At 41.7% G+C, this 72,089-nt stretch overlaps 1 protein-coding gene across 1 annotated transcript; it reads right to left on the reverse strand.

Annotated features, from left to right (window-relative positions):
• Window positions 1–11,647: 11,647 nt before the first annotated feature.
• LOC122712810 (trypsin-like) lies at window positions 11,648–13,891 on the reverse strand. Its single transcript, XM_043932724.1, has 8 exons — window positions 13,732–13,891; window positions 13,443–13,573; window positions 13,176–13,273; window positions 12,894–13,050; window positions 12,714–12,824; window positions 12,465–12,614; window positions 12,046–12,246; window positions 11,648–11,850 (listed from the first exon to the last, which is right to left on the reverse strand). The coding sequence occupies exons 1-8, from the start codon at window positions 13,847–13,849 to the stop codon at window positions 11,839–11,841; spliced, it is 978 nt and encodes a 325-aa protein (XP_043788659.1). The 5' UTR covers window positions 13,850–13,891; the 3' UTR covers window positions 11,648–11,838.
• Between the last annotated feature and the right edge of the window lie 58,198 nt (window positions 13,892–72,089).

Here is a 72,089-nt window from a genome sequence, read left to right on the forward strand (position 1 = left end):
TTTTCGCCTTCGAACGCCTACATTCTCAACGCGAGAAGGAGTTACAGGAGAAGGAAAAGTATGGTGAGACGATCATGAATTTTATTTTTAGGTTTAATCTGTAACGAATGTGATAGCGGCTGTTTATTAAAAAATTATTGATGCGTTTGGATCTAGATTTCTGTAGATCTTTCGATAAAGTTGATCCTTCGAACGAATTCGATCGTGACTTTCGAATGAATCTAATAAGATATGCGCAACACGACCTCGATAACCTTCAAACGGTTTCACATGCGAGAACAACTTGACCACAGTATCCCTCTAAATTTTTAAATACACTTTATAACAGTTTGAAGTACCTTTAAATGACGTTATATGGCTATAACCCGATATATATTTCATACGTTTCTTTTTACCTGATTTCCAGTGGGAGAAATATTTGGCGAGGGCCAAAACCTGCGGTCAAAATTTCTAACGTGTGAGCTCGATACCGAAATTCTTTTTCGTTCTACAGAAAAAAAAAAAAAAAAAGAAAAAGAAAAATACATAAATTCCCCGTTTAAACGATTTACGACGCAGAATATCCGAAAACTGTCTCTCTAAAGTATCTCCTCCTCTCGAAAAGAAAAAGAAAAAAAAAAAAAAAAAACGAAAGTGCAGCGTGATCTTTCGATCGATACCGAGTTCTCCGTGAAAAAGATAATCGAATCGGTTCCCTGGAGGGCCTGTTAAACCGACTGTCGGACCGTGCATCCCCCTCGTGGACGGGACCGGAAGCGTAGATAATCACCGGTGTTCGCCACCAGTAATTTTCGGCCGGAGGAATTTACGGTAGCGATAAATCGAGCAATTATCGCGATAAAACGCCGCGGGGAACGAGCCGGCGCGAAATACCACGGGGGAAAAAAGACCGCGTCGAGGAATGAATACAGAGGTGAAGGGAGCCGAGAAATAAGAGGGTGCAATGGAAGGAAAAAAAAAAAAGAAAAATATATAATGGTATTATCGCGCGAGATAAAACGAGGAGTGGACCATATTGGCGCTAATTATCTGGAAACACGGTCAAGGGTCGGTCGCGGGCATGGCGAGCTTCTGATAAGCATCTCGAGACCTATCGGCCGATCGATGGAAAGGGCTAAGCCTAGGAGAAACGAGGAAGAAACGTTTTGCGGAAGAAGCGTCGAGAGGATGTTGGTTGACCTAGAAAAGATCGTATTTTAGAATCACAGGGTGGAAAGATAGCCGACAAACGTTTGCGGATATTCGGGATAAAGGTACGACGTCTCGTCTCCGCGTGTAATTCTTGGATTTATGGGGGATGGCCACTCGGCGAGGAAGAAAGGGGGTGCGATGTTTCTAAGAAAAATGTTTCTTCGGGAGATGTGTTTTTAAATGATCGATTGAAATTATTTAAAAATTTACAGACAACTTTTATAAAATTTATATCGGTATTTTTATTCGTTCCGAAAGAGAAACGTTTCTTTTTTTTTTTTTTTGTTTTCGAATGAATTCTTCAAGGATAGAAGCGAAAAATGATTGTCGTTTCGTAGCAATTGCTTCCATCGATAAATGATGCGTCTAAAATGTAGCAATCATTCAGGTTGCTATACTGTAACATTGTATAGGATTAAAAATTGAACATTTCTTCTCGCATTCATTGAAAGTACGCGATTTCCATATAAATAGATGGTAAAAAATAGAATTTTAAATTCGTGATCAATCGATATCATTTCGAGCAACGAATACGGACGCGTCGTATAAAATAATCGATAACAGAGATACATGTCTCTCCAATCCGCTAATAAAAAATCGTATTCGAGTTGGAACGAATTCAGTCTGCGGTTTCATCGAACGCCGATTAATATCTGGCGCGATTTTCATTAGCGGCGCGGACGATTTTTCGAATCCGATCCGGAATTTTAGGGAAAATTCGATTGTCGAAAAAAGCGTGGATCCATCTCTCTCTCTCTCTCTCTCTCTCTTTCGACCGTAAGATTAAACACCACGAATCGTGCGCGTTTTCCTTGAACACGCGACACGCGGTTCCAATTTTGAACAGGAATTTTACGGTATTTTTCTTTTTCTCGCGGCGCGCGGTCTAAAACCGCTCGTGGTCTCCGGCGGACAAAGAATCGTATTTTTAACCAGCCCTCGTCGCTGCACTTTCTCTGGCGAAAGAAATTTTCTCGTTCGCGAGGCAAAGAGAAAACGCGAGAGAAACGTTTGAGATTTAATTTCATCTTCCTTGTGACATTTGGCAACAAGAATTCTTAAGCGTCTTCTTAATTAATTTTTAACCTTTCTCCAAAATAATCAATAGAGAGGAATTATCACTAATAATTTAATCGAGTATCGAGATTTCGTTTGAAAATGATACGAACAAAGCGATTTAACTCGCACGATACGATTCTGAAATGCACAAATAATCGATAATCGTTAACGAAAAAGAGAAATCTCAAGGTTAAGCTACGTGCAAATAAATCAAACAGTTCAATTAGGGAGCGCTAACGGGAGAAGGGAGAAAAAGTGGAATTAATTTCGTGAAAGAGAGAGAGAGAGAGAGTTGGAAATAAGCGGCACGAGTACAAATCACTCGAGAAACAAGGAAACTTTCGACCAGAAATTGCTCGGCAAGAGCTATCGTAAATTCATTTCGAGCGTGGCGCGTAATTTCGCCTCTTCGGCCCCACCCGCGCCGCTACTCTAAATATTTTTCCGCCTCTCTACACCCCAAAGCCGGAAATTTAAAAGCTCCACCCGTGCAGCCACGCGCGCGGCGGCTAATTGTCAGGCTCGATGATCCGCTTTCCTGCCTCCACCATCGATAATCCAATTTCACGATTACGCCATCGATGCGCGCGCTCGCGAGTACGTTTTCCGCATGAATTTTACCTCGACGTTTGCCGCGAAATCGTAACGAAACGAAGCGAGGGGCGTACAGTATCGTTAGCTCCGCGGATCCGTTTAATCCGTGGAATTCGCGTTACACGGCGCTCCGTGAGAAGCGGGAAATTGCTCCAGAGAGGAGGTCGAATTGCAAGGAAACGAGTGTCAAAGAAGCGGCTAACGAAGGGAAAGTTGGTAGAAAAGCTAAGCTATCCGAAGCTGGAAGGGGAACGAAGGATCGAGCTACAAAGGGAAGATCGTTGGGGAGGGGAGTAAAACTACGCGCCACTCGACTCGAAATAGGGATACAAGCGATTCTGGGCGGAAGCTGGGCTTGGGAAGAGTTTTGGGGGAAAGAGATTAGGCGAAGAAAAGTTTCCTCGCGCCGATTGAAAAAAGTTGAAAGTCGCGGTTTTTGCGCGGGGACAACGATTAAACCTCGTCGAAAGTTGGAAAGGTCCAACTATTTGTCCGGTTTCACGATCGGCTTGCAAATTGCAAACTTTTCGCTGGAGCGTCGAAAGTGCCGGGCCGGTAAATAAACGATGGACGACGCGGTGAAATTTATCTGGGGGCAGGGAAGGGGACGATATTCTTTTCTTTTCACAAAGAAGACCACTATTTTTCAAAGTTCGCCGACGTGGTGGAAACTCGGGGCAACCGTCGAACGGTTTCACGTCGAAGGTTTGCCTCCGGCGCCCCGCCGTCTTCCGCTTCTTCTTTTTTCTCTCTTCTTGCGCGATACGGAAACGAAGTGAAAGAGAAAGAGGAGGACAAGTTATGCAATTCTCAAGTTCGAATCCTAGTTTCCACAGTTGACAAGTTATATAAGAAAAGAAGAGAAGACTATTTATATATAATTATCATTCAAAGACGAGTATGAGAGAAATATCTCGTTTGTCGTGAAAGTAAACAATTTAAACGTGGACGGCCTCGTGATCCATATCCCATCTTTTTCTTCACTCGATCTTACACTTGGATGATCGAATTACAGACGTTGTCGAAAATTGGAACGCTCATAGGCGGAGGATATTACAATAATTGAGCGGAGGTTAGGTTGGACAATGTCAAAGGGGGTGTCCGATGGACTGCGCGCGGTTGACAGGACGACGTTTCTGCCAGGATAACCTAATTTGCCTCCCTTTCGTCGAGGGTCGTAGATCGATGAGTCCGCGTCTCCGGCGTCTTTTCACGTCCCCTAGGCTCGCTCGACCGCGACGGAACGCGGATCCGCGGGCGCAACGTGCATCCCCTTAGGGTCACTCGAGCGATTCCGTCCCTCGTGCTGTTTCCCTCGCGAGAACCGAGAGGGATCTCGAAGTAAAATCACGTCGAGGGGCATCGAGAGAAAGACTGGAATTGGGAAAAATCGTTGAGAATCGAATCGAAAAATGCGCAGAAATAGAAATAGAGAGAGGTATCCTATCGAATATGATAAGATTAATTTGCATGATAATACGATTATACGATTCACGTACGTAGAATCGTATAACGTAATGAAAACGTAAATGAAAACAAAATCACGGGGCAATTGGAAGCTTCTTTTTTTTCTTTCGAAGAACAAGAAAAGGAAAACCTGACCCATTTGTATTTCTATAAACGACGTTTCGATTCTACTTAAAGTCTGAAGAGCGAGGAAGCCAGGTGATTTATCCTTTTCATTTGTGGACAGGTCAGGTTGGAAATCTCGGTATCGTTGGAGCGTCTTTCGTTCCCGAAAGAATCTCGATCTCGGGCGAGAGTGGTCGGTCGGCGACCTTTCCACGTTTCTCGGGGATGCAGAAGCAAAAAAGTCCCCGCTGGCCAAGGGCGAGCTGACAAATGGACGGGATTTAAGCGACGCAACTGGGGAGGGAGCGTTTTTCATCGGAAGAGGGAAGAGGGTGGTGGGTTCTCCGCGCTTTAAGTAATTGCATCCCAGAGAGACGGGCGGGCGAGGAGGAGGGGCGGAAGGAGCAAACATTGTCGTCGAGTCTCGCGCACCGTGGAAATTCTTATCGATGACTTTCATAAATGTGCGAACTCGGTTGTTGGAAAGGTTGGGAAAGGAGGAGGAGAGGACATGGTGGAAGAGGTTGTGCTCGGTCAGGAGTCGTGGAAAAAGACAAGGTAAGGAGGGTGGTGGCCTTTCTTGCGGCGCACTCCCCTGGCGAGACCATTAGGAAGACACGAGGAAAATAATGATGGAACGTGGCCGCCTGCCCGTTTTCCATTTCTCTCCCTCGATTCCCTCCTTGTTGGATTTTGTGTTTAACGAGGAGATTTCACGAGGCGTTGACACGAGTTTTCACGATGGTTTAATGATTTTTCTTCTCCGATAAATGATAAATTGCACGATATATCTTCGTTTTCAATGCGTTCACGTATCGAAGTAATTTCGAACGTATCTTTAGAACTAATTTAAAAAAAAAATTAAATAACTTAGCTCTCCAACTGATTTTTTTTCAAAGAAGCATCGAAAAGAGGACATCGCGACGCAATTCTGGAAACCATTTCACAAAATTTCAGTTTCAAAATTATTTTGAAAAATTAGACTGGACTCTGGCATCGATGTATAATTTTCTAAAAAAAAAAACTATCTTGAAAGCGACCATAATTCAATAACGATGCCACTCTTTTATCACGATGAGTTCTATCTCGTATTATTGGTAAAAATTGAGAGATTGCTTAAATTTTATTGCTGAAAAAGATTTTTTCAAAAAAATATTTACGATCTCTCTCTCTTTCTCTCGAAAACTTGCGCCAGCAAAGAAATGAATCGAATCAGCCGCGAATAATCCCTAATAATTCGGAGTGATTTATCTTCGATGATATTTGTAGCACGCTCGATTCACCGCGAAATTGTTATCTCACGGTGCGCGTCTGGCTTCGTCACAGAGACGGAGCCACCTCGAGCGGAAGACGAAGACGAAACGTTTCGACCACGGACCGTGACTGACCCTTCGCCATGGTGGATCCATTAGGCGAGACACGACATGGGGAAAATAACGACAGACCGATCTCATCGGTTTCCGTACCCGCAAAAGCTGAGTGGGAAATTTCTTAACGACCCATGTATTTCGAACAGAAAAAGAGAGAGAGAGAGAGAGTGGCTCGAGGCAATGAGAATTTTGTAAGAAGCATTTAATTTCACGCGTGAAACTCTTCACCGAAGGATTATTATTAACAATCCATGATTATGCATTTCAATTGCAGATTCTCTGTGTATCACTCTGTGATGTTGCGTTTTATAAGTTCCAATGAACGTGCAATAATCTCGATACCATTGAATCGTTTTTTTAATTGAAAATGTGATGAGTGTAGATAGATTCTTGTTGATTTTTTACGAGATCGAGGTTATCGTAGGGTTAAATAAGCCAAAATATTGCGCGCTACATTAACCATCGTTCCTGAAATGAGCAATGAAAGGATTCTGGAAGCCTCCCCCCTGATTCTTCCTACCTCCCACGATTATTCCAAAGGCTTTATTCGCAATATGAGACCGCTATCTCCGCGGAAAGAAGGCGCAAGGGACCGTTTCACCGTTTTAATGACGTACTCCGAGCTGGTATTATCTCTTCTATTTATTTCTTTCATTACCATCGTAAAATATTCAACCCCGCCCGCGGTTCTAACTCTCAATTCACCGTATTAAACATCGTTCGAAAATTCCGACAATTGCGACAATTCCAACAAACGCAAAGAAACCGCGCCGCGCAGAAACAAAGAATTTCCGAATCTTCAAAAACCAGAATTTTCGAGTACCCCCTGCTTCAAAATTCCCCCTCTCCTCCACGCAACAACGGTCAACAACAGTCCCCAACCTCGAACTAAAGGACAATCCAGGAAATACCGCGACAATTATTTAACCATGAGTGCACTCCTCGTCGAGAAACCTAGGCCGAATTACAAAGTTCAAACGTTGTACAGGGTGAGGGTATTTTTGCCAAAATTAGCGAAAATTAGCAAGTTTCGTTAACCGGTCGTGCATGGATACAAAACACTCCACGCGTATTTTCGCGCGAGCGAGCGGTCAGCCTAGGCGGTGAACGCGGCCGAGAGATGAAAGCAGCGCGTTTAAACGCGTTTCGTTTGTCCAGCTCCGATGCTTCCTCGTTTTCCCTTTCAACACCGTGCTCGCCGCCCGTCTAATTAATTAAATGTAAACCTCCAAACCTTCCTCTCTCCATCGCTCCCCTCTCGTCACACCGCCCTCATTTGGGATTCGAGACGGGCTTCGAAAATTCCCGAGTCACTTATTCGCGTTTACCTAAGAGGACCGTTGCGTCTTCGACGCAGACGGTTAATTGGCCTTCATGAACCCCTCCCCCTTCTTTCTATGAGTTGACTGACGATTCCGCCTCATCGTTCCACTCGCTCTTCTGCCTGTTAATTAGCGGAGCTCTCTCTCTCTCTCTCTCTCTCTTTCTTTTTTCATAATTAATACTCGCGTGGCCATTTCTAGAAGAATAATCATCACTCGATACCAGTATATAGAGAATTTTAACTATATGGAGAATATTTATAACGAGGCTTTTAAGAAATAGATTAAAAGTCTAAGAAGATTCGCTCATGGATGTACGAATATTAAGAAAGTTTTCTAAAGAAAATTGAAGAAGAAGAGGAAGGTTGAAGGAAAATTCCTCGCGATTCCTAGAAATTCACGCAGATCGTTGGAACGAGTCGCCTTTAATAAAACCTTTAATAACAACGTGAAACTAAGCCCGTATCATCCACCGCCTCGGGCCAAAAAATTATACATTCGAGCTGCACGCGCCAGCTTGACCGCTTTATCTCCACCCGCAGCGGCCAATTACTTACCCTGGCGCGCCTCCAGACTTTGCCCCGTAAAGCTCGGGCATCGGTGGCATCTCTTAATCCCATAAAAGGGTGAATCGCGAGTTATTGCCGGACAAGTTTAGGCCTCGCCTCGAGGCCGCGTTTCAAGCCAGCCAGCCGAACGGGGTAACGAAACGTGGAATCAGCCGCTCATTATCATAAACGCGTAACTACTCGAGCAACCACTGTTAACCAGACTCGAGTTTTTGGAACGAGGCCAGTTAAAGGGCGGTATTATTATTTTGGAAGGCGAGTGGCGAGGAAAGTGGAGGAAGGATATAAGGATGGAGGTTAAGGATCGTTGGATCAGGATTTTTCGGGGTGAATTTGAAACGATGGATTGGACGAGATTGGGGATGGAATCTTGGTGTATCTTTTTTTCATACGGCCTGGTGAATTGATGGCCGGTTTGTGGGTCAGTTTCAGCGGGAGAGAATTTGATACGAACGTTGCCGGAATTCATCTTCGGGGAAGATCATCTTTGGAACCGAGAATATCGAGCTTCGAATCCTCTATGAATACTTTCACAAGTGAAAAAGATTTAGGGAATTGGATATTATTTTTTGAAATTGTATAATTACGAAGAAACTGAAATTGAGATCATAAGAATTCTGTTTACTCTTTGTGATATTATTTGTTGGTACGTCTTCTAGTAAAGGAGAGTATATATTATGTAAATTAACGTTTTTGCTTTAAGAAAGTTACTTTTTAGGTATGGTGTCGCTCGAATTTCCGGTCACATCGTGAACCAACGACTCGTTCTCGCGGCAATCTTGGCCGTAACTCGGTCATTAAACGGGCCTCGTTCGTCGACTCGTCACCACGCCATCGAAGCCAAAGCGTTCCCTCTTTCTCTCTCTCTCTTCCCTTCTGGTTTAAACGCGCCATAAAACCATCCCCGATCACGAAAACGATCCTTCCACGCTTCCTTTTCCTCGGCTCCTTCGATCGTTGACCTTAATTGACCTATTCCAAGAAGGAATCGACGAGGCGACTCGTCTCACCGAGCTTTTGATTTTTACAACAAAATCGTACCCCTTCAGAGGTATGTACGTAATTGAATGTTTAATAGGAGATTTTTGAACTTCGTGAATCGTTGATATCAGGCTATAACGAGGGAGATATCAAACTTGTTAATTAGCTGTTTAATTTTTCAGATTACTCGACCCAACTTTTTGATAAAAAGCTCCTTTAATATGAATAACTCTTTATTCCTTAATATCCTCTCTCTTTATACAGGATGCTTCATAAATAATTAAACTTTATCGTATCCCCCTTCCCTCTCTCTATTTCTGAAGCATTCAATTTTTTCTTTTTACCATAGAGCAAAAATATGTTTCAAAAAAGTAGATTACTGCTATTCAATTTTTCCTATACCTTCTACCCTTATATTTCAGCCCTTATATTTTCGAAGCACTGCGCACGTATATACCACTCGATCTTCGTTAATCCCCTCGTAAGAAGCTCCGCGTCGACGAAATAAACGTCAATTTTTGGTCACGAAAGGTATCGTTCCCGGTTAAGAGATTGGCACCGCTGTCATCCTCGATCTTTGGCCCGAGACGGGAATATACACGGGAGAGGCCTCGCGTGTCTCACGCTTCTCTCGGCGCACAGAAGCCAAGATTTCTCCCCTCGCGTAAGGAAAGGAAACCTCCCTCCCGTCCGGACTAAATACCTTCGAGAAACGAAATTTTCCGTAATTAGAGAGGAAACCGGCCCCTTTGATCTACCCTCCGTTACCGTGGAGCACCGCGAACGAGCAAAGAGATTGCCCTTGCCGCCGATCGATCCAAATAATTGCACGGCCTCCCGAAATTTCCATAACGGGATGGAACGGCTGCCTTGGTTTTCCCGTCGGCTCGCGATTCGCCACAAATTTGGCCAACCGATCCGATCCACGTGTAACCAAAGGTATCACCGATAAATGTCTCTCGTTACTCGATTAAATTACGTTTTTTACACACCTTATTATTTCATTTTCCAATTGTTCGCGGAGAGGGATTCGTCTTATTCGTGGATATATTATCGATTAATAAAGTAGCGCATTACGCAGAATCGCGTATATTGTTTCGGCCTTGGTCTTGTATATCTGTCAATTGCGAATCAATTGAATAAGTATCCCTATTCGGATATAAATGTATATATAGATATTCGAGTTTTATGGGTAGAGAGCTTTAGTTTAATATATATATATATATTTGAACGATCTTTCTTGTTAATAATTCATCGAACTCTCATTAAATCGCAATCCTATTTCGACCGAGATGAACCACGGGATATTAACACCGATATTCGTCCATGAGAACATCGTTCCATCTCCGTCTCGAACTGCTCGTTCGCTTGTTCAAAGTCTGAAAACTCTCGGCGAATAGATTTCTGCAAGTCTCCCCCCTCCCCCCCTTTACCCTTCCCGGGAGGAGTAATTAGAGAGAAAAGTGGGGATTCGATTTCACCCTCGAAACCGTTTCCATCGCGGCCAGTGGCTAAAGTTGCGGCGAGAAAAAGTAAACTTTTAATTTATTTAAAACCCTCCCCCGTAACGGTGGGAGAAGAAGAGGGAGGGATGGCGCTCTAATGAATTCTTATTCGATCCGTGGAATTAAAGAGGTCGCGGCCCTCGCGAGGGTGGTGGAAATCCAGGGAGCTGGATGCAGCTCCGTGAAAAATTCGTGGGTAAGCCGGGTGGGGGGAGAGGAGGAGAGATCAGGAGGGTGGATATCGTGTATTAGAAGTTACGTTTATCACGGTGTGGTGCGCGCAGTTTTCGAGACTATAAGTTCACCCTTGTACAGGCTTCTTTCGCCACCCCTCTCTATCCCCCTCTTCTTTACGATCGTGTCCGCCCATCGATCCGCGATACACCCTCGCCGAAAACCGACCACCTTTCGGGTTTCGACGTGGATTAACTTTCGGAAACGGAAGCCTTCCTCGGCAAATTGCGGTCACGCGATGCAATCTTGATAATTACGTCTTAATCCTTGTCACAATGACAAAATTTGTTAAATTTGTTAAATTGCGAAATATTTTCTTCCAAATCTTTTCTTCTACAGAGCAAGTACAACAGAATCGAACGTGATTGAACAGGAAGATGGCCAAAGTTATCAGATGAAGTTTCGAATATTTAAATATTTTCTTCTAAGAATTGAACCAAGTGATCGAACAGCCAGGAAGATGATGGATATTATCAACGTCGTTACAAAAATAAATCAGGGAATCGTATCACGATTTTTACGCATCATCCCGAAACAATCGATCCTCGTGATAGAAATTGGGCGACAGATTGAAGGAAAACATAGCTTCTCACGTTCCGTGGTTCGTACCATGAAGAATCCTGTTACCCCCCAAAGGTTTTTGCCTGATAATTGACTTCGATTCGTACATCCATCGACTTTCCGCCTCTCCTTCCTCCGGTATGGATAAATATTTTCTTCTAATATCTCGAGGACGAGTCCTTCCTTTGAGGAGCGAGGAAATTCAGTAGAAACGGGTGGGAATCGTCAGACACGGCGAGATTATCGTTCGACATCGACTGGCAACGTTACTAAGTATTCACTAGCTTACACGAACAAAGTTTCACAATATCAAAGGTACATTAGGTGTATTTTTTTCTCTCAGTTTTCAGTTTTGATTGATGAAAAATCTCCCACTGTTAAATAATTAAAGTTATCGGCTTAGAATTTCAAAGATTTCTACTATTTTTGCGAATGATCGAAACGTGACATCACGATTTTTTTTTGAAGTAGAAGATGGAGTTTTCGATAATTTACGAACGAGATTCGTTTATTGACAATGTATTTCTAGAATTTTGAAAATATGAAAAGATACTATAAGGGTTAATTAATTGGTTTCGTAGATTGATTTTCAAAAAAATTATATTTTTTCTTCTATTTTTTTTCTATTCTAATTATAATGATATTTTATTTCAAGTTAGAGATGTTTTTCGATCAGATGTTTTTATTTATCAGAAAATAATAATTACATAAATGTATAAATAAAAATGAAAATAAAGAAAATCCGTACAGACAAAAGAAAAAAAGGGAAGAAGAAAAAGAAAGAAATCACAAAATTTAAAAAACGGAAAGTTTCAGAACAGTCTGGACATAGTGGTGATACGCCGGATATTTTTTACGTCGGTATGATCCAATTTTATTGTCATAATATTTTCTGCAATGCAAAAAAAGAATAAATTTATTATCGTTTTTTTTCAGCGAAAATATATAGTTAATGAGAAAAACATATTTCTGTATTGAGTATGATATATATACATGTACATATTTAATTTAAAAAAAAAAAAAACATTTATCGGACATGGTACAATATAGAAAAAGCAATCGATGGCAAGATCGTGGAGGCCATCACCTGTTCCGTGCCTGACTCATCGTCTTTAATTGCCATCCTTTTTTTAAGGAACGCATCTTCTTCCGTGACTTCCGCGATCCAACTGGTGTAGAAATAGACATCTGTGTAAACACCAGGGGTACGTGGACGAGCGCAACCGTCTCCACCGGAAACTACACCGGTTAACTCGCCGTTGCACATCATACCGCCTCCAGAATCGCCCTGAGACGAAAAAAGTCAAACGTTATCGTTTAACGTGGGGAAGAACTTTAAATTAAATTCTTGGAACGATGAGTTTACGATTTCTATGGGACTCGATAAAAAAAAAAAATTCTTTATGGATGATTAATCCGTCTTTGGATCAATTATTCGAGCAAAGTAAATTTTGATGTAATCTCGTTAAATTTTTTTCTTTTCTTTTTTTTAAAAAAAAAAGTTACTTGGCAAGCGTCTTTTTGACCCTCCATGTATCCAGCACAAATCATCCCTGGCGGGAAGTCTGTTACGTTTTCCAAAAGTTTCTTGCACAAGTCACGGCTCATCAGTGGTAAATCCACGTACATAAGATCCTCGCTCGTCACAGGAAAATTCTGGAAGAGAGATGATAAAGTTTAAATAAAAGATAAGTGAAAAAGAAAAAAGGAATAATTGACGAGAATGATATATAAGCCAATAGAACGGATTTATACTTCGCTTGGATAACCCCATCCTGCCACCTGACAGATCGTCGCTGGAACAGGAGTGTGATCCACCAAAGGGGCTATATTCACTTCAGGTGTCAATCTGAACGCTATTTTGAGCTGGAAAACGGACATTTGTAAGATGACAAAGTTTATAGAGCGTTGATAGATTTGCAAAAAGATCAGTACAGTAAGGATAGTTATGTCGTTCTCTAACGTGACGCTATTGAAATTAGGATGAACGTGGATCTTTTCCACGCCTCTTCTCTGACCAGTCGAGGTTGGCTGCCAGAGTCGAAGTTCACCGGCAACTATAGTGATCATCCAAGGTTGTATTTGTACACCTCTATGAAAAACCAGATTGATATAACGAGAACAATGAATTTGACACTTGATAATTGATACTCTTATCATAATGAAAATTGTCTGTATCTCTTTCAAGTTTGATATATTGATATACTCGTAACTCACTGGTCGAACATGCAATGGGCAGCTGTGAGAACGTATTTTTCGTGTATCAACGATCCTCCGCAAAAATGTACAGAGCTGTGAGTTTCTCTCAAGGATACCTAGGTAATAATTCAAGAGAAAATAACAACAGATTTTTTTCCTTGAAATATCTAATCGATTATATGTAATCACAATGGATTGATAAAATATATATATATATAAAACCAACGTAAAAATAACGTATCGAGGAACATTCGAGAAACGAAAATGTTTCTACAACACGTGTACCTGATAAGGAAATTGTCTCAAAGATGCTTTTGACCCGTTAACTATACGACCAATCAGATCATAAATCGTCCATTCTATTTTTGGATTCGGATTCGAACTAGTCTCTGGATTAATCGATTGTGCATCGATGTCTATAAATAATTTTTAATGGATAATATTATTATTATTTTACATTCGTATCTTTTGCACGTGCGACAAATCACATATAATTTATTAATTAATAAATTAAGTAAAAAATGAGAATGACATTGTCAAACTATTCATCAAACTGTTGAACATTTTCACTTACCAATCGTCAAATAAGTTATGGCAAACAAGAATCCTAAAGCGAAAGAAATTAACGACATCTTTCTTTGATAAACTAATCGTTTTTGTATCAATTCCCTTGTAATATGTTCTAGTTTCATTTTCACCACCAAAAAAGAGATCCTCTTCCATCGATTGTTCTCCACTAAATGATAATACGATTAGAAATACAAAGCATTATCGGATATTATCTCCATTATCAGGTGATATCTTTTATCTATAAAATAACGAGTGAAATTATTGAAGAGATTATTAATTACATTAAAATTATTGAAGGAAGGAATCTTGGTAAGAATTATAACATTCGAATATAATTACTTTCCACGTATAAAAGTAATCGTTTATCAAATTTGCGCTCGACATTCGTCCACTAAAACGTCGAAAATGAAGTAATCGTGTCCAGATAACGATCAAATCTAATAACAGCTACTCCCTACTTGATTTTTATCATTTATTTAGAAATTGAAATTGTCTTAACGATATATTAACCCAATTGAATCATAGACTGGATAACGATAATTATCAATATTAATCTAATAAAAAGTTGCATTGATTTTAAATCTTATCATCGGTTATCATTCATTCGTGTAAGTAATAATTCATTTCGTGGAAAATCTCACATAAAAAACGAATAATGAAACAAGAACAACAACAACATCGATTCGACACGTGCATTCGCCTACCTGTTATTACACGTTGATAAACGATCCTAAATCAAAGGATTTCGCATCATTGATTTTCAATCAATTTCGCCAACAACAAATCTTGTTTCCAACGAGGATTACGCGATGAATCAAAACTCATCCGGACGTATGGATAAGATCGAGAGACGGAGAACGGGTGGTTAATCGTACGTGTAAATTCAAGAAATCTAATAATTTTTGAATATCGATCAAATCCTCCATCATCTTCCAGGTACGAATTAACGTCGCGTTAAAATTGAGTACGATCGAAGTGAATCACGCTTTCGAGCAATGAATTAAATTAATGATGGGATCAAGTTCAATACCCACTATAAATCCAAGTCAAATCCAAAGACGTGCAAAAACTCGTTTAGTATTTAATTCGAATATCATTAGAAGCTGAGTATTTATCGATCTGAAAAATTTTACAAGTATTTGAATAAATTAGAATATTAATCTGTTCGAATTCGAATTAAGCGATAATCCATAAAAGATTCGGATTCTCTGTTACTCTCTCTATCAAAACTTGTCTACGATATATTCGATTCCATCCGTGAAATTGCACGAATTGGAATCAGAAACCGGTATATATAATATATCGACCGGTTTGCTCGGTCGATATTAAAGGATAAATTAATCGGAGCGATTATAGGAGGAAAATAAATATTCATGAAAGATTGGAACGTTAAGGTTTAACGTTGTTCCGTCAATTATCACTTCGTTTCAGAGCGTCGCTTATCAAACGAATTATTAACGAGTCTGAGCTCCAAACAACCGGTTATTGATTTTATTTATTATTTTAAACACGAGAGATTTATTTACGACCAAGATTTTGAGCATCCCTTCGTTGCTTTCCAATCTCGTCGCAATTGATAATTGTTTATTAAACGTCAGTTTTACGATAAAAAAAATGCAAGCAAGTGCATTGACATAATCGACATGGGTGATAAGAATTTTCTTATCTTATGCGGCGAATGACACATATGTCTGCGTCACTATGTTTTTATTTCGAGAGGAATAAAAAAGTTGAGTCGCGTTTTAAATTTTTTATTGCAATATTCACCAAGGACTGTTTTATTGAAACACGGATCAATCGTCGTTTCGATCGCGTACGAAGAAATTCTTCAAATTCTTTTCTCCCCATCTATCTTCGATGTAATTCTGTTGCGCGTAAACTGGCGCGTAACCGCTTTCTCTCTGGCATAAAGGTTACGGAAAATTTCGTAAGAGATGTTTCGAACATCCCATTTTGATTTTGATCCCTCTCAAAGACTCGAACGTCCTCTGTTTGTAGGAAGAAAAACAGTCTAACCGGATTATAATTTCCTGCCTTCTCGTTTCGAGAGTCTCCCTCTCGTTTCGTCCGCGAACTTTCATCCCTAGGGGGGCAGGGTTCTTCCGCGAATCGATAAACAAAACACGCGAAGCGTAAACAACCACCCGCGTAATATTTCCCCGGTATCTCGGCTGCGTCCCGCAAACACCAATCCCGGCGAGTAAATTCTGTTCGACGGATCCTCAAACATTCCGCGGAACGATCTGCACGCGAAATCTCCTCTTCCCGCGATGAAATTTCCTCCAGATTTTTTTCCAACGAGGAATCAGAAAAGAAGGAAATTGATATTTCGCGAAGTATCTATCTAGCTAATTTAAGAAGGGAAAAATTAATTCTGTAAGAAAATATAATAACGTTTTCACAAACAAGTCTGAAAGAAAACGAAGAAATTTTTTCCACTAGTGTGAATATCGTGATTATCGTCAAAGAGCAAACTTTCAACTACGAAATATTCAATTTTCGATGCCCTGTTATATACAAAATACTTTCCAAACGAAATTTTCTTTGCAAGACGGCGTGTATCACTTTTGCAACGTTAAATTATACCTGTTACTCCAACTTCTTCTATCCAACGCCACTCCAAACCTCTTCAAATCTTTTCTTCCAGGGGAAAAAAAAGAAAATCTCGCTTAACGAAATCGCGACGCGATAAAACAATCCTCTTTACGAAGAGCGGCGCGAATCGGTTGGAGCAGTTAATTAGCATCGGGTGTAGCAAGGTTTGGAGGGGTGGTCGCGATCGAAGGCCCGGGGCTCTCGATCGGTCTGTTAGCCGCGCGGAGATTGTACACAGGGGTTGTAGGTGGTTGTACGCGGGGTTCCTTCGAACATGGGGATGGGTAATGGTGGTTCCTATCAGCTCTGTACACTCTCTGCTGCGCTACCCGTCACGAGCAACGATATTTCGATGAGTTACGCCGATGGTACCTGAAACGCGCGGCCACTTTGCATATTGGATACTCGTTCTACGGGCCCCGTCTTTTCGTCCACGCGTCGAAAAAAATCTTTTCAAAGTTTCGTGGATATTTTTTTTATTCTTTTAGGTTAACATCGAGCTGGCTTTTTTAAACTTTTTTCGTTTATCGTGAGTGGATTCATGGAGATTCGTATAAACGCGAAAGTTATCGCTTTTGAGTCAATCTGTAAATTTTTTTTTTTTTTTAATCAATATTGGACGATCATCGTTTCGATCATTATTGAATTATAATGATCCTTGTAAGAATCTTTCGAACGAATTCGTTTTGTAGAATTTTTTTTTTGTCGGGACCTTGCAGTGGATAGATTTATGGATGAATGTGACAATGAAACATGTATACCGTGTATAAAATACGAAACTTTCATTCGAAAGTTTCTGTCGTTCCTTTTTTTTTTTTTTTTTCCTTGACCTCCTCTTTTAGCATGCTTCTTCGATTATTCTTCGCTTGTAAAAGTTTCTTCCTTTTTTTTTTTTTTTTTTTTGAATTAATTTTTTCAGACCTTGCAACGGATGGATTTATGGATGTAACGATAAAGCATGTACACCGAGTATAAAATACGAAACTTTCGTTCGAAAGTGCCTCTCGCCTCTCCTTTTCCTCTCGTTTCTTCGACGTGTCATTTTCGTCTGACGTGTTGTAAAAAAATCCCTTTTACACAACGCGAACGTTGCAGTGGATCGACGATAAAAAAAAAAAAAGAAAAAAATCCTTTCAATCACTCGGTAGAAATTTTTCTTTTTTTTTGAATTAATCGAATTGCACGGAATGAATTATTGATTTATGGAACTTCCATTTGGAAAGTTGAAGTCTTACTCCACTCCGACACTGGGAACATTTACACAACCGCCTTCTCCAAGCGCCCCTCTCTCCGTTCTCACTCCTCCTTCTAACTCTTCTCCTTCGCCGCCTCCGTCTCTCCTACGTGCCACAGGCTGCCTCCGTGCTACCTCCGCTCGATTTCTCGTAGCCGGATCGAGGAATCATTCTCGATGGAACCGAGGATAATGTTTATGGGATGTAATGATAAGGAATGCCGTCTCTTGGGTCTATCCTCCAACCCTTTCCAAAGTTATTTGGTTACGGTTGCCGGGATAAACGATCGTACATCTACACGCGTACAGTCACACGTAACACGCACGGTCATCGATTCTGCTTCCTCGTCGTCGTCCTGGCCCAACTACATTCTTAATTCGCAACACAACTTGCTATGCGCAAATAAAATAATAACGACCGATCTAGTGAGAAAGGAATTGAAATAATATATATATACTAAAATCGAAGGATGAACTTCTTTGCAGAATTATTCGTTCGAAGCTTAAGATTGGAAAAGGAATATTCGATACCATTCTTATTTCCGCAAACAACATTCTTCAACGCGAATAATAAAAAAAGGAGGAGCCTTCTCTCAAGATTATATTCATCGTTGTGAAAGCATCGAATGAAAAAGCAATTATTATTCGATAAAATTCTTATTATACCCTCGAGGCAAGTTGGATCGAGTTAAAGAATACGATAACCTTTTGCAAGAGAACCTTTCGCTTCTCTTCCTTCCCCGCCTGTTTCTCGAAGCCAACGAAAAACCAATTATCATCCAATAACGTTGCCCGACCTTGAAGGCACGTCGCACGACACATCGATCAAGTTTTTTAAAAAAAAAAAAAAAAAAAAGAAAGAAACCTATCCAAAATATTCGAAAGCATCGATTTTTGTCGAGGTAAAACATGGCATGGCGGCGGCGATGGATGGTTACGACCTTGACAAAGTGGCGAACCCACGACCCTATTCATCCGGTCCCCCTCCTCTCCCCCTCCCCTCCTCCCCTCCTCCCCCTAATGCCGCGGGCGCAACAGCGGCGTGGAAAGAGGAAGAAGACAACCTTGACTCGAGTGCAACCAGTTAAAGGGCCGTTCAAGGTCTACCAGACGGTTCCCAGTCCATCGTGTCTGGCGGCCGGGTTGGCTGTTGGGTTGGCTCGTTCGGTCGTTACGCTCCGCCAAGTGGACGACGGATGGAAACAGGCAGAACGGAACCTTTTCCGTTCCCCATGCAAACACCGTTTTACTTCGCCAACTGAAATAACGATCGGTGTGTTTCTTTTCTCCCTTCGATCCGATGGGAGCAGGAGTTAATTATCGGAACCTTTCGAAAATCGATTTCCGCTTCCTTCTGCTTGCGTTTCGTCCCTCGTCGACGTATCTGTAATTATCGAATGTCCAACTTTGCCGATTCTGATCAAATTCAAACGTGCGTTGCGAGGGTAGGGAAAGGTTTGGTCGAGAATTGGTTCGAGGAAAATGTGAGGAAAGAATATGTAATAAGATGGGTTGTTTTTGATTTTCTTTTATATAGGAAAATATAGGAAAATTTCGAGATGATGGCATTTCGATAATTTGCAATTGTCCGTGAAATGACACATCATAAGTTTTTGCAAATTACATAAATATGGTTAGGCGAGGCAATTTTCTTGGTTTGTCCAAAAATTTAAAAAAGAGATATTTCTTTTCATTCGGAATATTTCTTGGGATATTCTTAGAAAAGAAGAGAGGGAAAAAATTTTGCCCGTGAGTGGGACACTTTCGGTGCATGGATTGCATGGGATATCGAGAAATTATTAAAATATTCTCTATGATGTATCGTTGAATTTGAAAGGTAAAAAGTCGGATGATGGAGGACGCTTGGCGAAGGTTGAATATTGTATGGATCTCGTCACACTTTCGTTCCAGATGGGACGAGCTCTCGTCGCTCGGCCGAGCTTTCCCCTCCAGCTTTTCCCTTCGATGGAAGTGCTCGTGACGGGTGCCACGGTATGTGGCAATCGAAGCTCTTTTCCTCCGCGGCGAAATTGGGTTGCGCCTCTTTCCACACTTGCCTCCTCGATGGCTGCCGTTAACACGCGATTCTCTTCCTTCCCGACTTGTGACGTGTCCCAAAATTGCTCAATCGCAAAAAAAAAAAAAGAAAAAAACGAAGAAGAAGAAGAAGAAGAAGGAAAAGAAGTACGTACAACGTGCAGATATAGCGAAGCGACAATTATCATACGTTAAAAATTCGAGAAGCATCGTTACGTTGAGAGGAGAAACGGTGGGACGGTGCAAATTTAACGACGCATAATATCGAAAAATAAGAAGAGGGAAAAGTGTCGCCCGCTTTCGGATTCCTCCGGCCTGCCCTCTCGTAAATAACGCTTCGATTTTAACCAACAACCTCGGCTCCGCTCCTACCATTTACATAATTCTCAATATTACGAGGAGATACGTTAACCTAATGGTTATTCGTTCCGCCATGCTCGTCCATTTTCCACAGATTTCGCTCGCTACGCCTACGGAGGATTATATCGGTATTACGAGGCCCGATGGGTTTTAATCTTTTCTCGTATGTTTGACTAATGATTTTCCGATGACCGGCCTCGTACAATGCACGAAGAGGAGGAAGAGGAGGAGGAGGAGGAGAAGGAGGGGAAGAAAAGAAGGAATAGGAGGAGGAGGAGGAGGATACCTCTTAATCCTCGGCGAGAAGAAACTCGCTCGAAGCGGCCGGAATGGAACGTTTATCCGCCGCGTGTTATTAATCGCGCGATGCCGCGATGGCGTTTGTCGGTCCAATTTCCCGATCAATAGCTCGTTACTTGGAATCGATTATGAAAAACTGTCGGATGCAAATGATACAAGATTTGGTATCTGGTTCCTGGTGCTTCCTAATCACTGTTATTCGAGGAGACACGGGATAATTTTCAGAAGCTCGATCGAGTTGTTTGGAAACTGTAATTTCAATTCGAATTCGGCGTCTCGTGGATTCATGGACGGTATCATCCGGCGAGTTCTTATCCGAGTTGAATTAAATTTAATTCCTCTGTCGGAGGAAGGCTTAATCCCTTTTGAAACGGAGGGAGGGAAACAAGTCACTGACACCCAATTAGAAACATAAATCCTGAACAGCCACACCCATTTGTCTCGGGATAAAAATAGGACGATCGTCGAGAGATCGTTGCCATCGAAATTCCGATCGAGATCCTAAACAAAATTCTCTTTCTCTCTCGAGTCCTCTTCATCCTTCTCTCTCCATTCATTGTAATGTGATATTTCTATTTCTATTTCTTTTTTTTCAAACCGGTATTTAACACCGCGTTAAAGAATAACACGTCGCTTAATTTTTCTCTCTGTCTTTCTTACTCAAGAATTTGAAAAGTAAATGAAAAAAAATCGAACGAAATAGTAATCTTTCCAACGAATAAATGAAGAATTACGAAACAATATTTGCCCGTAATGAAAATATATTTTAAAAATATTTCCGATGACACCTGACCTGGCAACAGAAACAATCGAAAGGAGTAAAATTTCACACCTGCCCGTCCGACTCGCCGTTGAAATTCAAGTTCGCCGAAAAGGCGGCGGGCCGTGGTCAGCGCGAGAAGAACAGGCCAGCAACCACAGGATCCAATCCTTCGCCCGTGCGTCATCGTGCCGGCTCGCGAGACTCGGCAAGCTTATTCCTGCTGTTCGTGTTACGTAACAGAGAGCCCGTGACCTCGATCCCGAGGAGCGGTTGGATAGCCAGCAGAACCAGACGGCGCAGCCAGCCTCCCACAGACAAAACAACCACCTTCCACCAAGCCACGACCGCGACCTTTTTGTCGGCTCTTGGTACAGTCTCTGCTCGAACGACAACGATCTCCAGCCAAGAAAAGAATCGAATATCGTTTCTCTCTTTTGTTCCACGATAGAGATGGAATATTTCGCGCAAAATCGAATTTTATTTCGATTTAATTCATATCTGGTCAATGTGTAGATCTTTTTTTTTTTTCCTTTTCTTGTATTTTTGAACGAGTTTAAATCGATGAGTGTAATTTTTAGTAGTTTGATCGACGCAAGTTTAAATAAGCATCGTGACTTTGCACGATTTCCGATGCGGTTGCCACGAAGCTGGCTATCTTAATTTTGTGGTATCGGAGAAATTAGAAAGAAAATAGGATAAGTTTTATTACAATCTTTAAACAAATGGATTCTATTCTCCCGGATGATGTTATTTTTCTGAAAAAAAAAAAAAAATACAACGTAATCGTCGTTCACAACCAGTAAATAAAGATTTCTCTCGCGATCACGAAGAGTTAATGGAGGCTGATTGTGAATTATAGAGGCACTAGTACCCGCATAGTTTACAGCTCGAGGACGGAACGCTAGGTGATTGTAAGTTATTGGCAGTTTCGCGGTAACCCGCGGAAGATCGCTGCCATTACGGAAGGGTTTCACGTTTCCATAGATCAAAACGAAAATGTCTTTTCATTATCGTCTCTTCAAAAAATTCAAAAAAGGAAAGAAAAAGATACCAGAACGTTCAGATAATGTGAACAATGTTTAAAAAACTGCAAGAGTATCGATTAAAGATCATGGATCAAAATAAACGAGTCAGACACGAGTAACATTTAAAAACACGAGAAAATGGATTCGATTGGAAATAAGAGACAGGAGAAGCATGGATCGATCACTGCGTTGATTTTTACTGCGACTTCGAGCCGCGAGAAAGTAACAATCGGGCCAGATACGATCGCTTTTATTACTACCTCCTCGAGAACGCGTAACGTGCCTCGCGACCATAAGCGAGCGATTTTTTTCCCTCGAAGCGGACTGGCGTCTTCGTCCAGAAACGATTCGGCAAAGCAATATTTTTTAACGCGCATCGTCGATACCTTGAGGCGAACAATAGATTTCGATTGGATCGATGATTCCACGCTCTCTTTATTTCTTCTAAGACCGAGGAAGAAATTATTATTTCGAACAGCTAAAGAAAGGGAAAAAAGAAATGTTCCTGAAATCGAATTTCCAAGATTCCATTTATGATTGTACAATAGAATTTTATTTTTTGGGGGGAACAAATAGAAATCGTGTCCTCGATTTATTTTGATTTTCCTTGTGATTTTTGTTCGAATAACTGATATTCAGATAAATGGATCGATCGATGTTACGTTTCATATTTCTATTCGGCATTAATTCAGATAACAAAAAAATACTTTTTCACATTTTTTTTTGGAAAAGTTTATACGCCAATCGTCCTAGAACATGAAATTTTCATAGCACGGTAAATGTGCTTAATAAGGCAGAAAATGAACGAAGAAACGAAGAAAATCGATCGATCGATAAATGGAATTCCAGAATGTAGAATGAAAAATGGATTCGAGCGTGGGATGAAAAATTACAAATCCCTTGAAAAGAGAAAAAGTAGTGTGCCGATCGATCATCGTATCGATGGATCGCGTTAACGAATGCATATATCTCGGAATTGAAAAAGAAGAAACAAAACTCCGGAGGAGGAATTCTCGGTTCGAGAAAAGGGAATACATTCGTCTTTCTATCGACGCGCACGCAGCCGTGCGTCCTGACAGCGATCAAACGATCGGTGCCTGCTTATCAACGACTGGTTATCGATTAACCAGAGCTTGCACAGCCACGTGACACGTTAAACGCGTGAATAATTGCGAAAAAGATGGTGATCGATAGAGGAGAGCCGCGTGATGAATGCGCGATTCGAGCCACGAGCCACGAGGTATCTGTCAACCATTCGAATAACTCAATCGTTTAAAAGGAACCGATCGAGAGTGAACGACCAGATTCTGACGAGCCGTTCTGAAGAGGATTGGAAAAAGAAAAAAAAAAAAAAGGAATCCGAACTACTTTTGAAACTTGCGTCGTGTGAGCTTCTCGACTGGCTCTGGTGATATATGAACGTGTCCAGGTAACGAGCGTACTTGCTTTTCATTGGTGTGATACGCGATTATTAATCAAACTTAGCTTTTCGATGAAACGGAAAGATTTTGCATTTTCACGCTGAAATTTATCAACAAATCGTGATGTTTATTGCAACGTAAATTTATATAACTACTTAGATTTCTAAAAAAAAGAAATCGTAAAATTGATTTCCTACTACGTATCAGGAAATTAAAAAATTTGCAGAGTTAATATAATTGCAGAGGTGAACAAGATCAATTGTACAAATTTGTGACGGATCTTTGTCATTTCTAATAAGATAAGAATAAGAAAAAAAGGAAAGGAAAATGATCACAAGAGAAAAATGTATGATCATAGATCATAATCTAACTTGCCATTTTTTTTCCCCATGCAAATATCGAAGACAACCAATTGCACGGTTACGACGATCCATCTTTCGAGTTGGTTCGCTGTGTAAATTTACACAGAGGTTATATGCATTATAATCGATCGAACGAAGGAGGAAATCAAAGGAGACACGAGTCGTTTCGCCTCTCCACTCGAGTCACTCAATTTTTTTCGCCGCTCCGTGCACCGCGTCTCGAGCAATCGTTGTCTGGTTGACGGCGTCCCAAGGGAAAACGCGATCGGGAAACACCCTCCGCGTGTTCTTCTTCACGGAGGGAGAGATGGAAACGCTAAGACCCCCGCTCGACTTCCCGTGCCATTAGGCGGTGTAGCAAGTTTTTCGAGACCACCTTACCCCATCTTCGAGACCATTTCCTTCTTCCACGAGGAAGAAGAAGAAGAAGAAGAAGAAGAATTCGATCGATTGGAAAGATTTTCTGCTAATATTTTATTACCCTATCATCTCGATATAAATATTGCTTACATTATTTCCTCGCGAATAATCGTCGAGTATTATCGAACGTGATTTGTCTCTGGTTTGCTCGTCAACTTGAAACTTTCTCCACCGACGTGAAGTCCTCAAAGATTCGAGTTTGGAAAGCTTGAAAGCTAACACGAAAGTGCAAAGTTTGATTAATTTATTTGCTTTAACTCGTAGAAACTCAAACGCGATGCAAATATCTCAAGTTTTTAAGCTTCGTAGCTTTTTTTTTTTAGAAAAAGCAGAATCTCTATCGCTTCGCCTTGCTAATTGGATAAATATATAAATAAAAAAAATCAACGAAACACGATTTACGTAAGATATCGCGAAAACGAATCAATTGGACCGATTTTTTTTCTCCGATTTATAAATTCAACGTTACCTATATTTTCATTACAAATTCATCATGAAATCGATAATTAATATATAAAATAGTTAATCGATATTATTATCGTGGAAATAATCGCAAAACTCTCGTTACTAATTCGCTCGTTCCTTACGCCACCACCGGACGAAGTTCCGCGCGTCCGTCACACTCTGATTCCTGCTGGACGTGTATCGGCCGCGAAACCGAAAAGGAAGCGCAGTCAGAAAAGGGGAGGGGCGAGGAGACGGGGAACCAGAGACGAATGTGCCAGAAAGGAATGAAAAACAGAGAGGAGGGGGGAGAAGAGGGAAGAAGGAAGCACGGCGCGTTATTGCACGCGACTGCACGGTTGCGCGCATAATCGCACGGGCCCCCGAAAAACGCCGTTTCAAGTTCGTTCACCCCTCCCTCCTCCCTCCTCTGAAAAACGTACTTTCTCCTCTTTGTTGCGCGCGCCCGTTCCGATCGGATCTACTGAATACCCACGATACCATCTTTCGAACGCCGATTTTTCGAAAACACCTGCCATGCTTTCACCTCGTGTAATATTTCGTCGTGGCCGTGAAATCGTACTTCTTCCCTTCCCCTTTCTTTCCCCCTACCCGATTTGAGAGCCGAAATTATGGAAATGTTGTTGTCGCAGAATGTGTTCGTCGCATCATGGAATTTTCTAAGAGGAAATCAGTTTATTCTCTCTTTTTTTTTTTTTTTATCGAGACTACGCGATACGAATCGTAATCGAGAATTGATTTGTATTTAAGGACGAAACGATCGAATTTTTAATAAGAAATAATAATATCAGGAAATTTCATATTTCATTATTATTCAAATCTAAGGAAATCTAGGAAAAATCTAAGAAAAGGAAGATTTTGTGGAGGATGATTCGTTACGACTCGCTTCTCTGTAAAACAAAGCAAAGTTCGAAATTACATCCGATTTTTTAATTGATACGCAAGAAATATTATTTAACGGTAATTTGCTTCCAAATAATTTTACACATTCTTTCACACGCGACAGCCCAATAATTTCTTTGATCGTATAACGCGAATCCGTGAACCAACCAGCAATATCCGCCACCGTTTCCACGAGAAGAAACCGTATTTACGACGTCTCTGTCACGGGCCATTCACACTTTTTGCATCTCATCCACATATATGCGTGCATATATAGGTCGAAACGATGACTTTTTTGGAGGAGAAGAGGAGAGGGAGGGCTGTCTTGGAAATTGCAGCGAGTGCGTACGTACGTATATGGACATCCAATGACGCTCCCTGCGTTGGATGGCAGCTGTCGTTCGAGGACTGGTTTTAATAAATGAAGTTAGCCGGATCGCGGGTATTCTCCCGCTGCGTGCAGTAATGTAGGGATCGACTGTCGTTTCTGTTGCAACGATTAGTCGAGATACAGAGATTCCATTCCGATTCTGATTGTTAGGCAATAATGGTGATAACGGTCGGGTGATTAGATAGAGGAGGGGACATGATAATACCGTGGATAGGGATTTCATATAAATTTTAGAGATTATCAACGTTAATACACTTTGTTATTGTCGACAGATTAGTTTGTGCAACAAATTACACGAGTTTTTGATCGTCGAAATTTTAACGATTACGCGCAAACGTTGTTAGATTTAGTTCAAATCTGGAATTATTGTTTTATCGAAAGTAATCGTATTATTTGTGAAAATTTAATGTAGACGGTAACGATGTAACGGCTCGAATACAAGGGCCTCTTTGAAATAGCGGTGGTGCTTCTTTAATTATATTATACGCGTCAATGTTGTTAATTTATTACGAACGACACGCGTACCAATTAAGTTGTTTTTACTCTTCGAAGCGCTAATCATTCCTAGTTATTTATTACGCGTAATAAATATGACAATCTTTTAATCACCAACCATAAATCCATCTATAATTACCAATTACAAAAAAAAAAGAATTAAAGTGAGACTAAACTATTAATCCAATCGCATAAAAATTTTATTTATTTTTATAAACTCATTCGTTTGCTCCTTTCAATTTTCCTCTCCTCCCTAAAAAAAAAAAAAAAAGAAAAAACGTCGAAGAAGCAATTAACAAAAACGATCGAACAGCTAACAACAAAAAAGCGGGAAAAAAGGGAAAAAAGAGCAAAGCAAGAGGGGAGGGATGACTGGCGTTTTAAAAAACCAAGACATTTAAAGGCTCGATTGTCCCTTTCTCACCTCGACGTTGGCCAGCTGCATCCGGCAGAATACGTTGGTGGCGCGCCCAGTGACTACGGTGTGCGGTCGGATACAATGTTGGAATCGCGACGAAGTGCAGGTGTAGCCGCAACGCAGCCTGGCCGCGTTTACACGCGGCCCGTAGCACATGCCATTAACGTCCAGACCGCATCCATGCTGATCCCTTTCCCCCTTTTCGGCCGACGACAATGCAGCCCAGCCCCTGTTGCAATATCGCGAAATACCGGACGTTCACGACCGCCTTGTATAATGCACAAGCGCCACGAGGACCGTTTATTAGGGAGGACGGAGCGCTGCGGCCGGCTTACGTAATCGACCTGGATTATGAAATTCACGACCATGATTCTTTTAACGAGACGAGAAATTACGCATCTTCGATATGCAACGTGTTCGAAGGATGCATCCTCGCCGCGAGTGGATTTGCAAAGAAATATTATACAATAAGTCACGAGTGTTTCAAGAAACAGAATGCTTCGTTTCTGTCTCTGACTTTGATAATATTATTCTATTGCTGTACAATTTGCTGTACAGAAAGTATACAAAGCTCGTATTGATCAGGCTACGTTTTTACAAATACATACAAGATAAATTGGGAACGAAGATATCCTCGTTGAAATCGTTCGAACAAATGTTGGAATAAAAGTGAGGTCGGGGAACGAAGGGGAGAGCACGAGACTCGCTAGTTTCAACCGCGTTCATTCGTTTCAATCCGCTTAGGCGATCGAATCTCGTGAACAAATCTCCGCCAATTCCGGGACTCGACACGATCGTCCCATTTTCAGAAAATTTATCGAGAGAAAATCGGCGAGAGCATATCGGAGGATTCGTCTTAATTCGCGACGGAGAAGCGGCCGATCCTCGTTCAGCTGTTCACCGCTCCTGCCTTTATCCTCCCGCCGATGGGATTACCCCGCGTGGAAAAGCTTAGACGAATTTATCGCCCCAAGACTTCGTTAGCGAGCGGCTGCAAATGAAAACTTATGCGAACGTTGGGGATATTGGCGGGGTTACGATGATCGGACTCTCTCTTTCTCTCTCTCTCTCTCTCTCTCTCTGTACCGGTTTAAATTGCTTTTCTCGCTGATTTATAGGACCCAACTTGGATACCACCGGCTCTAAATCAATTCTGCTACTCCGTGGACCGTTATCAACCGGTGTCTCAGTTATGTATCGAGCGGTAATTGTATCGAATTGTGTCTTCGTGGGAAATTATTGTAGGCCACGATATCTTTCATCGACGTAGTTAATACAAATACTTTTCGTATTATACGATATTATTTTGTTGCCCAATTTTCCTGATGAAGGAATTGAATTATTCCAATAAGGTTTGTTATAAGGTGATTATACAAATCAAATATTCTTCATTTAATACGCGACGCGACTCAATTAGAATCGTACATCGTATTCCAAAAATTTTTTTTATTTCTAACTCGATCCTATCGATATCTATCTCCAGATCGGACACATTGTTGTTACAACATTTCACTGATTTATATATCCTTGGTTATATTCGAAAGAAAGAAAAGAAAAGAAGAAAACGAGGGAAAAGCGATGGTCGAACGATTCGGACGAAACACGAGAAGTCGGGAAAAATTTGTATCGAATTACCCCCGTGGAATTTCCATGATATAAATACGGATTCCATATCCGCGGAATCCTAGCAAGTGTCTCCCCCAAAATAATAATATATATCCCTCAAGAACCAGAGGGGTAAATATAATTTCGCTCAGACTATTCCCTCCCGTACGAAAGTTTTCCGATTTACCAGCTTTATTTCTTCTCGATGGTGCTTATGTTCTGCGAATTACGCCCGTTTTTATGACATTCCTCTCTTCAAACTACTCCTATCTTTCCTATCCATTCTGGGTATATATAACTTCTTCGATAATCCTTAATCGAGAAACGATTTCCCAACGATTAACCCTTCACTAAAAACTACCCTAAAAATATTATTACAAATTGAACACAATTCGTCATAATTTTTTTCACACGGGAGCATGCAATTGTTCCTACTAATTTTTACAATTTTTCACATATATCCATGTATTTTAAATACAAGAAAACACATTGGACAACTGAACGATACAACACGAACGATGCGATCTGTACATTAATAAGATTCGTTGAGATAAAATGATTGACTCGGGTAAAAGAATAGAAATTACAGTGCAGTCGCGTGAGACAAGGAAGGGTTTATCCTTGGACGAGACTTTTGGCGGAGGCTGTACCGCCCTCGGCCTTGGTGGCCGCGTTAATTACCGGGCTCAGCCTCGCTATTGAGATTAATGACATCGGTTCGTATTTTATGCGAGGATGGGTTTATTGGTAGCGCGAGCTGCCCGTTAGGTGTGCTCGTGAGCGCGGTCCGTGTTAATTGGTACAGACGATCTGGGGAGAAGCGATGCTCCGCGAGGCCATTCGGTTAACCAGGATCGGGAACGGAGATCGAACAACCGTTCTCTCCTCCTCCGCAAAAAGAAGGCCGCGATCGCGCTATCCGATCCCACGATGAAATCTCCCTCTCTCTCTTTTTCCAACCTAGAATTAAGAATGTTTTGATACGTTACGATGATTCGTTTTATCCCTCAGGACGGACGATTCTTCTTTGAATTCTTCCAATTCGAAATTCGAACTTTGAAATTTTTCAATTTATGCCAATGATGATATCGAAGTCTATTCCTCCAATCCTTTTTCTTTGAACCTGTTATTCGATACTGGAGCAGCGTGGAATTAGAAGTAATTGGGAAATTTTTTAATTTACAGAAAATTGAAGGAGTGGAATTTGATTTGAATTCTGGGATTCAATGATTCTTGTTGAATTTACAAAACAAATTTTAATTTCTAAGAATATTACAATTTATAGCAGATACAAACTTTGAAATTTTTCAATTTATGCCAATAATGATATCGAAGTCTATTCCTCCAATTCTTTTTCTTTGAACCTGTTATTCGATAGCAGCATGGAATTAGAAGTAATTGGGAAATTTTTTAATTTACAGAAAATTGAAGGAGTGGAATTTGATTTGAATTCTGGGATTCAATGATTCTTGTTTAATTTACAAAACAAATTTTAATTTCTAAGAATATTACAATTTATAGCAGATACGATATCAACTATAAGATCAACGAGTCATCCTAATTGTCCTCTCATCATCGTCGTCCCCGTGAACTCGATACCATAGAGATAAAACAGTCAAGACACGTTGGGGATCAATGTATATTCCCACTCGTGGGAGGGAAAAACACATTCGAAAGAGACAGGTCTCCTGGTAGACGGATAATTTCCACGTCTAATGTTACTTCGTATTACAAGCACTCCGCCAATCAGGATTACGTTACACGAGTTTATTGCTTTATATATATCAAGCTCACACTATTTGCGCTAACTAATTTCGTTTCCCGTTACGTGCTCCATTTCCATCAACCTTCATCACCTCCTCGATAAACTTTCCAAAATCGATGAGAATTCATGGACCATACAATCATTATCAAACCATCATGGCGGACGGTGTCACGTTACCTCTCGAAGGTAAGTCAAAAATTTACAAATTGAACGAATAATTTCTTCTTCGAATAAAAATAACTTCAAAAATTATTTAATATTATCTTCGTATCTTTCGTCGAAATTCGTCCTCTTAATTATAATATCACTTGTTCACGGAACAATTTTATTTTCAAAACAAACTTTTCTCCGAGTTCGTGTCGAGTTGGAACAATGTTTACGTCGATTCGTGTTGATACGGCGTGTTTATATACGACGACGTATCGCGTCCTATCGTATATCCACGCGCGAATCATCCAATTCTAAACAGTACGACACCGGCAATTCGACGAGGCAATGGTCCGGAAATTTGACGCGCGCGAAATCCGCCTTGTAAAATCCTCCACGTTCCTCCTATCCCGATCCAACCCTTCGTGGATCCCTTTTGGCACGAGGGCAGGGATTAGATTCAGCCTTCGTTGGGAGGCGAGTTCGCTTCATAATGACCAGGAAGGAGGAGGGGAGGATCCATTGTCCATCCGAGGATCGCTAACTTGGTCCCCGGAGGTATTGGCAGGATGGGCCGCGTGTCTGTCGCCATCCTGGACGAGTTACGAAGTCATTGTTTGCGACGCCCGGCTCCCGAGAGGCACACGAATGCGTTATTTTCGACGTTGATCCCGAAGAGAGGTGATTCGATTTTCGTCCCTTCCTCGCGTGCTCCTTCGACGAGTGTACACGTACAGGATAATCCCTGGAAACATGAGTGAAAAGTTGAAGAGAAGCGAAGACGTGAAAGCGGAGAAGTTAAAAATATTTTTTTCTAATTTACTCGTGTTTGAAATTGAAATTTCAATGGACGATCGCATGCATTGACGAGCTCTCCTACGTGGAAAAGTTTATAGAGCTAAGAGAGTGGTATTTGATCAGTGACTTTTGAATTAAAATTCCGCTCCAGATCCGCTCGACGAGAGACAACGCGGCCGATTATCGAGGCCGAAAACAACGCGGAAACAAGCCGGAAGACGCAATTAAAGCGTCCCCATTTTCCTCTTTGAAGAGGAGAGAGGGGGGGGGGGGGCTATTCCGTCGCTGCTACTCGAGCCGCCTCCTTTCGAACCTCTCCGTCGCTCCGCAGCGGAATTAATTCCTCGGTAAATTGACTCCGTGGAGGAAGAAAGCGTCCTCTCGTCGCGACGTCGACCAGGAAACACGTCGGAGGCGGGGGCGGACAATGGGCCGGGACGGTTACACGGGGAAGGGGGAGGGAGGGGAAAAAATATGTTTCGCCCCGTTGGATGGCGCGGTTTCAGGTAATTCGAACGATAACCGGGCAGCCCGTGGCCGAGCCTCGTGAAACAAGGGAGAGGCCGGGACAATGAGAAAGTTTCACGAGCGACGAGTGAAACTTTTCCCTGTCAATGGTGGAGCGGGATGCACGGCGGTCGTGGAAAAGAGAGGAAAAAAAGGAATCGACGACGGGGACGGAATCGAAACTTCAGTCCTCCCCGGCCCGCCATTGTCGGGGCGTACAATCGTTGGAACGAAAACGCGACGTCCACGAGACCGGCGAATAAGTGTACGTTGCGGGAATAATGAAAAAAGGAGAGGGGGGGAAAGAGAGAGAGAGAGAGAGAGAGAGAGAGGTAGGTCTCTTCCCACGATCCACAGGAGCATGTATCCTTTCGTTCCGTTCTTTTTTCCTTCCCTCCCCGTTTCCTGTGCATCCCGTCGCTCCAGATCTGCTGCGCAGAGTGGTTGAAGTAATAAAGCAGGAAATTCCACGCCATCCCCGTGGGAAAAAAAAAATTTTCATTTTCTACCACTGCAATTTTCACTCCGAGCCACTCCGATTTGCGAAATCTCGGCTGCCTTTACGGTTTCGAATTTTTCCCGATTTCACGCCGCCACTGGCACGAAAGCGGTCGTCGAAAGCGAAACACGGTGGAAAACACTTTTTGGTCCAGTGTATATATAATATATCTCTATGATTAAAATATTCGTCCCGCTCGAAATTTTCGAGCAAACTTTCGGCTAAAGTTTCGTTTTCAAAGAACGTATTACCTTCATCGAAACACCACGAGTACATTTCGCATATAATAAAATTAACGGTAGAAAGAAAAATCCTTCGTCCTTGAAGGATGAAGGACCAAATTTCTTTTTTTGTACGAAGGACAAGAGGAAATTTATTCATTCAATTGATTTGTTTCCTTTCCGATCCAACCCTCCATTCCCTCGTTTAATCCCCTCTGTCCCCAATTATCTTATGGTACAACAGACGATGCTCAAAGACGCACGATCGAGCGCGGCCCCCGGCGAACGAGAGGCGAACGAGAGCAGACGTCCGAGTCAAACGGAGGGATCGAACGTGGTGGTCAAGGCGACGTATTGATCGGCGACGTAGCCGGTCATACGGCGAATCTGCAAATAGATTCGAGGGTGTACACGGACGTGCACACGTCCGTTAAACGTCCGTTCCGATTCCGCCTCGAATCCGCGTTATTATGCCGTGCGGCGCACAAAAGGCAACCGAAGGCCTATCGAACGCGCTCCGCTCCACCGCAAACGTGGCGCGCGATCGATATCGATGGATGCGGCGGCGAGCATCGCATCGATGGCTCACCTTCCTCCGGGAACAATCCTCCGCTTTCCCTCCCCGAGAAAAGTTGGAGGGGGAGGGAGGAGGGAAAAAGGTTGCGCGCTCGATTCAAACTTGCCGCGCAAAGTAGCTCGAAAGGAAACCTCCCTCCCCATCCTCTCGACTCGTCGTGGGAATATTACCAGCCAACCTGCCTCGTTACTTACTTACCGAGGCCGAGTAGTTACTTCGTCAGAACTTGTATCGATGGTTAATCGATGGGTGGGTGGAGCGAAATCGGGGCGAGATGGTTCGTTGGAAAAGGCATTGGACATTCTCTCTCTCTCTCTCTCTCTCTCTCTTTCCTCTTCGAATAAATCGCTCCGCAATTTGACGATTGGAGGATAAAGATGTAAGGAATAGAAAAGTGGAATGAAAAAGATTCTACGCGAGACAGTGTACAATCTAAAATAAATTATTATTATTATTATTATTATTAATTGTGGAAATTCCCTTTTCTTACAGGGAGCTCAATTTCAGAGATAGTAGAGAGGGTCGACAGGCGGGCGTTTCATTAAACGGAGCGAGTGTCAGGATCGAGTGGCACACGTCGAGGGTATATAGTACCCAGACGCGATCCATATTTGTTAATCTATCGCGGAAGAGGAGAGTCTTGACGAGAGGCAGGCAACAAAGGCGCGTCTGGAGCCGTCTGATTAATTTCGCAACGCGGAGAGGCCGACTCCGTTGGAATACTAGAAGATAAATGAGATCGTTCCGGGACAATCGCGCATCAAGCTGATTGCGGGATACGCAACAGCCTCGCCCGGAGGTCCGTCTAAATTTCTATCGACACGAACGATATATATATATATATATATATCCAGTAAGTAAAAGTTAGATACGATAAGACTTGCTACAAGCTAAGAGCACACGTGTATTCTTCGATTCTGAAAAAATTAAGACGAGGATGATAAGATAAACGTAGTGAGCGTATTATTATTATCTCGAAAGTGTATTCCTCGATGATGGATTTTTTTTTTTTTATATATATCGATTAAAAGTGTAAAAATCACTTCGATTCTCAGCTTCCTTCTGTACGATCGTTATCGCGTTATCTATCGAAACTTTTCGATATTTCTCGTTATCTTTGGTAGATATAGACAAGTAGTGTTGTGCACAAACGTAGTTCCAAGTTGAAGGGTTAAAAAATACCATAACGAAATGCTAGAAGGAAATCGAGGAAAAATCGAGAACGACGAAACGATTCTCGTACTCTCTTATACGGATACATAACAAACCAATGAACGAACCATAAAATTTTATCACGTCTGTTTACCGTTGAACCGAGTTAATTTCAAATCGCCGTTCCAAGAATCTTTGTGTCGTGCGCGATCGAAACGATGGGCAATTGTTCCGGTTCGAAGGCCGCCCATTACCCGTCACGATAAGAATTCATTTTGCAAGCCATCCAATTTTACACCCTCCCTCGTCGGGCGAAGGAAAAACAAATTCGCCAGAATTCCCGTCACGTTCCACGAGGACAAGTTTCGTACGCGAAATTGCCGACGAATTCCCATTAGCCGTGCCTCCTCCACCCCTTGTCTACCGATCTGGAGCCCGATTCAACCGACGTACGCTCGCGAGCGTAATTCCGCGCTGGACCGCGCGCGCGATGCATCGAATCGACGTCGCAGACGGAGCCACGGATCGACCCGATGAATACGGATGGCGTAGTTTCCGTAATCGATCGACCTCCCCCTCCCCATTGTCCATGCCAAATTAGCCCCGTGAACAACTCGTTTCGCCACGATCGCTTGCTCGCGATACCGCGACGCTCCTCGAAGGGATTCGTAAACGAGGAGCGATAAAGCGTGGCGGTAACGACGACACGATCCAACCTTGCAAAAATTGGTCGCCATTTTTATTTTATGCACACTCTCTGTTTACTCTTTTCAACATCTCGTTTTCAGGATTTTTGGTAAAATAGAGAAAAATAGTTTCTAAGCTATGAATAAACGTGTCCTTTTCTTAAATAAAAAAATAGCAATAGAGAAAATAGAAAGAAAGTTCACCATTTTCAAAATATCGATTTTCGTGCTTGTCATATACCTTATGGATAGATGAGGTTATTTTACCTCAGAAGATTTCCAAGAAGATAGAGCAGAAGGGTAAACGGTGCAAATAGAATATGAAGTTTAGTTTGTCGTGTTGTTGCGAGAAGGAGATGTTCTGGAAGGAGGGTGGAATCGGGTCCACGATAATTGCAGGGTTGAAGTAATCGGTGAGACCGGTTGAGGGGTCCTGGGTTAATATTCATAGAAGTCGTAGCCGATCTCCTCGATCCAACACTCGGGATCGTAAAACTACCGTTAACCGGGAATTCGAAACTTGTATTCCCACCGGCAACCCCCTCCCCCGCCTTCCTAGCGTCCAGTAATAGGAGTCGACCGCAGAGGGGTGGTGGAAATATCTTGCGGCTGCGACGGATAAACCTCGGGAACACAGAAATTGGGTACAAGCAGCCCGGATACGCGTGGAATGCGGGGCGTGCAGACAGAAACACCTGGAAAATGTCCATGCTTTTTGCCAGATCCTGGTCGTGCCAGTTTCCAGGTGACTTCGAGAAATTAACGTAAAATACATATCAGAATATTTCTTGGAGGAAAAGACGGAAGGAAGAATTTAATTGAGGAGGGAGGAAGTAAGGAAGTGGGTAGCTCCATTTTCATTAACTTTGGGGATATTAGAGGAAACTTAACTCGTAAAGTCACTTCAATAATTGATACACGTTGTAATCAAAGTTATTCACATTCATATAATTTATTTAATACACTAAAATTCGTGCCACTTTGAAATACCGTGACGAATGTAATGCACAAGAAATTAATTAAAGGAATTTAACCCTTCCTGTTGTTCCAGTCGAAAATAAATCTACCTCCTTCTTCTTCCTGCCTCAGGTCTTCAATTTTCCTTGAAAAATCGACCAACTATCCCTCTCCCATCCCAAATAAAAAAAAAAAAGAAAGAAGAACGTTCAAAGAAGAATAACCCCCTTCCCTCCGCCCCCATTCCGTAAGCCATATCCGGTAAGAGAGGCACGTAGTTCATTTCATACTCGAAGTAGCTCACGCGCCACGTCTGGCGAAACTTATGGCAACTACGACATCCTCGACGAGGCAAGAAATAAGCCGACGAAAAAGCTCGAAAGGGGTGGAGGGGAGGTGGCTCTCTCCATCGGGCTGTCTGCGAATTATTAAGCATAACGGTGAAATATCGCGTGGCGGCCGATACCCTTCGGGTGAGCACGAAGGGAACAACGTGAGCTGCTTTCGCAATCGGCTTTTGTATATTCGTGCGCGGGGATGGAAGGGAAGGGGTGGCCTGCATCGATGCATCCGATTATTCGGCTCTCGAGACCGAGTTTGATCGATGCGACCAACGTTGCGCGCCTTGGAAACACCTCGCAACCGTTTCCGAATAGGGCCTTCCACCCTAATACGTTTACGAATTCGTTTGAAACTTTTAGTCGATCTTTCGTCGGGTGCTAATATTTTTCCAAAAACGCAATGTGATGATTAAGGAAAATTGAATTTGAATTTTATTATTATTATTATTGTTTATAGAATTGAGAAAATTTTTTGGAATTCGTGAAACGAGTAAAAACGAGTTGGAGAGCAAGGAGGAGATGAGATCATTTTTTGGAATTGATCGATTGATCCAATTGAGCGCAATACTTTTTCGCTTTCGTTGATCAAATAATTGGATAAAATTTATAATCCCCTCATCAAATATCCGTCAAAACGCGTTTAATCATCAACAAGTTAGCGAGTTATTAGTTAAACGAAGCGAAGACAACAACTTTGCACTTTGCGCGATTAATATTAAATTACACGGGGTAAATTACATCCTCAACACAGGAAACAAGGCAAAGATTCCGCAAGCCCGTATCACTTCTTCCTCGACGGCTGATTTCGAGCGAGAGTAGCTCGTTTAACACGGAAACTCCCCGAGGAACGGAAGTGCCGTTTCCGCGAAAAGCAACTGCAGTTACGATTATGAGAGTTGCGTTCCACCCCGTTCACGGCCCTACTTACGACATATTAGCGACTCCTGAGACGGCCATTAGCCCTGCCTCTTGCAAGATAGACCGTAACATTAGTTGACGCGACAATTGCCGGCCTCTGGCTCCTCTCTCTCTCTCTCTCTCTCTCTCTCTCTCTGTCTCCTTCTCTTCGTAATCGAACGATAACGGCCACGCTCGTACGCATCACTCGTTTAGATAACGTTCAATTCTCGAATGGATGAATTGCATCGTGTATCTCCCGTAGACGACGCCGTTTAATTGTTATTAATCGGCCTGTCTCGTTCTATTTTCGTGTATTCCTGTGTGATCACGCTAATTGAGGAAACGATCGATCGATACTGGCTTTCGATGCGAGGGAGTTCGTTGTATCGATGACGTATCGATTTGTGCGGATATTTTTCTACCCGTCGAGAAGATTAAAGGTTATCGAGGAAAATACGGAGATATGGAAATATCTCGCGTAATTTCGCGATATTTAATCGAACAATCTTCGTCGTCCAAATGTTCGTCGCTCGTGCGTAAGGTTCGATCATTAACCGTTAAATGATGTCCATTGAGAAATTTTATCAGGGATCGGTAAAAATCTTCGTCAAAACAACACTCGAGATACGATCGAACTTTTCCTATTTCTATCTTCTTCTTCTAAGAATCTTTATTTCAGAGGTATCCGGATGGGTGGAGAGTCTCAGAGGGGTTGCACGTAGGTCATATCGAAGTCTCGTAAAAATTAATGCTCCACGATAACGCGGTTACGTTCTCTGGCTTACCGGGTAACAGCAATCCGATTACGATCCACGATGTCCAGGAATCGGAGCGAGGGTTTACGCGGGGTATTATCCCCCGGTAGCCCTGTGCGTTAGCTCTCGTTACAGGGAGCTCGGCCGCTAATGGCATTTAATTGACCCTCCTCGTTTCCGTGTATCGATGCACTTTTTCACCCGGCTTACCTCGGAGGATCTCGATTATTTCCAAAAAAAATGTTTCGCGAACGTTGTTTCACTCTTCGCAAAACATATTTCATTCGTTCAATCATTTCTCATCATTCTCTGCGTACCGTAAACGCATCACGCATCTTCGAGGTCACAATGTACGAAACGATGAAGATACACAGAAACGTGATTGGAAAATTTTGGCCGTTAGCGTATCTCGATCGAAATCTAGAAATCCATTATCCCTCCTCTGTCCGATCCAGCGTGCCGTTTCGCCCGAGGGTGAAATCATCGTCCCGCGTTAGAGAGAGGCGTAATAAAGTTGGAGAGCGCGGCGGATACATCCTCCTCCTCCTCCTCCTCGGCGACCGCCTGTTTGCCTATCTCCGCGTATATCTCCCTTAACGACGCGAAGTCTGGCGAAACTGTGATACAACCGCAATATTAATAGGATGTGCCATTCCTGCCCCGCCCTTCCCGTGGCGCGGCCAGCGTAGCCCTAAAGACAAATCCCGATAACTAACGTTGTTAGTCCCGCTCCTGCGGGAGTCGTGGCGCGCTCACAACGGACAAACATCGGACAACGCGTCGAGTGGATTCGTAAAGCTCGGATAAACGCTCTAATATCTGGAAGATCGTAACAGCCCCTCTCCTCTCCTCTCCCCTTCCCTTCCATCGGCCTCGTTTATTTTCGGATCCGTCGAGGGCCGCGTTCATCGATTAACCCTATCCCGGACAGATCGATAGGGGGTGCGATCTCGAGCGAGGAGAGAAAGGGGGAAAGGATTGAGAATTAGAAGGGTTAGGGAGGGTTGTGCGTGTAATCTTGGAGCCGGTGATCGATCGGTAATAAATTCGAACTGTGCGTTTGGCGTTGTACGGTACGGCGTTGAAAGAGCGTTGTTTTATTCCGATATTGTAGAACTGCGATAAAAGTAAGATCACGTTATTTACGTATTTGAAAATTTTATATATATATATATTTCGTAAAAAAGGAAAGGAGTTTCGTGACAAATAAATATTCGTTCAAGATAATATAGAATGTTAGAATTTTTATTCTGTCTGAAAATTTTTTATTACACAACTCGTGTAATAAAAGCACGGTAATATCAGAGCTCCATCCTCCCCGTGGAAAATTGGGGAGGGGAGGGAAGCGAGTTTGATCCGAGATGGCGTGTACGTGATCAAAGCTTACGTAACAGGAAGCAGAGGTTGTACCTCTCCAGAGGACGAAATATAATTATATAAACAGCGATGCCAGTCGCAATAACGACAGAAACGGCAAGACCTTTCTCCCCCCTGGGAACGACCCATGTAAGGGTTGCTTCATTAAATACTCGGGATCCCGGCGAGGGCTCACCCTCCTCCACGAAAATTGGCGCGGAGAAAAGCCAACGATTGTAATAATAATTACGCTATATTAATAACCGTCGGAGTTATGCGCGTAACGACGCCTCCATCAACCGGATAGTTTTCAATTATATTCGTAAGGATACCATCCCTATGACGAATTAAAATTTTTTCCTCCTCTCCCTCCCCTCCAAAATTTCTCCTTCGAGGGAACGTTTAAATTACCAGCCAGGATCTCGAGACATTCGTTGATGCGCGGGGATGAATCACGATGGAACGACGAAACGTTCGAAACGTTCTTGGTGCATGGAATTTTTGTTGTATTAAAAGTAATTGTGAAAACGGTATATCGATATTGTATGCAAAACGCGAAAAGAAAGTCGTGGAAAATTTTTCTCTATTTTTCACGTTTCCTTGTGCGTGGCGTCATCGTATGATAAGAAATCTCTATGACGCATCAGTTTACGTCGTCGAACACATTGAGCTGCGCAAGTGATCAGCAATCCGTGATCCGAAACGCACTTGAGTTTTGTTAAAAGTAACATTCAAAACTAATTGGTAACGTTTATTATTATTATTATCATCGGTGGTAAAAAGAAAGAAGGAAGAAAAGGATATTCTTGTGCAAAAGCAAAGAAGAAGATCGACCTTTCGTTCGTTTGCAGTAAACTTTAAAGGAGACCGACTTTCGGAAGCCAATTCGAACAACCAGCTTGACTCTTTCGAGGATTGAAACCCCCTCGAATCCGCTCCCTCGTTTAAAGATTTCGGCGAAAAGAGCAAATGAAAATCAAACGGCGGCGGATTAAGAGCGTTGGGAAGACTCGATGGAGTCGAAGGTAAAGATCTGAGAGGCTAGCTCTCGCGGGAGGGAAGCGTTATTAATGACAAGAGGGTGGAACCGGCCCCGCTCTACGGCTGACGCCGCAGTCAGTCGACACGGGACGCCTAATGACGATTAATTCAATGTCTTGGTGGCACGGGACTGTCTCAACGCGACAGCTCTCACGACTTCCGTTCTGGCCCTCCCTCCTCTCCCCCTCTCTCGAAACGGATTCGAGAGAAAGAGAGGGTGGCGTCGGTCATTAATCAACGTGAACAACCATGAATAATAATCGATCTCGGACCCTCGAACTGGCCACTGGCCTTCGGCTACGTTGCCCAGATACGAGATTTTAAACGCGAGAGAGGGGTGGACTGACGGCGAGAATAGCTATTTTAGAAGAAATTTGAACGTATGTATACTGTACGTTATATTGGATTCCAATGAGATAAATTTTCCAATGATCCATATAATGTTGGGTATGATAAATTCGTTTCATTCGAGGATAGTATTTTATGTTGATGAGCAATTTTTACAAGATCTAACGACGAATAATAGATGTGAAAGAACGGTCAATGTTTAATTTTCGAACAACGTTTAAATAATTTTGAAAACTTGACGATAACTCGATTGACTCGATAAACTCGAGTCAGGCCACTTCTGATTGGCGCGAAAATACGAACGGCCCTATATAATCACGGGCCAACTCGAATCTCCCGATATCTGCTGAATAATAACCAATTCAAAAATGGATTTTTGCCTTGGAGGCGAATGCCACTCCATACCCCAGGTCGTTTGGAAGGGCTGTAACGACATCCCTAGAGCCGCCGTCGGCTGCATAATCGCAAAATTTCAAATTCCACCCTCCCACCTTGCTCTCATGCAACTTTTATAAAACGAGAAACGATCTTACGACTGCGGTCGTAAAAAATCCTTTGAATCTAACCGGCAACCCTTGGAATTCTCTTCTCTCTCTTTCTCTCTCTCTCCTCAGAAGGAAACCAACTTGCGATGCAGAAACAACCGATCCAGATCTTGATGGGGCAGGGAGAGGGATGGAGGGGGTAGAACCGATCGAACTTCATCCCTTTGACCACTCACCCCTGCATGCCGCCTGTATTTCGAGCAACCGTTATTCACCCACTCGCCCTTAGGCGATGTTACATATTTTACTCTGCATTATTCATCCTGTAACCCTCGAGCACGCCTATATTACGCGCCAAGAAGCGTTTCTCCCTGTTTGCTCGTGCAACGTGGGAACGCCATATTCCCTTTAAGAAATGGTTCCATCGCTGACCACCAACGAAATATCGAATCGCTTTTCCCTTTTTCCTTCAATCCTTTCGTCACTTCGAATCTGTACGATGTTTTGAAAATTTACGACAAAGGGATTGTTTATAAAAATGTACAGAACTCGTATTGTTAGTATGCGGAAATAGAGAAGGAAGATAAAGGATAAGGAATGGCGAAGAAAGAATACGTTAATTTTACAAAAATATTTTTCTTTCAGATGGATTTTTTTTTTTGAAACGATCTTTCGAAAGAAAAATACAATCAATTCGCTGTATTAAAAAGATTAAGATTATATAATCGAGTCGATCGAGATTTGCAGTCTCGAAATTTAAAGTTTCGAGTTTCCAGAGACTCGCCAGGGCTCGCGAAGGCCATTACGCGCGAATAAAACGTGCAGAGATTTCGCTGATCCCGCGTAGAGAACAAAGGAACGATGGGAATATCAATGGGAAAGCGCGGATTTCCAAGGGGGGAGAGACCATTCCGAGAGACGAATCGCGATCCATTCGGTTCTTTCGCGTCTTAGAAGACTAGTCTCCGCTTTATGGAACGCGATAAAACTTCGAGAGATTCTCATCTTCTCATCTTGTTCCTTTTCGTAAAAAGTGAACCCGTTTCGATAAAACTTTTCGTTGCGTCCAAGATTAACTTACACTCGAGCTACGCTCAATCGGATTACGATTTATGAATGAAACGTACATTAACTTGGAAAAACGTCGATTTTTTGTAACGGAACTGAAAAAAAAAAAACATGGTCGATTACTCTGGCATTTTCTGGTAGCGCGACTTCCGCGTTCCTCCTTCCTGGTTTACCAATTGTCGAGCTCCGTCTCGCTGTTTTTACGACGTCGTTAAATCCGTTTTTCTCTGTTTAGTATTCCTATTATCCGTTTCCGCGGTGATCTCTTGAAAATTCAACATTTTGCCCAAGATTTCCGCCCCCCCCTTTTTCCCCCCCCCAAGCATAAATGGCGCAGAAGGAGGCGCAGTTACCGTAAATTCCACGGGAAAAGTTGGCGATGACGAGCGAGTTTACGAGGGAACGAAGACGTTCAACGTTTAACGATCGAAAACAATCGAGAGGCCGCGCGAGCGGAACGATATCGCGTGCAAGGGAGCCGGCATAAAAATTTGTGGCCCATCCACGGAAGAAGAAGAAGAGGGAAAGGGAGGGGAGGGAGAGGAGCGATCTATAGCGATCGGCTCCAGACGCTTCGAATCAGTATCCAAGTAGGAAAACTTTCCAATTCGCGTAACGCTCGAAATTATGGCCGTTTGGAGAACTTTAACTAGCCGGAATGGCTTCGACACGTTCGATGAATTCCAAACGTTCGAGTTGGCGATAAAACTAGAACCATCGTTGTTCTATCTCCGCTATTTCGATCTTTTCGAGGAATATTTAAAAATTGTTTTCGAACACGAATATATTTTGAAAGCAGATTAACGAAATTAATGATTAATGAGCGGATTAATGATTAACGATCGTGAAAAGGAATAGAATAGTACAAGGTTTAAGCAGAATTCCAATAAGCGTGAAATATCATTGATGGAAAAGAATTCGAAGATCTCACGCTCTTCCTTCAATTGTATAACTGTACTAGAAAGAGTATAATAGATATAATTGCATCTTTAACATCTTCTTAACGATCCAAACTCCCTGTCTAAGTGATAACCTGACGCATACTTCGAACACTTTGAACTTACAATTTTTAAATTTGTAAGAAAACGGAAAGGGACAAAAAGTATATACGAAAGGGAAATTGTTACATCTTTCGAGCAACAGTAGTGGGGAAAAAAAAAAAAAAATAAAACGTTTATTTCGATGGATAAAATGGAGGATCGAAAGGGGGAAAGAGGGTGAGTGAAATATCTCTAAAGAGCTGTCGTAAAACTGGCCGCCATGAAACCCGTATCTTTGCACCCCTCGTGAGGGGGCGGTATGTAGGAATAGGGTACACGCGTGTGTCTCGCGAAACGACTCGTCGTGAAACGAAATCGTCTATACACGACGTTCGTCATAAGTATTTACATGTTTCCCTTTAGAAACGGGTCGTGGGAAGGGCGCGTCGTAAAAATCCGCACCGGAACGAGTAAGATCGAGGAGAGAATAAAAGCGTTGCGAAATTTATAAGGGTGGATCATTCTCGCGGAAGGAACGACGCCTTCGGGAACGCGAGCCAAACGGGGAGGAATTTGTTGTAGCCCCTCCCCTCTCCTTTCAAACCGTGTTACGCGGATCGTTTCGACCGGCGAAATATTGTTGCGGCTCCGTTTTTTTTTTTTTCTTCTTCTTCCTTTTTCTTTTCTATCTTTAATATTTCACTTTAATGACTCCTCCCCTCAAGAGGAATTTTTGAAAGTCCGGAAAAATTCATGAAATTTTTCGCGTTCTCTTCACGTTTACTCGATCCTTTCGATTTAATCGCAAAGTTTCACCGGATAGATGGATAATTTTTCAGATAATTAGGATACTATCATGGAACATCGATATTAACTCGAAGCAAAATATTTTCCCTTCTCCCCTTACGGGTTTATTCGAGGGAAGAGAAATACGATACAATTACGCATAACCTGTATATCATCAACCGTGAAAGAAAAATACTTGTCATCGGTGACACGTGACGTGTTTCGCCCCTCGAGGGCGAGGAAAAAAAAAGAAAAAATAAAGTGGCCGTGTCAATGGTGTAAAGCTCAGTAAGACAGCCATAACGATTTATCTCCATCGTCAGTCGATCATCCTTACGTTTATTCTCCTCGGTTATGAATATGTTATCGCGGTAATCCTATCGGCGTAACGAGCGATCGTTGGATCGAGGAAAAATCGTGCAACTCGACCGGCAACTCGAGGGAGTATTACTCGAGGGGAGTCGAAGGGGGAAGTTCTTAGTTGGCATTTACATGTTTCGATAGGTGGCGGCCGATCGTAAAAGGCGGCGCTCGGCGCGGCGGGGGCGGGGGAAGAAAGATCAAATGGAGGAACATTGAATGAAGGGGACACGGGTCAGCAACGGGAAGGGCAACGGCTGTGTCTTTGATGCGAGGAGAAAGGGACAAGGGGACGCGTCTATCCAAACCAACGGCGACGTTCAATCGAATTTTCGGTTTTGCCGGTACAAAAGAGACGTCCCACGGGAAACAGATCGGCCGATGGACCGTGCTTTTTTAATCAATTTCCACCACGTGCCGCCCGCTTCCGGTTGCCTCGCCCCTCCCCCTTTCTTTCTTTCTTTTTTTTTTTTTGCACGGGAGAAACCGTGTCGGTTCTTAATTCCTCCCTTTCCCTCCTTTCCCTTCCCACCCTACTTTCGGATGATTTATTTAAGAAGCGTGCGGAGCGTCCTTCTCGGCGACTCGCCCTTCGAATTAAGAATATTCGAAGAAATCGTTCTTGATTATTGTCAATAGATTATTTTATTCTTTGTTTCATGTATATTTTTCTATAAAGTTCTATAAAGTTCATAAAAACTTTGATTCGCGTAAAAGCGATATGCGCGAGCGTTTAAATCTTATTGAAAATTTATCGTCGTGCAAAAAAGAAATACAGTTCGCTCTTCGAGAAATCGAGCAGAAAATATCGTCGAAATTGAAAGATATTATTATTGAAGATTATTATTCGTGAAAAAGAGGAGATGGAATCGAGGCCAGGGGTGGGAACGCAATGCAAAATGGATTACTCGGACAAACTGCAATTACCAGTAACACAATGCGCCTTTTTCCGACGAAGGTTATTCAAGGTGAGAGGCTTGCTCCGTCAAAATGATGAAATTCGAACCGCTTTGAAGATGTTCCCCACCGCGCAGGGGTCGGCCCGAGCGAAACGCCGCCATAGCAAATCTAATTTCGACCTCTACCCTCCACCCTCTCCTGCAGTCTAAAGCCACTTTCCACGAGAGAAATTCTCCCTTCCGTTGTCGAAACTTCGCACTTCATCGGCGGATAACTTGGATTTAAATCGGCCAGAAACTCGTTCGACGACCAAACTAACTCCGATTCAACCTTCTTTTTCAATGATGCTTGCTTAATATTTTTTTCTACCTTTCAAAATTTTACCATCAGATCTATTCGATATGGGATTACGAGACAACGACGTACTACAATTTCGAATTAAAGTTCAAAATCGGTAAAAGATTCGATACGATTTGAAAAATGATTTCAAACTCTAACATTATACACATATATATACATTTCTGAAACTGAACGTAAATGATACAATATGTACAAAATATACGTTTTAATCATAAACCGATTGAATAACACGTATCTAAAAATATATATATCGTGCCGTTCAAAATATTATACAGATAAAAAAATATATTCGAAGTTGGGAAAATCGTCGAAATCGAAAAATCCAACGATAAATCGCCCATTCCATCGACTATATCCGCCTTGTCAAGCCTCGACAAACACGAATCCACGAACAAACACCGGCCGATCCCTCGACTACAACGAGAACAGGCCTCGTTGAATCATTGAATCGGGCCACGGAATCGACGAATCGCAGACCCACTTTTCCTCGATAAATAATAGAAACCGCGCACCCTCATAAGTTCATAAGCCGCCTGCGTCGTCTTCGTGGTGGTCGTCCCTCCCCTCCTCCCTTTTCAGGCGAAAGTAACAAGGAGAGGAGGTCGAAAGAAACGTGGAGTGGAGGAAAAGCCCGAGGCAAAATCGAATCTTGAATCATTGTCCGAGTTTCGAGTGGGAACCCGGCTGGTACTCGACCCCTCCCGCCCCTATTCCGAGGGAGGAGGGGAGGTCGGTCTCGATGGAAAACGTGGAGCGCAAACTCGATACACGCGGCTAACGAGAGGAGACGAAATAACGGGGAGGGGGGTTGAGAGTCGATGGGAACGAAGGGGAAAGTGCAAGTGGAATTAAACCCGAAGGAGGAGGAAGTCGACGAAGGCAGGAAATTCTTCTCAGCGTTGAATCTCCTCTCCTCTCCTTTCCCCCGTGACGGGGTGATTTTTCTCTCGAAAATTCAATCTTGCGCGAAATATTCTCTTTTCTCTTCGTTTAAGGAACGAAATGGAAACAGTGTAATGAGAGTAATATTTAAAAGGCAAATTTCGAAAATTTCGAAAACGAAATAATTGCATTCGTGCAATTTGGAAACTATTTTTTTATCGCGATCTATGAAACTATCGTTGATCCCATACACTTTTCTCTCTTTAAAATTTTACTTAATTCGAATTGTAATCCAAATAAAGTTCGACACCTTCGAATCTCAAAGAATGAAATTATTAGTAATTTACATTAAATTCGTTCAATTAATTCGATACATTTTCCAAAATCCCTTCCCAAGAAGGAAGTTTTTTCCTCCGTTGGATATCACCCTGAAGAGAAATCCAACATCCTCTCAGGGCAAGAACTCTTCCCAGTTAACAAACAGTCGGTCTAAAACTATAATTGATAATCGAGAGCTGGTCGCATCCACCTCGAGTAGATCTTGTCGTTTCAACCACTCGTAGAACTCTAGCAAGTTTTCCAAACACTTTCCCTAGGAATTCCCTAGGATCGTGATTCGGGACACGGAAAGGTCGGTGGCGGAAATTAGTTTCCACCTCTAATTACGGGGAGGAGGGAGGGGGGAAGGCACAAGCGGATCGATCGCAGTGGCCTCGTTCTGGCCTCCCAGAAGAAGCGGAATAATAAGAGGGCGGCGCTATGAAACGAATTCGAAAAGAGGAAGAGTTCGAAGTCCGGGCCGGGGTCGATAACCAATTAGCAATATCCCCGAGACAAGGGGAAGATCTTGGAATAGCGCGTAAACATCGCGGACAAGGTAGCTGGGGCAACGAGTTTCCAGGCCACCGTGACGACCGTCTTAAATTTTCCATCTCCCCCTCTTTACGACCCGATACGGTTTAATCCGTCTGGCCCGGTTGGCAGATTAACGAGTGCATTTCCAGGAGGGATGAGACTCTCGATCGAAGCCTGCCAGGCTTGTTAGACACCGGCCATGAATCGTTCGTCGACCGATAAAAATTTCTCGATCGCCATCCTGTTAGGAGGGTGGCTCGAGATCGAGTCAGTGAAATATTAATCGAAAATTTAACCGAAAGTTTCTCTTCCTCGTTATTCGTAAATACTATCGTCGGATTACAGATTACTTTTTTACTTTCCTAGAATGAAAAATTGTGAAAAATAAAGAAGAAGGATTAATGGATCGATTGAGTAGAAAAATAAATAGAAATCGGAAACGATAAATGAGGAGAGGTAAATTGGTTGGAAACTCGAGTTCTGTGGATCTCTCGTCTCGCGGAGGATATTTCGCGGGATGAAAAGTGTAGAGGTGACGCACGTCACTCGCACACGCGAACCTCGGCTCACGACGTTGCACGGCCGATGGACCGAACGAGGGATGCATACCAAGCAGGCTTTTTGCCCGCTGGCAAATTTGTCAATGGACCCTGGGGGGTGCCACAGCCTGGAAGGATCCACCCTCCATCCATCCGACGTCTCCCCCTCGCATCCTCCGCGACCCGTCGATCATTCTCCCGCGCGTCCCAGACACGCTTCACCGCTCCCAAGGAAATGTGAAGGCGCGAGCTCGAATAAGTCGCGACGGAGACGTTGGTCGATCGACTTTGTATAGGAAGATCTTAATAGAGGGTTGAAACGACCGTGTTCCGTGGATAGAATGGTTGTGCGGCGGTAATAGCGCGAAAAGAATTCCCCCTTCCCCTCGGCAGAATTCAATTTTGGAAAATTACGACCGCCATTTCCAGGAAACTGGACTCGACTCTACTCGACTCGATTCGACTCGATTCGAACCGGTGGATGTAGAACAGCTCCCTAACCCGGATAACCCATTTGCGACACCCAATTCCGGTCGAATTTAGGGGACAGTCGGCCGGATGGCTGCGGTCCAACCGGCCTCTGACCACGCGCCCCCATAAATATTCAAGAAGGAGAGAAGACGGAGCGAAATCGTTTGCCACCTGCGACTGATAACCCAAGGAACGTTCGTGCGCCGCGTTTACAGCTGACAGTAGCTAGTGATGGAATCGAGCATATCGCGAGTCAACGAACATCGACAAAACAGGATTCGAACCTTGTACGAATACTTTTGGAAATGATATACGAAGTTCGTATATCCGCGAACACCGGAATAAAAATTACTTACGTTACTTTCGAGTTACGTTCGATTCTCGTGAAACGAGTGATCGATTTGGATTTAGATTTGGTCAAACACGCGTTGAACTCGATCCCATCGCTAGCGACCGATAACCTAAGCAACTTTCCTCACACGTTTACCGCTGACCGTGGCCGTTGGTATGGGTAACGAGGGTAGTCAACAAGGATCCAATAACGTGCTCTCGTGGTGTCCACCCTCGAGACGACGATCCTTGGCCACCATTAAAAAAAACCCACGGACCGCTGGAACAACGGGAGCAAATACCATAGGCACGCCGATAAATCCAAAAAAAAAGTGCTGAAGTTTCTTGGTTCCGAGGGTAAATCTGTAGGCGATTTAAAAATGTTACGTCCATCGAGATTCTTCCCTTCTTCTAGGTGGTTTAGGGATAGGTATGTATTGTTGGTATTGTATATATATAGAAAAAATTCCAGTTTCCTAACAAAGTTTCCGGCCCGTTAACAACGGCGAGAAAGGAACGGAGGAAAGGGGGGAAAACTGGGAACGATCTGGGAACGGACGAGACGCAGGGTCGATCCAGACGAGACGAGACGAGACGAGGCGAGACGAGGCGAGGCGAAACGAGACGGTGAGGTCCAGGAAATGGATGGATGGTCGTTCGCAATTTGGCCCCCCAATAACCGCGACACAAAGTAGCCAATTTATAATCCCCTGCCCCTCTCCCCGCCCGCTCGATACTTTTATCAACCTACCTGCCCCCCTCCCCCTCCCTCCTCGCAGTGCACGCCACCCGTGTATCCTTCTCCCGCCCGGGCGTTTCGATCCGACGAGCAGTGCGATAACGGCCACGAGTCGCAAGCAATGGGCCGAGAAATTAAATTTGTCCATTAACTGTTGATCGTGACGCGATCGAACTCTTCCGACGCTTCCACTTCCGTTCTTTGTTTTGCCTTCGCCTTCTGCCGAATATTTAACGAAAGCTTCCTCTTTTTCTCTTCGTCTGTTGCTCCCAATTGCAATTTTTCTTCCTTCCATCCATTTTTCTTCCATCCATCTTCGCAGGATGACTTCGATCGGGATCGGAGGATAAAAAATTTGGCGAAAAATTTAGAGAACGATTTGCAAGAGAATAAATTCGAATTACTTAGATTCCTCGACACGCGCACAATTCCGATTTCCCATGCAATCTGGAAGATTAAAGGGAAAACTGGGAGGCTGTTCGTCTTGCTGGGGTGGAATGCTCGGAAATTAATTGGTCCGCTGTAAGCAGCACGAGGGTTGTCGTGAAGGAAGGAAGACGAGCTCGAGCGAGCCGGAGGCTAAGAAAGCGCCATGCATCACCGATCGATAGGCCGCCCATTCACGGTTCAACGTTTTACGAGCGTTACGGTCCACCCTTAATGGACGATGGATCAAAAAATTTATCGGGCGCGAAAGCTCGGCACCCGACTGGCAATTAGCGATCGGTCGTTTCGGTGAAATACAGTCGCGTCGTTCCTCGTATTGGGGTACGTGGGACGAGGATGTCCAGGGTGTGGAGGAATCTTACTTCCCGAAGGGAAGGAGAAGGGAGGATTCGTCTCGAGTGAATTCTGAAAAAAAAAAAAAAGAAAGAAGAAATGCATCGGATTCAATTTTTTCCTCCGCGCCCTTTTTTCCAAAATTCCGCGTTTCTCCTTTGGGAGAAGAATCGAGGAGAACCCCTCCCTCCGCCGAATCTTTGACGCCCCATCGAGGCATTGGAGCTGCGAAATTCCCAGGGGCGGGAAAGAGGACGAAGGTTCTGTATCGACGATCGAAGGATGGATCTCCGATCACGACACGCGACGTGCCGTGTAATTGAGCAGGTGTTGAGACAAACCAGAATTGCGTCTCTCTCTCGAGGGACGATCGAGACGATACTTCCTCCCCTGATTTTCTTGACTATATCGTTATCGATATAATTCGATGCAACGATAATATCGAGACAATTGACATCGGATGGAAATGATCGAAATTCTTTTTTTTTTTTTTTTCTTATTCGAACTTGTTATTAGAGGTGTTGTTTTTTTAATATTCGAACATTTTGGAGAGATTTAGCTTTTTTAATAGTATACACGAATTACGACCAATTCTTTAATTTCCTTGAGAATTTCCTTTGAGAAGGTCGAGTCGCCTCGAGATAAATGCATAATCTCGTCTAATCCAATTCACCCTATCTCGAGGCACGTCTCTCTATCCGCCGAGTCGAAAATCTCTCCTCCTCCGAACCGGTCTCCGCGACGTCATTCCGTTTAATTATTATCAACCCCCGTCGGCTGGCAGCTCGAGTGACGGATGGATTTTCGTTTATATGACGCGCGACGTGGCGTGTAATTAACTGGCGGCCAATTATAGAGACCGGGCACACCACCGGTTTTTTTAACGTTGATTCTCGTGACGGGCATCGGCTCCTCGTCGCGGTATCCTCCTGCAACCCCCTCTTGGCCTCTTCCTCCGTTCCCAAACCTGCTAACGTTAGACGAATGGAGTGGGATGGAGAGTGTGAGTGTGTGTGTGTGTACAGCTCGATCGAATTTATGCCAGTCGAGAGAACGTCGATAACATCGTAGAGCGAGAGGAGAGAGAGAGAAAGAGAGAGAAAAATAAATCCTTTCGGATAGGATGACACGTTGAGTTTTCGAGGGAAAGGGAAGTGGGAAAAAATATCGAGGATCGGGATACGAAGGTAAGAGAGAAATAACTTAACACCAAAGATTTCAATTACTTTTTTCTTTTTTTTCTGATTTTTTTAAACTTTTCTTTTTTTTTCCTCTCTCGTTTCATTTCACTTCATTTCACCATTATCTGTAGGATAGTGGCATTAAAAAATGTTTATTAATATAATATGTATACTTTCCTTAAAATCATCCATACTCGTATTCTCATAGCGTAATAATCATAATAATATATATAATCATTATAATAATATATATATCTATATTTATTTATAATATATATATTATGTATATGTATTTCGCATATAGAGAATAGTCAATTACATAGTAGGTTTGCGTAGGTTTCTTTTTTTTTTTCCTGTCGTATTTTTCATTATTACCATTAATCGTTTATTATTATTATTTTTTTTTTCCATTTTTGTTCATTTACTCTTTAAATGTAAGGTATTCAATTACTAAACATATAAAAGCGGTATAAAGCTCGATCCACACACGCTAATTATATCTCTTCTTTTCTTTTTCCTCCTTTGTCTGTCCATTCTCACCCCCGAATTCTAATTATAATTAATTACAAAATCGTCGCGTCTCACCACCAGTGTATTTTTCTTTTTTTTCCTTTTTCCTTTTTTTTTATTTTTTTATTTTTTTAATTTTTTTTTTTTTTTTTTACCTATATGTGCTTTTCGTGTTCTTCTTCCCTTTAAAAAATCTTTTTTTCTTATCCCTTTTTTTCTTAATTAAATAAATTGCTGTTTCGCGAAAATTTCCTCCCTTTTTTTTCCTTTTTTTGTCTCTTTCATCGCTTAAATCGTTTCGTTTCCTGTCTCTAGCATTTCCATACCATCGCAATTCTTTCTCTCCCACTCTCATTCTCTCTCTTTTTCTCTCTCACTCTCTCTCTCTCTCTCTTTCTCTCGTTCTACATCTTTCCAACGCGGCTTTCTTTCTTTCCTTTTCTTTAAATCTAGGCGCACGCGCGCAGCGTAATTCCGCGATGCATTCCGTTTTAATGCTTACGAGCGTACCCCTTTAAAGTGTACTTCCTCTGCTCGTTCCCTTTCGCTCGCTTCCACCCCATACCGACTCGTCGAGAATTCAATGCACGCTACGTTAAAAGAAAAGAAATAAAATATAATAATAACAATAATAATAATAATAATACAAGGATAGGCAAGAGCGAAGGGAAAAAGGGAACGAATGCAGAAAAGGTAGGGAGGAAAAGAAAAGCAGAAATAAAAAGAAAGAAAGAAAGAAAAAAAATTACTCCACTTTGCGGTCGACGCAGTCGAAATGGGGATGAATAACGGGCGAAAGAGACAACGCGTAAGCCCGAAAATAAAAAAAAAATTGCCAGGACCATATTGACCGTGTCCTCCGCTCTGTTTAAGAGCACGTATCGATTAATTAACGCGAACTCGTATTTAGCGCGACGATGGCGACGGCGTTAAAAGAAGAGAGAGGGTGGTTCTCGCTCACCCACCCAGGGTGACCTTGACCCTCTGTCTGTCCCTGAAAATTCGGGTCATAGGCCAAGTCGACAACCGTCGGCAACGTCCTCGAGTGAAATATTAAAAGACTAAAGGCGAGTCGTTTCTTCGAGAACCTTTTTCCCCAAGGTTACATATCCCAACACCATTCAGCGCACCCAAATAGACCTTCTTCGCTTATATTTTATTTTGTACGTACCCGATACGCTTGCGTTCCTCCTTTCGCGACATTTTTGTATCTTCGAATTTATCGTCTTATTATATTCTCTATTTCGTTAAAATGTTGTGTACATCGAATGATTCTCTTCCCCCCTCTCTCCCTCTTTTTCTCTTTCTCGAAGAAACGACCTTAACACGTGGTTAAGCGCTAGCTCTCGATCGACACAGCTTATCGATAATATATCTTTTTCAACCGTAAATCATCCCTTCGTTACTTTCCGCTTCTTCGTGCGTCTATCTTCCCTCTCGAAGTCGCTGGCGGGCACGCACCGGTTCACTCGCCCTCCTTTTCCTTTCTCCCTTTCTCTCACTCTCAACGTGAACCAACCGTGGATCAACCCCCTCGATGCTATCCCCTTTATCGAGAGAACGTATCCTCGACGACGAGTTTCCAGCAATTTCAATCGCGTTCGACTGTGACTGCTTTCTTAATCTCTCCCCCCGGTCGGTTTTACGCGACTCTTCCCCTCTCTCCTTTCTTTAATCGCGAGTGAATTCTTCGCGATTCCAACGCCCAGCGTCGAGAATGCGACATCGAAGAATGCAATTCCTCTCGAGAGTGTGGCGAGCCCTTTCTCTCCCCCCCCCCCCGTCGAGAATACGTTCGTCCCCCTTTTTTCCACGCCTCTCACCTACGATTCGACGACACATACCTGTCGTCGACACTTCAACGCTCGTTCATCGCTACGACAATCGATCTTTTCGCACGCTCTTTATCCGCTCGGATCTTGCCTCTCAAAATAATGATCGATCTCATCGGACAAACGATATTCTAAGATAAGATATTTATGAAGGACAATAGAAATACATATATATATATTTTTTTATTCAAATTTTAATTTATTCCTCTACCGCTGAAGCGGAGATGATAACGTTGATTTTACAACATAAATTTACGAATTTTGTCAAGTTAAATTAAAAAAAAAAAGGGTATACAATTTTAAATTGAACTCTGCAGCAGAGGATTAAAATAATTTTTCTCGTAAGAATCTTGGCAAGATCCAAGACCTTCTTGGAAAATATCGGAAAAAAAAAATTTTTGTTTGGAAAAATCCAATACAACCGGCCACCGATTAGCCCGCCAGCTAAAGGTACAGCGTAGTATCTAATAACACCCGAGTTAGACTCTCGCCCTCAAGCCAACCAAACAAATATAGTTCGCATACAATTATTACAATTACGAATTCTTAAATATCAACTCTTATACTCTAACGATAGAATGATAATTAATAGGGTTGTGTCTCGGCTGAGAAGAAACGGTGATCCAGGACACGTCCGAAGACGAGCCTGGAAAACCGTCGCCGGCTATGCGCGTGTACGTTTTATTTCACTGTGTATCGCGAGATAATAGTTTTTTTCTTTCTTTTCTTCTTCTTCTTTCTAACACATATACCGTTTTTGTTCTCCCTTTTTACTCTACATTTATTTTCCTCTTATTTCCATATTCATCGCGATCGTCGTCGATATTCACGAATGTTCATCAACGTTTCGCCAGCAGGATAACGATTTCTGCCGGTCCTCGATATTGATGTTGATGGACGATTCGATAATCGTGATGAAACTGTATATGACAATATATATATATATATAGATTAAAATAGATCGATAGATCATGACAGAGTGTTCGAACTACGGTGAAACTGTCGAGATCAGTAAAGTTTTTTTTTTTTTTTTTAGGACACGCTATACGGTGTATTTCGATTGTTAGAATTTTAATGGAAGTTTTAATGTCAATTGTTAATGTTCTCGAATTACGATTGCAATTGGTAATATTTTAAACGATCTTCGAGATCGCTTTTTCTTTTTTTTTTTTTTTCTTATTAATTCCTCTCTCGAGGAAGGTAAACGGATTAATTGGACTGTTAGGATAAATATCGCTGAATGTAGCTAAATAGGATTCGTTGCAAATCCCGCTAACAGCGGAAATTGTCTATTTTATCTATAAAATATCTGAGAATAGGATCCAAAGTGGAAATTCCATTAGCGCTGCGACCTGAACTCTCAAAGGAGACCAATTCCAGTGGCAGTCAAAAACACGTTTTAAAAAATTTCTCTCGAGATCTCGAGTTTTTTTTTCCCCTCTCTGCTGCTTTTTTTTTTATGTGTGTGTATTTGTGTATCAGTTCTTCTTTCCCCGATAAATGGCCGAAACGTGGATACCACGTTTGTGATAGAGATAACACCTGAATTCCCTTTATCGAAAGCTCAGTCGACTTCTTTTAGCAATATATAGAACTGGATCACGTACGGAAGATGTCGTTGATCAAGAAGATTATTAAATAGAAACATTCCGATTAAAAATGTTTCGTATCTTTCCATGTGTATAATTTTAAAAATATCCCCCTCCCCCTCCTACCCCGTTCGAAAAAAATCATACTCGACAGACGACGGATTCTTAATATTAATTATAAATTGTATTACTTGGAGATGCACGGGCTCCTATCGCTCGGAAAAATTCGGAAAGGATCGTGCGGGATCGTAATATAGCCTCGTATCGTGTTCACGAGTTCCGAAGTTCGATTCGAGTGTCGTACACCAATTTATTCGATCGTATCCGATTATTGCCGAGCTAATCCGAACTTCTCCGGACTCGATTCATTCGATTCCGCGCATCTCCAGTACCTTCTCTATATCTCTTGCATCTCCTACATCTTCGCTACTTCTATTATTCTACTTCTATCGTCGCTACTTCCCCTCTATCTTCGAAATTTTCCCGTTCTACTTTCTCTTAATTTTTTCCTTTTTCTCTTTTTCGTCTTTTTTTTTCTGTTTTTTAGAGCACTTTTTTTCCAGTAGATTTTTATCAAAAATATATATTTCACGTATACGTGTATATACGTAGTCTTTAGCGGCGGCGACATTCGTCCGCTCGACCCTCGAGTAAAACTTACGGATATGCGAATTATCAAGGAAGTCTTGACCGTTCGGATATGGAGTCGTCGGGCCGACGTTGTTCGCCGCAATTCTTGGTAAATTTTTTTTTTTTTTTTTTTTTTCTTTCCTCCGATTAATTTACGCGTCGCCAATCGAGCAATATATCTTCTCTCCCTTCCCGCTAAAATCTAAAAATCTAAAAGAAATTTTTCTTGATCCACACGACTACCCTTCTTCCGTTACGATATCTTCTTTCTACGATTATTTTAGCTCGTCTACTAAAGATCAGTCTGAGTGAACGAGAGTTATAAAAAGCGGTCTATTAAAAATGTCGTCGGAAAAATCGAAGACTATGGAGGAACAATTACGTTTCTCGAGTCTTATTTGGTCGGCAGTTCGGCTCGTGGACTGGATCCGAGAAGAACCTGTCTCTCGAAATCGCCAAGTTCATCCGCTCGTAGCATCCGATCAAAGCATCCTACTACTTGTACATCACATTTCGTCTGGCCCAAAAAAATCGCGTTTCTTTTCGTCGGAATTGAATATGCGGCAAGTGCACACGTTTTCGATCATCTTGCCGCTTCGACGAAAATGATTTTTCTCGACAAATTTTTGAAAATCTTTCGGCGATTCAATCGGACGAGCGGTTTTCGCTTCGTTTCCTCGATCGAACGAGAAACAACAACGATCTCGAAGGAAAAACGGATCGGTCCACGGTTCTATCTTTTTCTCTTTTTTGTTACGTTTCACTTCGCTACTATACCTCGAGATAGAAAATACGACCGAGCATATCGCACGGGACTAATTTTTTTTTTTTTTTTTTTTTTTCTTTTGCAATTGTATCGTATCGTGAAAAGGGAATTGCGATTCGTTAAAAATTGTTTGTCGATCGATTCGTTTTACCGATATTATATTGTACAACTGTCGGTGTGAACAACTGATGGTGCGCGAATGTGTCGTGTATACGTGTGTGTAACGTGTGTTATTTGCTTTGTCGATTGATGATTCTCGTACGTTATATGGTTTAAGTTCTTTGTAGTGTTACATTATTCGATTCAGTTGGAACAGTATTTACAGACATCCTGCGAGAATAATAATAGGCGCCTAGAGCAGGCAGAAAAGGAGACACACACATCTATAGAGAAATGAATGAAGCGATCCTCTTCGAATAGAATAGCGCAAGATTAAAAATCTGAAATTTATCTTTCTATTACCCTACTACGGAGCGGGATTGCATGCAAATAGACACACCGAATTCTAACTAACGATTATTGTGAGATAGAGTTCATCCTCGAAGCTTGATTTTCCTATACACACGATTTATATAGACCTTTTTTTCTCCTGTAGTTTCGACGCACACGGTTCTTTCTCTCTCTCTCTCTCTCTCTCTCTCTCTCTCTCTCTCTCTCTCTCTCTCTCTCTCTCTCTCTCTCTCTCTCTCTTTCATTCGCCGTGAAATTACCGTACCAATCACACTTAAGACACCTGCCTAGGTAGAACGAGTTTCGAGAGAATTTCGCGAAACCGGCTACCATATTTCTTCCCCCGTTTCTTTCTTTCCCCTTCAATCGTGGGAAATATTCGGAATTTGCTTTCGCGCGTCGACTGGACCGAAATTACGTTTCCCCCTAGAAACCTTTGAACTTTTTCGATATTTCTACGCGTTTCGACCTCTTCGATAAAATTTTTACTTGGATTTTTACGCGGATTTAGAGGAATTCTCGGGGAGAATCTTGGAGGAATTTTCCAAGAATTTTCCTTCCAGTTTTACAGATCGAAATTCGATATAAAATTTGCAATATATATATATATATATATATATAAAATTTCCGTGAACGATCGAAGAATACGGTATGCATATTTCGAATAGAATAGAAGAAGTAGTTTCCAATCGTGGTGAAACGTAAAGCGGTTCCAGAAGGACGCGAATACCTGAGAGAATTCGGGCTAAATCGAGATAAATCGGGCGAAGCCGCGCCTTAAGTGCTAATGGCAGTTCGTTAGATCGTTAAACGTACAGGTAATATATAGCCTATGCTCGTCGAGTGTATAATATATGTTTATACGTCATCGTATCTCGCTTCGACACGTGTTCGAAAACGAGGCCTAACTCTAAGTAAGTATACGGTACATACCATATATATATATATATTATTATAATAGATCATTTGTTAATTTTTTTTTCTTTTTCATATCGCATTAGATCGCAATATAATAATTCCTACCATCAGGGAAAAAACATCGTTTAAACGTTTACTCTTCCTCTTAATTGATATTACACCCTCTTTCTTTTTTCTCGTTATACGTTCTTCCACACCCTTTCACACCATCATCCCTCAAACACGAAATTATTCCACATTCGAATAAACACACGGACATACTCTCGCCATCCCTTATTTTCCTTCATCAAAATACAGGCACGCAAATCCATTTATCCTCCGTTCTATAATCAATCGCGTTTCTCAATCACTCGTTTCTTCTTCTCGCCTCTCTTCGCGTCGTCCTCCTCTTTTGTTTTTGCTGCTTCCTCAGTGTCATTTATATATTTCCCATTCGTCGCTTCGAATATAATTTTATTTTATTTTATTTTATTTATTTATTTATTTTTTTTTTTTTGTTAGAAAAATTTGTACTCTTATAGGGGAGGTATAGAGAAGACGACCACGATTCTGTCTTGCACTCTGGAATTCCACTTTTTCACGATCATATCAATCTTCATCGATAGCTCGTTTCAATTTCTCCCCGGATTTTTCTTCGATTCTTCCTCTCGTTGTTCTCTCTCGAATATTCGAGATGAAATAACTTCAGGATTCGTCGAGCAGAAGACAGTGAGGTCGACCAAGCGAAACGGTTCCCGTTTGCCATAACCAACCACGAGGAACGAGAAGTACCATCATCGTAAGAATGGCGGCGTTCAATTAAAGCTTCACAATCGTTCCGGCATTTTCTTTTATTCATTGTCCCCTTTCCTCCTCGCGATAAAAAAGAAAACAGCTAGTCCTTCTCTCTCTCTCTACTCCTTCGCGAAGAAGGTTTCCTCTCTTATTTTTCTCCATTTGCACAGCACTCGAGACGTCTGCCAATTAAATTAAATAGTGTCGGGAAAAGGATCGATGAATCCTCTCCTCGTGGAACGGATTCAAAATAAAAAGATATACGTGTTTCACTGTTTTCCATTCGCGACTCTTTTCTTTCTCCCTTCCTCTCCTCGATTCTTGTACTCCTTTGTCCGACGTTTTTCATTTGTAATGCAATGATCGTCACCGTGAAGCAGGAACCGTTTTACACAAAGTGGCTCGAGCTCGTTCTCTTGTTTCCTCGTGGTCGAGAGAGGGCAACGGTTCGTTTCTTCATCGTTTCGTCTCCATTTTCTCTTCTCTCTCTCTCTCTCTCTCTCTCATTCTCTTTCTCTCTCATTCTCTCTGTTCTCCTATGTCGACGAACGAAAAAAAAAAACGCGGTGGAACGGAAAAGAAAGCTTATTGCTTGGCCTACGCGATGGCCAATGAGAATTCATTCGGACAAGGGCTTCCGGAAATACGATTCGGAGTTGCTATATACCGTTTTCCCCTCTTATAAATCTTTACAAGATTTTCTTTATATTTCTTCTTACTCTTATTCTTCTGGCGGGCTTCAAATTTCAAAAGTGATGGGTAGAGATCCTTTCATTTCTCGCACTCACTCGCCATTCACTCGAGATCACTAATCACCATGGGCGCGTTCAAGTCCTTTTCTTCTTTTACTTTCCATATTTTTCCTTCCGCTCATCTCCGCTCTTCGAAGTAGAAAATTTCGCTTCGATATTAGTGATTCATGAATTTATCAAGGGACTTTTGCTTGTTTCTTTTTTTTTTTTTTTTTAAAAAAGATCGATTTCATCGAGACGTGGGCGCGCCCAGGTTTTTATGACTATTCGTAAGCTATACACGAAGAAGAAACTGGGAGATGATAGCTTCGAGCATTTAACGACTACGAGCAAAGGATAACCTACGAATTTATGTATATACCCTAGCCTCGCCGCTTGAAAACTTGCACTTGTTTTCCTCTTTCTGCAAGAGGATTACGATTTTATCGAAGTTTACACGCGCGCGATCTAGGGAGCGAGTAATTCCTATTCGTTGAATCTCTACGATCGAAACAACGAATTAGCAGCGATTATAGTTTTTAATTGCGTGTATATATATATTTTGCATTACGCATGCGCTTCAAAGGGAAATCGATTGATCGATACGTCGTTACGATTGCTTCCTCCCTCGAAAGTTTTTTTTCGAAGAGGAATCGTTTTCAAGATCATTCAAAATTTTCCAAATTTTTGGCACACGATTTGTTCGATTTAAAATGAAGGGAAAACGACACGAACGTCGTCAAGATTCGAGTCGAAATGAACGGCAGAGAAATTGTGTGGTGTGCACAACGTCTTGAAACTCTCGAGGAAGAAATTTTCGCGCGACGCACGAACGCGCGCTTCCTTATGGATTTCGCGTAATACAACCGATACAGAAATATTCCCGTCAACGAGACAGCGAGCTTACCCTGACAGACAAACGCACTACCGAGTCCGATAGAAGAATTTCATATTAAGCCTTAAACCTTAAGAATGGTGTATCGCTTTCGAATACCACGTAGCCAATCATGGATGATCGTATGGAAGGCGTGTCTTTCTCTCGAATCATTTTCTCTTAAAAATTCTTCTGAAAAATCCAAAGACTGCTTTTGCAAATAATAATACTATTTTGGCAATACGATTTCAATTTCAATTAATGACAGAACGAAGAAAAAAAAAAAGAAAGAAAGAAAAGATCGAAGAAGAAGAAATTAAAAAAACTTAAAAAATTAGGATGCATATAAAATAGGATGCATATTCCTAAATTTTTAGAAAATCGTTCGACAGAATCACACGCTTCGCGAAAAAAAATTTTCAAATTTTTTTTTTTTTTTTTTTTTTTTTTTTTTTTTTTTTTTAATCACTACGAACGAGTCTTCTAGACGTTGATTTCCGATGGAGCGGCAATTTTACGAGTCTCACATCTCTCTTCTCCTTCCCTCCTCTCTATTTTCTTCATTTCCATACCTCGACAATTCTTCGTTCTCCGCGTACCATTTTTTTTTCTTTTTAATTTCCTTTTTCCTCCTCCCTGTTCTCCTTGCTTTAAAAAAAGCAACCCTCTGTCTGTTGTCCCGTTTGGTCCGCACTACCAGCATTGATTATTTTCTTGCTTTCGCAATGCACAAGAACGCTTGTGTTTTTTTTATTATGATTCCTTATTACTCTTTTTTTAAACATTTTTTTATCTCCTTCGCCTTTCATCATCTTTCTCACTTTTCTCTCTTTCTCTCTCTTTTCCTCTCCTGATCTCGGATCCATCTTTTTATCTTTTTCCGTCATGCCCTCCGATCGGTCTCCTCCTCCTCCTCCTTCTTCTCCTCCTCCTCCTCCTCCTCCTCNTCTTCTTCTTCTTCTTCTTCTTCTTCTTCTTCTTCTTCCCACCTCCGCGTACTTTACAATCGACATTAATTAACGAATTAATTAGTACAAGCTAAACATTAGCGTTAGAAGAACTATATAACTAGAAGAAAACACGGGCTTCGCGAATGGTACTCGTTTTCCACGGAATTCGACTTCTTCTCTTTCTCTTTCTCTTTCTCTGCCATGCAATGATGCTGCGCATCATTGATCCTTCTTTTCTCCTGTATCCTTTGATTCTTCGAAACTTTAATTCGGCGAGTTATTTTTTTCCAATTCGAGGAACGCCGGTGTGTCGAGCTCTCTTTAAGCCTCGAGAAGAGGTGTATTTCGTTTCGTTTCCGATAAACGAATAGATCGAATTCGAAAAACTTGGAACATAGATGGAAACGGTTAGAGCAGAGAGACACCTTCGATTTTCCTCGAAAGATCTCGAATTGATTCAATCTCATCCCCTTTCTTTCTCTCGGTGGCGCGATTCTTCTTTTCTCTTCGTAAAGATCTTCGTTCTTTTTTCTCGACAAGTTTTCTCAATCTCTTTTCTCTCCCTCTCCCTCTCTCTCTCTCTTCTTTCGTTCTTTCGTAAAAAATGTTTTTTTCTCTCTCTCTCCTTCTTTTTGGCAGCTTTACCAATTACATTACGCGACGCGGTTATACACGCTTAAATAACTAAACTTAACACGAGCTAAATTTCTAGCGCGATTTTTTTTTTTTTTTAAACGTACGACCCTTTTTGCCCGATCTCGTTTCCTGATCGCCTCGGCGATCGCTTAAAAAAATAGGGTACAAAAATTATTCATCTAAATTTGGAAAGCCTTATTCGAATATTACGCGAATTTATCTTTTTTTTTTTTCGTTTTTCTTCTTCTTTTTTTTTCTGCTTTTCTCTCAAAATTTCCTTTCATAATTTTCCCCCCCTCTTAATAAAACACAGCCGAATAAAAATGCCCCGATTTTCGAATTACGTTCTAATCAAATCGTTTACAAAAATCACCCGCGAATATCATCATTTCTTGTCCGATTCGACGTTTTTGTTTTTTAAAAAACACGTATAAAAAAGACTACTACCCTAACGTGACACTTAGAGCACGACAATTATTACAATTTTTTCTTTCTTTCTCTCTCTCTCTCTCTCTCTAGTAGATATAAAAAAAGGAGATTGCTTATCGTTTTCTCGCGAAAGACTCTCTGTCCCTTTCGCCTTTTTTTTCTTTCTTTTTATTTTTTTTTTTTCTTTTTTATCCATCGCTTATTTTTATTCGACGATTCTTCTTCCTCAATGATAAAAAAAAACGCCGAGTTTATCGTATGAAACGAGCTCGCCCTTCGGATCCACGCGGGCAATCCGCTTTTGCGCGTAATAATAACGAAACGCGAAAAAACGAAAAAACGAAGGAAAAGAAAAAAGAAACACGTCGCTGAAATTGGTGTCGATTTCACGCTGATATATCTCCTCTTCATCCCCTTCCTCTTAGAACCGAGTACAAAATATTAGTGTCGCAGTCTTAACGACGCAAGATGTCGTGACGTATACGTATAACGTTGGAAAAATCGTATTTACCAATATATGTGCGCACAAAGCTTTATCATCATATGTGCGCATCACCTTAAAAAAAATTTCCTCTCGTGTCCTCTCTCCCTCGAAATTCTCTCACTCGATTGTTCGACGTCCCTCTCGACATTTTCGAATTCTCGATTCTAATTTATTGCGACTCTAAACCTACGATTAATTGGAAAAATTGCATGAGATTGTCTACGAGGACGTCGATTAGAGCAATTTGGAAATGGACACGAGGGAATTTTCAAGAATTTCTTTCTCTCTCTCTCTCTCTCTCTCTCTCTCTCTCTCTCTCTCTCTCTCTCTCTCGCTCTCTCTCTCTCTCCTCTCTCTCTCTTTACGTTCATTTAGAAGAATCGTGAACTCTGCCGAGAAGAGTTTTACATCTAAAGAATTTTATATGGCAGAAGACGAAAAATATTACTAAGAAAAGGGAACGGGGTAGCGATACACACGATTACACGGTATGTATTATATATATATATATATACGTAACGGTTATATGGTATACACACACACACACAAGAATATAACGCGATTAAATGTTACGTAGGGGAGGGAGTAGGTGATTATAGCACATCCACACGCCATTCAGACACATTGGTTTATACCCCTTGAGGAAATTGCCTGTAAACGGGTTCCGATACTCTTCGGGGGCGGCCTACCGACTAACGATTAATTACAACACTCCGCTGTGAAAGCTTAATTACGATCGTTGCACAAGCGTCCATCCATTTTATCTTTCCTTCATCCAAATTTCTCTTCCATCTCTTTCTTGCCAATGAAGTCTTTTGCAGCTCAACCATCCTTCTATCGAGTGCCCATCTATCGATTCTTGTAACTTTTTCAAAAAAAAATGGAGAAAATTCTCGCGTATATATCCACGAGCAATCATTCAATTTTTCAAATGAGAATAGGAAGAGATATACAACAGATATATATATATATTTTTATTGGTATTTTTTTTAATATCTTCGAGATTCTCGAACGAGTTAGAATTTTCTCCATTTTTTTTCTTTTTCTTCTTTTAGGCGTCCGAAAAGACACTCGATTGGATGGCAGCATCGCAAGCACGCAACCCTCGCAAGAGGATTAAAAAATCGAACGCCCATCACTAATCCTATTAGACGAAGACACCATATAAGAGAATGGAAAAATAAAGAACAAAGCGAAAATTGAACCATCGTGCGCGACGAGTAAATAGAAGCCGTGTATACGAGAGTTTATGTAGTATCTGTACGTGTACATTGCATGTAATTCTCTCTCTCTCTCTTTCTCACACATACACACAGACACTTTCCCTCTATCTTTCGTTCTCTATAGAATTCTTCTCTCGCTTCAACTCATCCACTATCTCTCTCTCTCTCTCTCTCTCTCTCTCTCTCTCTCTCTCTCTCTCTTTCTCTCTTTCTCTTCTTCTGAAGCGTTCGATCGATTGGATCACGGCTCGTAAAAACCGGGCCATCCAAGCGATGGTGGAGAAATAAAACGATAGATAGGGGTGAAAGAGTATAAATCGAAACGGAGGGCGGAGGGGTCAACGAGGACGACGACGACGAACCGAACGTAGGTGGAAAGAGCCGTGAACCAATTGTCTACGCGCAGCTATAACGTCGATTAACTTATCGATCCTCCGTCTGCGAATATCGACTCGCTTTATCCACTTCTTCCCTCGCTCGTTTCTATCTCTTTTCTCTGTTTTGCAATCATCCGTCCCCGCTTCCTCTCGTCCTTCCAATAAACTTTTGAATTCGTCCAAACTTTTTTTGCGCCTTCGATTTTTCAGATTATTCCTCTCTTTTCTTCTTTTTATCTTATTATATCTTTGATATATTTCTTCCTTCTCTCTCTCTCTCTCTATCCCCTCTATCTCTCTGATATATTGGTGTAATTTTTCTCTTTTTCTTTTTTTTTCTATTCAGTTTGAAACACGAGAGGCAGCGAAACGAGAACAGGTGTTACAGGTTAAATAACAACATTATGTTCCTATGTACATTTGTACCTTAGCCAACTTATCCCCAATCGATTCGATTACGGCCAGGCTCCCAGGATTCGTGAACTTGCAAGGTGTCTCGTATCTCGTTTTTTTTTTTTTCCTGATATTCATAGATTCATATTCATAGATTCCTCTTAGAAATTATTCTTGATATATTCTTGATATACAAGGCCAAAGAGAATAAAATGCTCGATATTATTTCTCTCTCTCTCTCTCTTTCTCTCTTGTAGTTGAGCAAATTTCGACTTTGTAAATTCGAGAAATTCGTAGAAGCTTTAAAAAGACTGATATTTTTACGATATTTTTTTCAACAGCAAACGCCCTTTCAACGCGATTTGGCACCGATATATACACTTTGCACCCTTATATCTGAAACGACACCTCGTCTCGTTCTTGATAAAATCGTAGATCCTGCTCGATTAACTGGGAGCCCGGTTCCTTGTTGGAGTGTGAAAGACAGCCGGTGTGTGTACTATTTGCGTGGTCGGCGATCGTCAGCCTTGCCTCCCGATCAACCTCGATATAAAAATCTTTTTTTCTCTAAAAAACACGCCGAATATAACTTATATTTCCATTTCCTTTTCTTTTCCTTTCTCTTTTCACCGGGGACGATAATAATAATTACTTTTTCACACAACCGTGACTGGGCAAAAGAGGAGAGGGTTTTCTCTTCTAAATTCATTTTTTCAAAAGTAAAAACTTTACACTCGATCTTATAACTTCTCTTTCCCTCAATTTTTATTTTATTTTTTTCTTTTGTTCTCCAATCCCTTCTCCCTCTTTAACTCGAATCTACTTTGCTCGCTCGATTAATAAACTTTCTCTTCTCGTAAGGATCAACGGTAGGATAATTAAATAATGTCGAGAGACAAGGCGCGCGAAACAGGATCAACGTAAACGCCGTCCGCGAGAAAAAACAAAATCGCTCTCCAGTAGCGCACTTTGATAAAATTTCTTCGTCGTTCGTAACACGTTTCAGATATTATAACAACACCATATTTTTTTTCTTTTTTTTTTTTCTTTTTTTTCTCTTTTTCGGCAATGTACATTTTAAATTACACGCATCAAATTACAAGGAGATTCTTCACAAGGAAATAATCAATCTCTTTTCTTCCTCTTCTTCTTCTTCTTCTTCTTCTTCTTATTCTTTTTTTTTCTTCATTTTCTCTCTTTCTTTCTCTCTATCTCTCTCACTCTCTCGCTCTCTCGCTCTCTTCGTCATCGTGTGGGCGTGGAAAAAACAGTGGCCTCTGAATCAGCATTTGCAAAAAGGGAGGGAGTGAGATTTATAATCTGTCAAACTTAATCGGGACTCGACACACGCGAAACCGAAAGGATTTTTCTTTTTTCTTTTTCTTTTCCACTGGGAAGGATTATGTGCAACCAATCATCTCTCTCTCTCTCTCTCTCTCTCTCTCTCTCTCTTCCGCATCTTTCTCCACTTGATTTCCCCTTCCGGTTCCACGTTCGTGTTCAATGGCATCATACACTTCTCTCTCTCTCTTTATAATCCTCTTTTGGCAGCCCTCTCTCATTCACTCTTCTCTTTCTCACTTTGTACGTCTTTTGGATAAAGTCGCGTATTTTGTCGATGCACAAGTGGCGCGATTCGGTTAAATTCTTCTTCTTCTTCTTCTTTCTCTTATTATTTTCATTTATTTATTTATTTATTTATTTTTTTTCAGTTTAACATGCAACCCTTTCTTCCCTCGCACTCTGTCTACCATTCTCGGTGCGCTCGCAACGCTATACTTGCACGTCTTTCGCTCTCTCGTTCTCTTTCGTTCCGCTCCCCCATTCACACCCCTCTTTCCACGTCTCTGCGCCTGAAAATAACCCGGGCTGGAAAACGAGAAAAAACGCGCGCGGCTCCGCGGGCACGATCACCGAGAATCCTCCTTTACTAAAATTTCCTACTACTACACAACCGACGATGGACGATAAAAAGCACACAGTGTTTCCAATAATTTAATAATAACTTGAGGTATTAAGGTATTATTCGTAGTTTCCGAAAAATTCGTCCTCCCTATAATGTATATAATTTCGAGAAGAATCACCCTCATTAGACGTACCCGCGATTCTCGCGACTGAAAACTCGACGAATATCGTATAATATCGTAAAGTCGAACCTAGTGTTTCAACGTGTAAGGTAAGATAAGGTAAGGTAAGGTAAGGTAAGATAAGGTTAGGATGCGAATATTTTTCAGTTTGTTAAACTTCTCGAGAGTTGCTTTCAGAGAATTATTCTTTCCTCTTCCATTTAAATGATCTCAAGAGAACAACTCTCGAGAAATTTACAACGACAAATTCGTATTCCTAGATATCGAGCCGTGGCGCGATTTCGGCTCGATGGACAACAGGATCGACGAAGAGAAAAAAAAAAAGAAAAGAAAAGAAAAGAAAAAAAAAAAGAAAAATCATATTCTATTCCCTGCTCGATGGACTCTCATCGATCTCGTCGAAGAAGAAATGACGAGTTTGAAATTGGCGCGGTTGGGAACAAAGCGCTAAGAAAACAAAAGTCCCTAGAAATCTACGATAGCGTGTAAGTATACATGTATGTACTCTCGAACTCGCCAATTATCATATCGACCTCCTTGGAGAAAATGTTAATACATATTTGAGAATGTAACCTAAAGAGTGACGTATTTTCCGTACGAGCGAAAGATAATTCGTTAAAAAAAAAAGAAAAATCTGATCAACAAAAGAGACATGGATCCACGAACGATTGGAACATGATCGTTGAAAAGAAAAATCCCTTCTTCTCGTTATAAATCGTTCGAGAGTTTTTCGACGCTTGGGAGGGCGTCGATTCCCTCTTATCATCGATCACAAAAAAATTATCACCATTCCGCCATATCTTCCGTGCGACTCGATCTTTCTCGTCAACCGATCCCTTGAATTCGTTAACATAAAAACAATATATATATTTATCGATGGATCAGGATAAAAAAAAATAAAAAGAATCCTCATAAACCATTGATTATTGAACCGAGCTGTTAATCTATTCGTATACAAGCATCGATTAAACAAGGAGGGTAAAATGTAAGAATTGAAAGGGATAAAAATAATAAGGAAGAAAAGGATAAATGATCGCACGGAAGAACTCTCGACTCGAATGGATAGGAAAATGAAATAAAAAAATAAACTAACGAGCTGGATGTACTCGATAAAACGATTAAACGAGAAGGCGCTATAGTAAGAAAAGATTGGATTACTGAAAGAACATCGACTTGTGTGTCGACCATCTGTGTGTCGTGTATATGTATATACGATCCAATGTCTACCTGCTGTCCGTCCCTGTGTGTTCGTGCGCGCGCGTATTCGTTATTACAGTGTGTCAATTTATGTATATGTGTCACAAACGTAAAAAAAAAAAAAAAAAAAAAAAAAAAAAAAAAGGAAAAAAAAAAGATTACACAATGAAAGATCGCGTGGCAATTTCCATCTATCAGACACGCACGATATTCCCCCGTGAATATATATTTCTCTTCGTAATTTCAATTCAAATATTTTGCTTTTAGAATTTATCTTATTTTTTTTCTTTTTTCTTTTTTCATCGATCTTTCCTTTCAGCCAAACATCATGGACGATTTTTACCGACGATCCGGATAAGGTACTCTTATTGTCTCTCGTACTTTGTATATCGTTTTCTGTGCTGTGCCCTCTCGTTCGAAAGTGACACGGAAGAAAAGGGGCGAAAGGATTATCGCGCGTGTCCGACGAATCGCCGCTCGATCGTTCGACTCGTCTCGCCTCTTCTTCCCTATGTAAAAAACTTGTACATGGAAGTTTTAAATCGCTAAACAGATACAAGTTGTTTTATTCCTAAGGTGAGCCGTACGTGAGCTCGTATTATCGATCGATACTTCGTACAGCGGTATTTCATTTCTCTATACATTAATATGTGAATTCTGTTAATTTTAATGTCGTTTATATATATATATATATGTGTGTATATATATATGTGTCATCGTATATATACCTATAGTTGTCTAGCACAGCTGTAAAGAGAATCTTACACACTAAGAGACAAAAAAAACCGATTCTTAAACGTAGATTCATATAATATAATATTTTCATATTTATTTTCATATATAATATATTTATATATTTATATACTTCAATCTTCTTATTAGATCATTTTAAATCGCGTGAATGTCCGCGTGAAAAAGAACGCCTCGAAGAACAACCGATATATAAATTGCAGGATAAAATTTTCTTTTTTTTTTTCTTCTTCTTCTTTCTCTTCTTTTTCTTTTTCTTCTTCAGATCTCTTTCTCACACCACCTCTTTCTCTCTTCCTCCTCTATTCCTCCTCCGTCGAGCGTTCGCAAGTACGATACGGTAGCCTATCACTAGAACACGATTCTCGACCCCGTTCGACGACCACGTTTTCTTCTTCCCTTTCGTTTCTCCTTTATTTTTCTTCTCCCTTTATTATCCCTTTCCTTCGGTTTTGACAAAAAAAAATCAACAATTTACTGCCGTTCGAAAGAAAGAAAGGAAGGAAGGAAGGAAGAATCCGCGGCGACGAGCGTCGAGAGATAACCGAGTTAGAGCCGAGTCTCTAAAATATTCAACGAAATTCAAGGATATTCTCTTTGGGCGTCGAGCAAATTGGCCGACGTGCGAAACGAAGGAAAGTTTCCCTTTAACTAGAAAATCTGAAAAACCTTTGTTTTCCAATAAAACTTATATATTTATCGATGATTTCAAAACCTCTCACCTTCGTCACTTCACTATCAACCTCCTCCTTCTCCTCCTCCTCCTCCTCCATAATGACTATATTCTAAACTCTATTCATAGTTCAACCACTCATTAACCTCTCTTTCCTCGTTTAATATAGCCATCCTCGAGACCCCCCCACAAGAAAAAATGTCTTCCTTTCGCGCTTATTACGTTTCTAATCTTTTTCTTTCGTTTCTCGTGTACCATCCCCTTATATAACCGCATATACAACACCCCTTACACCCCATTCCCTCAACATGCCATATATAGATGCGCTATTCGATTATTAATTATCGTTAGAAGAATCCACGGACACGATTACAATCGACGAGAGTGAAGTAGTTTTCGAACACGAATCTCGAAATCTCGTTCCCTTTCCTCCTCCCCGGAGGACTCGGGAAACAAAACACCTTCGATCTCGATAATACGAAACGCGTGTTCACCCTTTCGTCTCCTTATTAAAAAACACCGACCTATAGAAAAATCATCCGCTCCGGATCGACCGCGTTGGCGACGAGAAACGGATCGCGGGGGAGGATTCGAAAAAAGAAAAGAAAAACGATACGCTTCAGAGGCGTATTTTCACGCGTGTCCTCTCCCTCTCGAACAATTATTGCGATGGTCGCGAGAAGGATAAAGTTCTCGTGCCGAAAAAAGAGTAAACGAAAATACTCCTCTCCTCTCGTGGAGTCGCGTGGATCGAGGTAGATTCATCAACAGAGGGATTAAATTGCAGCTTCGTCGAGGAGAGAGAACACATTTGGGATCGTCTCCTCCCTACCTGAAACCGCCCCCCGTTCCTCGAAAACAAGCGTCACGGAGCGCGGAAAAGGTTTGAAAAATCGTTGCAGCGATTACTTTTTACTTTTACTTTCGGATAAAGAATAAAGAATAAAGAAAAAAGAAAAAAAAAAGAAAAAAAAAAAGAAAGCCTTAAAGGTTTATTAATTAGGTTTAGCCTTAAGCAACTACTAAGAGCTAGTGCGCCGTTTATGCGTCGAGACGCACCCACTTTTAGAGAAAAACTAAAAAGCGCTCTCGTACACTACCCTTCCATCGCCCCTCTCGGATCCATTGGAGGACGTTTATCTCCTCTGGATATTATACGCTTCTTCGATGCAAATTTCCCTTAAAACGATCCTAGGATTATAGGTACGCCGACGCGTCGACGAAACTGACTAATCGTTTTTTTTTTTTTTTTTTTTTTTTTTCTTTTCTTTTTTTCTCTCTTTACAAATCGAATTTTTCAGGTGCCTCGAAGGTGTCGCGCGGCTCCCCTTTGACGATCGATCGCCGCGTTTTGGGGGTAGTAGTGAGAGACGCGATCTACACCCGGCCTTTAAGCTGGAATTTTCGCGTGTTTAATATTCAAATGTTGCGCAGCTGGTATTATTATACGCTTCGCGTGTAAGTAATTTCGGATACGCTGTCCAAGCTAAGATCGATTTCATCCTAGGTTCGTAATATTATTCGCGCGTCTCTACAAAAATTCCCCTCCCTCTTATTCCAAGAAATTGCAATTTTTTGTTTGCAATCGAAAAACGCATTTCAAACCGGGTCAAACTATAACTTTTCGAAAATATCGCGAGACGACGATCGATCGATCGGGGAAAAAAAGGGGACGCGCGTCGCGATCGCGGATCGACTTCTCCAGCGAGAGGAACGCGCGATCGTCTGTCTCTCCCTCGTGTTCCTCTCTCTTTCTTTTTCTCTTTCTCTCTGTCTCTATCTCTATCTCTGCATCTCGAAACTAGGAACTGAAAGTGAGCCGATTAATTCGCATCGCATCGTGGGGCACCCAAAATTCTGTTCAACGACGCGAACCACGTAGCAAAAATTGAAAACGGTAGGGAGTACAGAAAGTAGTATAGGCGCGCTCGCGCGCTTCGTGGCGCGGCGTGGGAGGATTTATTTCTCTCTCTCTCTCTCTCTTTCTTTCTCTCAGTCACACAAACGCACACGCATACGCACACTCTCACTCTTTTTTTACTTTTTTTGTTTCCCCCCCTTTTTTCCATTCGTTTCGTCACACGAACGCGAACTCGTGTTAACTGAACCGGGAACGAATCGCACACGCGAGCAACGTTTCAATTATTTATCAATAATACGAGAAGAATCACCGGGCACGAAACAACTAAATACGAAACGAATATATATATATATTTATGTATTGTAATCGTTTATACATTGTAATAACCACCACAGATCTGCTTCGAGATTAATCCTAATTTCTAATAACGCGTCATCTTTCGCGACTATCGTGACGCGTGTGATCTTTTGATATTCAACCGGATGAAAAGCGTGGAAGCTAAGAAAATCGCGTGTCCCGTGTCCCAGAAGAAGTGAAATAATACGCGAAAAAACAACTCATAGACGATTACCTTTTCTTTTCTCTCTCTCTCTTTCTTTTCTTTCTTTTTTTTTTTTTTTTCTTTTACTTTATCCCGGTCTCCCTCTTCCATTCTCTCTATCTTTCTCTCCCCTATTTGGCACTCTGAG

This window comes from Apis laboriosa, unplaced genomic scaffold (assembly GCF_014066325.1).
Source record: "Apis laboriosa isolate Shangri-la unplaced genomic scaffold, ASM1406632v1 scaffold21_cov150, whole genome shotgun sequence".
NCBI classification, from domain to species: Eukaryota; Metazoa; Arthropoda; class Insecta; order Hymenoptera; family Apidae; genus Apis; species Apis laboriosa.

What these genes read in the sequence shown, in the direction of transcription:
- LOC122712810 (XM_043932724.1), bottom strand. Translation starts at nt 13,849, where the DNA reads ATGAAACTAGAACATATTACAAGGGAATTGATACAAAAACGATTAGTT. An exon ending in CATAACTTATTTGACGATTG is followed by an intron (nt 13,574 to 13,731) that starts GTAAGTGAAAAT and finishes AATTATTTATAG; the next exon opens with ACATCGATGCACAATCGATT. An exon ending in GATGGGGTTATCCAAGCGAA is followed by an intron (nt 12,615 to 12,713) that starts GTATAAATCCGT and finishes TCTCTCTTCCAG; the next exon opens with AATTTTCCTGTGACGAGCGA.